Source organism: Homo sapiens, chromosome 10 (genome assembly GCF_000001405.40).
Source record: "Homo sapiens chromosome 10, GRCh38.p14 Primary Assembly".
Classification (NCBI taxonomy): Eukaryota; Metazoa; Chordata; class Mammalia; order Primates; family Hominidae; genus Homo; species Homo sapiens.
Genome location: NC_000010.11, coordinates 130,346,541 through 130,418,080, shown reverse-complemented (window position 1 = coordinate 130,418,080; position 71,540 = coordinate 130,346,541). Strand labels below are relative to the sequence as shown.

Genomic DNA, 71,540 nt, shown 5'->3' with positions numbered 1-71,540 from the left:
TCCTACTGTATAATAACAGTGTTCTTTGCATTAGGGTATAGCACTTATAGAACAGCTGTTATCTTAATCAAATATCAATAGCTCATCTTTATTTCAGTACTAAGTCAACAGCACATGCCATTTGTTACTTCATAAACTTCAATACCATAAGTGTTATCAGTTAAATAAGTGCTCTCTAAAGTGTGGTTTAATGAATCAGAATCAATTTAAAAGACAGTGTGTCTTGAAATCCTGAAATCTGCAAAATTTCGTACTTTGATAAAATATCAAAATCTTCAGGTAACCAAATGTTCAGCTGTATTTTGAACATGAACCCTCTTCTAACGAGTCCTCCTATAATACGGTTTCACTTAGAATATAAGATAGAACATAAATGTCTAACACCCACCTAACTGGAAATCTGCCTCCTTCTTTTGTACTTTTGTTCTTTCTCAATACATTTTTAATACAATTTTGCCCAAACTTGCCCCTCAGAAGCCAGTATTCAAGCAAAGAAATATCATGCTTATTATAGCTTAACAATCACATATGTAAATACGATTTGGAGATTCCAGTAAACTGTAAGCTAGCTCCAGACAGCAAAAAAACAGAAAACATCAGAAAGTCCAAAGTAATCTTGCACTACCTTGATAGAATCCTAACATCTAGGAAGCAGGAGGTAAGAGACACACCCTATCATTGGAACTTGCCTGTAGTGTCATACTTAAATACGAGCACCTCACTTGGAAGGGAAAAGAAACAATAGTTGTGTTTCAGTGAAGAACAACCTAGATGGAAAAGGAACTGAAATCAGGCCCTTAGAAATACAGAGGAAGGTTGGTCACAAGGCTTGCATATATGTCAGAGTGGTGGTACTCAGCTAATCAGTAAAATTTACAGGTGAGGAGGCACTTTCTGACACTTACAGGTGACCAGACATGAAACAAGGCACTGTAATAAGGTCAGTTGATTATACTTCTAGATGGAAAGCTGTAGAGAAAAGACATAACAAGTGGTTTTCTAGTATCTGCCATAAAAAGTAAGTATTCATTGAAATATCCTGTAAGCAGAGACTGGCAGTCTCCTTGAGTTAAGGAGATTGAGCAGGAACTCCACAAATGTCAGAGGCCAGAGTTCACAGGGTGGATTACACTAGAGGAGGGAGCTGCGCACAGGGCAGAGTACACAGAGGAGGGAGCTGCACACAGGGTAGAGTACACAGAAGCAGGAGCTGCACATAGGGCCGAATATATGAGAGGAGAGAGCTGCACATACAGCAGAGTACACAGAGGAGGGAGCTGCACACAGGGCGGAGTACACAGAGAAGAGAGCTGCACACAGAGCGGAGTACACGAGAGGAGAGAGCTGCACGCAGAGCAGACTACATGAGAGGAGAGCTGCACACAGTGCAGAGTACATGAGAGGAGAGCTGCACACAGGGTGGAGTACACAGAGGAGGGAGCTGCACACAGGGCGGAGTACACAAGAGGAGGGAGACACACACAGGGTGGTGTACACAGAGGAGGGAGTCACACACAGTGTGGTGTACACAGAGGAGGGAGCTGCACACAGAGCAGAGTACATGAGAGGAGAGCTGCACACAGGGCGGAGTACACAGAGGAGAGAGCTACACACAGGGCAGAGTACACAGAGGAGGGAGCCGCATACAGGGCAGAGGACACAGAGGAGGGAGCTGCACACAGGGAGAACTCCAAAGATCTGCAGAAAGTTTCTCTTGAATATTCAGCAGAGCACTGATTAGTGCATCATGTTAAAAAAAAAAAAAAAAAACAACTACCCAAGACCGAGAAAAGAACTACCTGAAAATATTAGAGGGAGCAATCACTAACACTTACACAGGGCCAGGAGTACACAGAGGAGGGAGCTGCACACAGGGCAGAGTATGCAGAGGAGGGAGCTGCACACAGGGTGAAGTACACAAGAGGAGGGAGACACACACAGGGCTGAGTACACAGAGGAGACAGCTGCACACAGGGCAGAGTATATGAGAGGAGAGAGCTGCACACAGGGCAGAGTACACAGAGGAGGGAGCCGCATACAGGGCAGAGGACACAGAGGAGGGAGCCGCATACAGGGCAGAGGACACAGAGGAGGGAGCTGCACACAGGGCGGAGTACACAGAGGAGAGAGCTGCACACAGGGAGAACTCCAAAGATCTGCAGAAGGTTTCTCTTGAATAGTCAGCAGAGCACTGATTAGTGCATCATGTGAAAAAAAAAACTACCCAAGACCAGGAAAAGAACAATCTGAAAAAATTAGAGGGAGCAATCACTAAAACTTACACAGGGCCAGGGATACTGCCTATTCCCACCAGCCAGAGTGGAAAAATCATAAGTTACAAGGCATAGGGTAGAGTACTCAGAAGAGTTTTACCTCAGTAGTGAGGAAAGTTAACAGATGATTAAAAATTTCTGTGTCCATCTAAGTTTTTTGTCCAAACTTCACCCACCAAAGGGCAAGTTTGGACAAAAGTGTATTAAAAAATTATTAAGAAAGAGCAAATTACAAATAAGGGAGGCAGATTTCCAGTTAGGTGAGTGTTAAACATTTATATCCTATCTTATATTTTAAGTGAAACCATATTATGTGAGGACTCATTAGAAGCATAAAAGCAAAACCTGAAAGGATCAAACTATTTCCAAGGAACTTAACCGTGGTGCAGAACAAAGCTCAAGAATATGTATAGGAATAGAAAAATAGCCAGCATACAACAAGGTAAAATTAACAATGAGTGGCATCCAATCAAAGATTACCAGGCATACAAAGAAGCAAGAAAATAATATTCATGATGAGGAGAAAAGGCAATCAGTCAAAACTGGCCCAGGATTGACACAAATGATAAGATTAGTAGAAAAGGGGATAAAACAGTTATTGTAACTGCCCCATGTGTTCCAGAAGATAGAGCAAAGACTACACATGTTAAGAAGAGCTGTGAAAGACATTTAAAAGACCCGAATTAAAATTCTAGAAATGAAAACTATAAGTTATGAGATAAAAATAAATATAATGGGTGGAGTTAATAGTAGATCCAACATTGCAGAAGAAAAGTAGTGAACTTGAAGATACAGCAATAAAAACCATGTAAAATTAAACACTGGGAAAAGGGCTCAAGACACCCGGAGTGTTAGTTACTCCGTTTAGTAAAAATTAATATTGTTACTTCATAAACTTCAATACCATAAGAGTTATCAGTTAAATAAATACTCTCTAAAGTGTGATTTAATGAATCAGAACCAATTTAAAAGACAGTCTGATTTGAAATCCTGTAGTGGAATCCTGGCTTGAAATCCTGTAGACTTCAAATGGCCAAATATACATGTAAAAAGAGTTCCTAAGGGAGAGGAGAGGTTGGGGATAACATGGCCAAAGTTTTCTAAATTTGATGAAAACATAAATACATAGGTCAAAAAAGCTCAACAAACCTCAAGCACATTAAACATGAACAAAACTACACAAAAGAGCATTATAATGAAATTGTTCAGTACCAGTAATTTAAAAAATCTTAAAAGCAGCCAGAAAAAAAGGGGTCACATTACCTGGGGAGGAAAATAAGGATAACAGCAGATGTCTCATTGGAAACAGTGCCAGCTGTCAATCTAAAATTCTTTACTCAACAAACATACTTCACAAAAATGAAGACAAAATAGTTTTTCAGGAATACAAAAGCTATAACTATTATTACCAATAAAATTGTACCACAAGAAACACTAAATGAAGTCTTTCAAGCAAAAGGAAATGAGAACAATTGGAAACATGGATCTACACAAAGGAATAAAGAATACTGGAAGTGATAATTTATGAGTAAATAAAAGACAATTACTCTTATTATTTAAATCTCTTTATACTTGATTGTTAAAACCAAAAATAATAATGCATAGTGTATTTATAATATATGTAGGAGTAAAATGTGTGGAAAGGATAGATCAAAGGGTGAGAGGGGAGACATAGAAGTACACTATTACGAGGTTCCCACAAGATACATAAAGTCAGATAATATCACATGGAAGTAGAATGACAAATTAAAGATATAAACTACACATTCTACAGCAACCCCTAAAACAACAAAACAAGGAGTTATAGCTAAGAAGCCAATAAAAGAGATAAAATAGAATCATAAAAAATATACAATTAATTCAAAATAAGACAGAAAAAGAAGAAATAGGAACAAAAAACAAATGGAACAAATGGAAACAAATAGCAAGATAATAGACTTAAAACTAACTACGTCAGTAACCTCATCAATATAAATGAGCACAACACAACAATTAAAAGGCAGATCATCAGGACAGACTTTAAAAAGCAAGGCTGAATTGTGTGCTCCCTAGGAACCCTTTTTAAATATAAAGACACAAATAGTTTTAATGTAAAATGATGGGAAAAGATATATCATTCTAAGTCCAAGCAAAAGAAAGGCACGGTGGATATATAATATCAAAGTCAACAAGCAAGTTAGCAGGGATGAAGAGGCTCATTTTATACTGATAAAGGGGTTGATTCATTAAGAAGCTGTATCAGTCCTAAATGTTTATGAAGCCAATGATAGAGCTCAAAGTACATAAAGCAAAAATTAACAGATCTGAAAGGAGAAATAAACAGATCAACAGTTGCAGCCAGAGATTTCAACAACTCAATGATGGAAAGAAAAAATAGACAGAAAATTCATAAAGATATATCAGTAGAAGACTCAAACAACACAATGAAGCAAGTCGACTTAATTCACAATGATAGAACACCTCACCCAATAACAGCAGAACACATATTTTTTTTGAGTTGCATGTGAAACATTAACCAAGACAGACTATACCTGGTGTTATAAAACATGTCCCCCAACATTGAAAAGAATTCATGTGTGTGTGTGTGTGTATACCTATTCTGCTCTCTGGCCAGAATAGAATTGCATTAAAAATCAATAACAAGGCCGTACATGGTGGCTCATGCCTGTAATCCCAACAGTTTGGGAGGCCGAGGCAGGTGGATCACGAGGTCAGGAGATCGAGACCAGCCTGGCTAACATGGTGAAACCCCGTCTCTACTAAAAATACAAAAAAATTAGCCGGGCATGGTGGCAGGCACCTGTAGTCCCAGCTACTCGGGAGGCTGAGGCAGGAGAATGGCGTGAACCCAGGAGGCGGAGCTTGCAGTGAGCCGAGATTGCAACACTGCACTCCAGCCTGGGCAACAGAGTGAAACTCTGTCTCAAAAAAAAAAAAAAAAAAAAATCAATAACAAAGATAACTGGCAAATCCTTAAGTCACTGAAAACTAAATAGCACACTACAGGGAGGTAGGTGAAATAATACCCCACAAAAATATCCACATCCTAATCTCAGGAACCTGTGCATATGTTGCCCTACATGGCAAAAGGGACTTTGCAAATGTGACAGAATGAAGGCTCTTGAGATGGAGTACCCTGGGTCACCTGGGAATGGGCTTTTTCCCCTGTAGCCTCCAGGATGAATGTGGTAGATTCCAGCACCTAGATTTTAGGAGCATTACCACAATAACAAACGTGTGCTGTTGTGAACCACCAAGTTCGTGGTAGGAAACTACAACAAACGGTAAGTTCCCAGGTGGCAGCTTCCTCCCCAGCACACAGCCCAGCACCCTCCCTGTGGGAAACACCCAAGAATCCGTGAACACACACACGACTGGGTGGACAGTTCTCTGGGACAGCTAGAAAATGATAAGTGACAATATCAGGGTCATTTTCTTTTCACTGCACTGAAAAAAATTCACACAGAAAATTAATTAAGAATTTTAATTCCCACTCCCTCCCAATAAACAGCAACATCAAGAAGATCTGAGATGTCAGAACAACTGAGTCAAATCTGAGCCACATCTGAGCTCAGCTCTGGAAGACAAAGGTATGAGGCTGGCACAGGGGAGGTGCGGGGGAGAGGGAGACTCTTCTAGTGCCAAAACGCTTAACGAAGGCCTCGCAGACCCTGGAAACCCACAGTGAGACACATTCCTCTAAGCATGGGGAGACACATTAAGCCAAGTGAAGTCAGCCAGACCCAAAAGGAAAAATGCTGCATGATGTGTCTTATATGTGGAATTTTAAAAAATCAAATACGTAGAAACAGAGAGAAGAACGTGGTTACCAAAGGTGGCAGGGGGTGGGGAGAAGTGGCTCCCTCCACCCGCCGAGGCGAGCACTTCTTTCTGACTCGTAGTCCTTCAAAACATCCTCTCCAGAGGGAACTCACAGCTGCGTAAACAGAGTGCAGTCACTTGACCTCTGATGACCTGCTTCAACTTTCTTAAAGGGAATAGTAATATCTATTTCACCGGTGATGGTGGGAGCATAAATGAGGCGACGTGTGGATGTGAGCACCTGTAGAAAGAGGCTCCTGGAAATGTCAGCGGCATCAGAGCTGAGCTGTCATCCTCAGATCCAATACAGCTTCTATGGCAAGCTCCGCGTGGGGCTCTGCATTCTTCCATATCAGTGACTTGAGTTTCATAGCACACATTGCATCTTTTTAGGGTAAGCCTGTTTGTTATCTTGTCATCCTCTTTGGTTGACTTTTCATACTGCCTCTAGAGCAAATTGTTAAAACTTAAATTAGGAAACAACCCTGCTAAAAACAAAAATCCATCTCCAACGGCTCCCGGATGTCTCCAGGATGAAGCCTGCCCTCTTTTGCCTGGCATTCAAGACCTTTCAAGAATACCCGCTACCTCTATCACTCCACTCCAGACTCAGACAAACTAGAAATCCCAGACAGATGTGCTTGGAGCAGTCAGCCCCATGCCTAGCACCTTGCAAATGTCCATTATTTCTCTAGTGAATTCTTGAATTCAGGGGCCATGGGTACTCGTATCTCCAGCACCTAACCATGCCTGGCACACAGACAGAATTGCGTGCGGATGCAGAATGACGTGTCCTGCAAAAGACATCCACGTCCTGATCCCTGGAACCTGGGAATAGAATATGTTACCTGTGAATAGAATATTGCTTTTCTTTTTTTTTCTTTTTGAGACAGAGTCTTGCTCCATAGCCCAGGCTGGCGTACAGTGGCGTGATCTCGGCTCACTGCAACCTCTGCCTCCTGGGTTCAAGCGATTTTCCTGGCTCAGTTCTTGAGTAGCTGAGATTACAAGTGCCTGCCACCAAGCCCGGCTAATTTTTGTATTTTTTTAGTGGAGACGAGGTTTCACCATGTTGGTTAGGCTGGTCTTGAATGCCTGACCTCAGGTGAACTGCCCACCTTGGACTCCCAAAGTGCTGGGATTACAGGCGTGAGCCACTGCGCCCAGCCAGCATGTTAGTCTTACCTGGCAAAAGGCATCGAGTTGATGCAAAAGGAAGAATTAAGGTGGCTACTCAGCTGACCTAGAGATGGCAGACCTATCCTGGACCTTCCTGGTGGGCTAACGGAATCACAAGGGTCTTTATAAGTGTGGAGGGAGACAGAAGAAAGAGAGGCAGAGAGATGCAGTGTGAGGAGGACTCAGCCCAACGGTTGTTGGTTTGAAGATGAAGGAAGGGGTCACAGGCCAAGGCAGACAGGGCATCTCAGAGCTGGAACACACAAGGGAACAGGTGCTCCCTGGAGCCTCCAGAAGGAACACAGCCCTCCTGACCCCTTGCTTTTAGCCCGGTGAGACCCATTTCAGATCTCTGACCTCAGGAACTGGCAGATAATAAATTGTTGCTTTAAGCCTGTACATTTGTGAAGACTTGTTTCAGCAGTGAGAGGAAACTTGTACACGCAGCTCACTCGGTGGATGAGAAATGAGTGGATGAAACTCCTGCTGCCCTCACACTTGTGGCTTCCGTATTACACATTATTCGTTTTTGCTTCCCAACCCCCATGCCTTTTCTTCTAGTGGCAGCACCTAGATTTCCTCTGGAGAGCCACCTGCCTTCTTCTCTAATCCAAGGGGCCCAGGGGAGGCTCACATGAGCCCGAGGGGCCAGGCCCCAGGTCTGGTTTGTCCAACCAGAACACACGTTCCTCTGGCCAGGGATGGGTTCAGAAATGGAGACATTATCAGAACCGACCCAGCAACAGCCAGCCATGGCACTTTCGCTGCAACTCTTAGAAAAGTCGAGGTCGCAGGTCTTTGTCTGTGGCAGGAAAGTGAAGGAGGAGGTGCTGAGCTGTCGAGTGAAGATGAGATTACAGATGACATGAAGACACGGGGACGGATGCTTAACTGTGCCGCTTGAACTCCTAGATCCAGCCACGCCAGGGACACAGGCGAGCATGGTTCTTTGGAGCTTAAGTTATTTTGCTAGGTTTCTGTCATTGCAATTTTTTTAAATGTAGTCTCACACCTCTAGAACCTTTGCTCAAGCCACTCTTTAACCTAGACAGTGTCCTCCCCACCCTCTAGAACTCAGCTAAACTCCTGCTGCACCTGAAAAGCCTTCCCCAAACCCAGATGATGCTCGCCTCCCTCCCAACACTCCCAGGCGGTTCTGCAGTAACCAGGAAGGCTCTTGCCCATCCTCACATGATGTTAAATCCTTGGTCCATGCCTTGTTTGTCTTTACAACCCCCGTCCCTGCTGCTGGAAGCTGGCCTTGGACTTACAGGGAGGCGCGTGTCTGCTAAATGGAATTCTTTGTTGCAAGGAAACAGCCATGCACACATCACTACCCATCTCACTGCCTGCCGGCTCCTGGGAGTTGGCAAAGACCGGATGGCAGTTTCTGCCGTGAGCTGCTATTTCCCATGCAGGGAAGTGAGTGACACTGAGAACGGGAGCCTTCAGCACCATGGGGTCGGCGAGAACAGCATTCTATCATGCTCCACCAACCTTTGGAAATTGCAATTCTGATTCTTGAGGCACTACATAAAAGCTTACCTTGACACAAAACTAATTACGTGTGCCTCAAACAATTATGCAAAACAGGTAGAGTGCTTTCAACATAAAACAATAGGTATAGAGGAAATGGCACTGCAGATACTCTTGTAAACATGGTGAAGGCACCACCCTGCTCAGGAGAAATCTACAAAGGCTTTGTGAAAGTGTGCCACTGAGATTCAAATGGGAACTGGCCATTCGCCATTGTCACAGAACACAGTGGGCCTCATGCATCCCACAAACACGTACTGAGTCGAGGCCACCATATTTTCACATTCGTGAAACATAACGGGTCTCATAGCAGCCTCTATACCTGATTTAAGTGATAAAAATAGGACATTACTCTTTCCGCATAGTTCTAACGGGCACCTCAAACTTAAGGTGCCCAAACAGAACCCCAGAACTCCTGGCTGCTTTTCTTTTTTTTTCTTTTCTTTCTTTTTTTTTTTTGAGGTGGAGTTTCGCTCTTGTTGCCCAGGCTAGAGTGCAATGGCGCAATCTCGGCTCACAGCAACCTCTGCCTCCCGGGTTCAAGCGATTCTTCTGCCTCAGCCTCCCGAGTAGCTGGGATGACAGGCAAGTGCCACTACACCTGGCTAATTTTGTAGTTTTAGTAGAGACGGCATTTCTCCATTTTGGTCAGGATGATCTCGAATTCCCAACCTCAGGTGATCCGCCTGCCTCGGCCTCCAAAAGTTCTGGGATTACAGGCGTGAGCAACCAGATGTGTACGTCGTTTCCCTACTCTGAGTCCCCAGTTCCTCAAGTGGAAGGAGGGTGTCAGAGGGGCTGAGATAACCGACATCAAGCATCAGCCTCCAAAAATGTTGGATGTGCCATCATCTCTCTTCTTTCTCCTCAGTGTGACCACAGTAGACTGTTAGCAGGTCATTTCACAATTTTTATTTTAAAGCCTTCAATAAGTCAGCATTTTCCAAACAGCATATAGAGATCGTTACAGATGACACAGAGTTGAATGAAATCCATGGTGTTGACAGACGGAGGGTCCTAATGTGTGCAGGACAATGGGATGACCGACCCTTTGCTCTAACAGGATCCTTGGTGAGGAAACCAAGGTCCCCTTGTGTGATATCACACTCCAGACACCACACTTCGGAGCAAAACACTTTCTGCATTTAACGAACAATCTAGCTGCAAGGTAAAGAAGCCATTAGTCATGGCCAGAGTGATCAGGGTTGCCTTCTTGGAAAATTGTGGGACTTCAGCAAAGCCTTTAATGTGACAAGAGAGTCAAGGGGGCTGGGAGGCCTCCCATAGACTCTAAGGCTTGCACCTTTGCTCACACTGTCTGCTCCCATCCCCCATGCCTATCCTGCCAAAGTGCTACACAGAAAGTAGCTGACATGCATGGTTTAAGGTGACACCACTCTCAAGTCCTAAACCTCACCCCCACCCCAACCAACTGTGAACTCTTGGATTAATTTCTGGTTTTGTTGGGGTTTTTTTGTTTGTTTGTTTGGTTGGTTTTGTTTGTTTTTGGAGACAGGGTGTCACTCTGTCATTCAGGTTGGAGTGCAGTGGTGTGATCAAGGCACAGTGCAGCCTCCACCTCCCAGGCTCCAGCAATCCTCTCACCTCAGACCCCCAAGTAGTTGGGACCAGAGGCACGTGCTACCAAGCCCAACTAATTTTTGTATTTTTTGTAGAGAGGGGGTTTCCATGTTGCCCAGGCCGGTCTTGAATTCCTGGGCCTAAGCAATCTGCCTGCCTTGGCCTCCCAAAGTGCTAGGATTAATCCAAGAGGCCTTCAGTCACCACACCTGGCCTCTTGGATTAATTTTATAACCTCCTAGAGCCAGCGGTCTTCTCTTGCAAAGGTGATAACAGTGCCTGCTTTTGCAGATTTGCTATGAAGATGAAAAGAGATCCTGCACATAGAGTGCCTAGCACAGCACTAGACACACATCTTGTTACCAGGAGCCCTTGCCGCCTAATGACCTCCTTTCATGGGCCTCCCCTAAGCATTTGGCCACAGCCCTCACAGCCCCATCACCATTGGGCCCGAGTAGTTATACATTGCTGTGTGCCCTCATCTCAGGGTGAGTCCAAGGGATCTGGCAGGAGCCATGGAGAGGCCTGGGAGGTATTCATAGAGGAGCCCAGGACTTCACGAGAGCTCCCACCCACTCCTGCACATTGGATGGAGTCAGTGATGATTATGATAATGATGATGATAAAATATCAGCTAAAATTTCCAGGGGACTTACTCCATGCATGTTGCATTGTAGATATGATTTCATTTAATCTTCAGACCCTCTGAGAGTGGCACTCTTACTCCTCCCATTTGAAGATGATAAAACTGATGCCTATGGTTAATAACTTGTCGAATGTTATGGACAGATGTCTCGCAATTCTTGCCATAAAATGTTCCATAATATTCCTTTTAGGTTCTTAAAAGTCTGTAAAATCTGTAATGATGCCCCCGTTCTCATTCCTAATATTGATCATTTGTGTCCTCTTTCCTTCTTTTGAATCAGTCCAGCTAGCGTTTGGTCAAATTTATTCATTTCTTCAAAGACCGAGCTTTTTTTATTGTACTGATTTTTCTCTATTTTTCTGTTTTTAATTTTGTTAATTTCTGCTCTTGTCTTTATTATTTCCTTCTTTCTGGTTGTTTTGGAATTGATTGGCTCTTCTTTTCCTAATTGCTTAAGAAAAAAACTATATTCCTGATTTGAAATCTTTCTTGATTATAAAAAAATTTAATGCTATAAACTTTTCTCAAAGTGTTCCTTCAGTTGTATCCCACAAGTTTTATGTTTACGTGTTTTCATTTTCATTCAGTGGAAAATAATTTATCATGCTCTGTGCCTTCCTCTTTGACTTCTAGGTTATTTAGAAGGTTGCCTTTTGGTTTCCAAATTTGGGTGAATTTTCCAAATATCTTCTGTTATAGATTTCTAATGGAATGTCTTTGTGGTCAGAGAATATAGTTTATATCATTTAAATTCTTTTAAATATCATGAGGTACTGAAGTTTATTTTATGGCCAAGAATACAGTTTATCTTGGCAAATGTTCTATGTGTACTTGGGGAAAAAATGTGTATTCTGCTGTTGTTGGATGGATTGTTCAATAAATGTCAATTAAATCGAGCTGATAGTGCTATTCTGGTCTTCTATACCTTTACTGATTTTCTGTTTACTCATTCTATTGATTACAGAGAGAAGAGTATTATAGTCTCCAACATAATTGTGGACTTGTCTATTTTCCTTTCAGTTCCAATCAGTTTTTACTTCACATATTTTTTTAGCTCCTTAATTAGCTGCATACACAGTCAGGATTATATCTCTTGATCAGTTGACCTCTCTTCTTTATGTAAAACCCCTCTTTATCCCTGGCAACATTCTTTGTTCTGAAGTCTATTCCGACTTCTATAAACATGGCCACTCAAACTCACTCTAAATTGGTGTTTGTGTGGTACATTATCTTCCATCTTTATACTTTTACCCTATCTATGTTTTCATCTTCAAAGTGGATTTTTTTTGTCATAGTTTATTGCTGTGTCTTGCTTCTTTATCCAATTTGATAATCGCTGCTTTTAAATTGTTTTAAAATATTTAGAATGCTTAGGACTCTTGCATTTAACACAATTATTAATATTATTTATTTAAATCCACCATTTTGCTAGTTATTTTCTTTTTTCCCCACCTATTTTTGGTTCTGTCTTCCCTCTTCTTCTGACTATTTGGGGGAAGTTTTGGGTGTTCTTTGTTATTTCATTTTTGTCTCCACTACTGGCTTATTAGTTATGCTTCTTGTAAACTGTATTAAAGATTGCCTTGCTTTAAGAAGATTCAATAAATAGGAATCTAGATTTGCCAAAAGAGAAGTGGAAAGTTTGGGAAATGGATCTGCTAGGTGTTGCGCTCTAATCACCTTTAGCAACGCATTTGACGGGGTCCAATTTACACATAGAATTGACAGCCAGCTTTTCAGCATGATGGCTGCACATCCACACCAGTGAAGGGGCAGAGATAGAGCGAGGTTCCAGGGCTGGCCAAAGCCTAAGGAGTCAGGATCCCGCTCATGGCTGTCCTCACCAGCCCCGCTGCAGAGACTTCCCCATACTGCTGGCTGAGCTGAATTCAGGAGGAATAGCCTCGACTTGAGGGGTCTATTTTCTCCCTCCCTCTGCTGCTACTTTTCCTGAGAGTCCTGTGACCACACAGGGAAACACCTAATTGACTCCATGTTCCCCCAAAAGCACCAGGACATCCATCATTGCCCTCCTGAGGAAAAACAATGGGTTCTGCTTCATTACACACCAGAATCTTTAAGGATGAATCTCGACAGTTCTATCCATTTCCAAATGTCAGTTAGCTGAGCTCAGAGTTGCACAATAACATTAGCATTGTCTGACAAGCTGAGCACTCAAAAGGTGAATAACATTCTCAAAGACAAGGAAAAAGATCGTTTTCTAACTTCCAATTAATTAGCAAAGGCAGGTTATTTCTCCTTTGTTGCTAGGATCACTGAGCAGCCATGAAACTGTACAGAAGCAGTTAAAAATTAGCACCTTGACTTTAACAATGGGGGGTGCCATGGTTTGGATGTGTCCTCAAAAAAGCCTGTGCTGGAAACTTACGCCCCAGTGCCATAGCATTGCACAGTGAGGCCAGGCAAGAAGCGTTTAGGTCACAAGGGCTCCACTCTCGGGAACAGACTAATCCCAGTTATAAAAGGGCTTGAGGCTGCAAGTTTGATCTCTCTCTCTCTCTCTCTCTCTGCCTCTCCCTCTCTCTTTCTCTCTCTCTGCCTCCCTGCCTCTCCGTCCCTCTCTGTCTCTCTCTCTGCCTCTCTCTCTCTGTCTCTCTCTCTGTCTCTCTCTCTCTCTCTCTGCCTCCCTGCCTGTCTGTCTCTCTCTCTCTGCCTCTCTGCCTCTCTGTCTCTCTCTCTCTGCCTCTCTGTCCCTCTCTGTCTCTCTCTCTGCCTCTCTGTCTCTCTCTCTGTCTCTGTCTCACATGATCTTTTGCCCTTCTGCCTCTCATCATGGGATAAAGCAGCAAGAAGACCCTCACCAGACACAGGCCCCTCCACCTTGGACTTCCCCACCTGCAGACTATAAGAAATAATAGCCTGTTCTTTACAAATCACCCCATCTTGGGCATTCTGTTACAGCAGCAAAAAACAGACTAGGACAGAGTGTATGGAGCATAAATAATCCACTGGAACAAAGTCTCATTAAGGAGACAATCCATCACTCGGAAAATCTCAACAAATGACAAGACTTGTCCTCCAATGTTCCCTTTTTAACTAAACACTATTCTTCTGCCCAATATTCTGATAAAACTCCAGTCCCAAATCTCTCAGCAATGATCTCATCACACACATCTCTGAATCCAGCCCTCCACAGCCTTCTTACATGTTCTTCCAAGTTGGCTGGACTAAGAAAGTCCTCTTCCTGTTCCTTGGGTCTTAGCAGAAGCCTTGAAACAAGTCAGACTATTGCGCTCATAAATTAAAGTGAGAGCCCACGTTCATAACAGCTATTAGGGTTGGTCCACATGACCAGGCACTGATCCTGTGACAGACTCCGGGCCATTCAAGTGCTCTCTCTGAAATTTCACTTGAGGGCACAGCACCTGCTCTCCCAGCTACAGGACCTGAGACCCTGCTGCCTGGATTCTTAGAGCTTCCAGTCCTTCCCAAGCTTCATTTTCTGTCTCTATTTTGTCAGCCACATTGTTCTTCCAATAAGTTCTCCTCTTGCTTGCATTCAACCTTAGTTCCTTTTTTTTACATATATATAAAACAGCAGTTGTTGCCTGAAAAGAGGCGGCAGGTAACAGACCTTCAGGGGATGAGGAACACTTGAACTTGGCACCTGGCTGCGCTGGCAAGAGAACAAGGAAGCTCATTCCTGCTCTGGGCTGGCCATGTGGCAGCCTGTGGTGCCAGATACCAGAATTGCTAATCAAGTTATCTTCAGTGCTCCCCTGAGGCCAAGTGCTCACTGGGGACAGGTGCCTGGCTTTGGAGACAGACAGCTGCTATGAAGGGAACATATGATGTTGGAAAGAGGGCTAGCTGCTTCTGGGAGCACTGGCCAGCTTGAAGCAAGATCAGCTCATATCCCCCAGTGCTCACCTGAAGGAATGAGCTGAGACCCAGAGCCCTCCCATGACCTGCTGAGAGAATCTCTTATCTCCACTATCCACCGGGCTGAGACCAGCCAAAATTAAATTCAGAGCTTGTTCCGGTTGCTGAATCCTAACAGCTTTTAAGCTCACTATGTCACCAGGTTGGAAAAAAAACAGGACACTGACAATTGCAAAGAGGAAATTTGGAAAACCTGGGGGACCTGAACCTCTCCCACCACACTCCAAATTTGGGTCTTAACTTCAGTTTACATTGGGTTTCTTTGTTTGCTAGCTACATAAATCAACCTGGAAAACTCAAGCACTCAGGGAATTCATGGGAAGGATATGAACAAAGTTCATAGACTCAAACAAAAGGTCAAGGTGCCACGAATGACCACCATGACCAGAGAGACCTGGGGAATTGCAAAGCCGGCACAACTGTCTCCACAGGGTGAAGCATCTCCAGCCACTTTCAACTTTTTGTCATTTTGCTCAGGATTCAAAGTCTACAGAGGAAATGGTGTCTGATGGTTGTGCCTGGGTGGCATGCCTTCCCCTGGGAGAGGAAAGCTCGGGCACCTTCCCCAGGTCCCATCAGAGTCTGTCACTGGAGATGATCAGATGACATCCCCAGAGGAAAGTAGAGTGGACATCACACAAGGGACAAGCAATCGAACATCCCCACCCTAACGGAGAGCCTGGGCCTGGGGTCAAGGCCACTCTGCAGAATGAGGCTGCTCCCAGCTGCAGAGCTCTGGCCACATCGCACCAGTTTTGCCTTCTAGAGTAAAAAGGACAAGTTCGCACGGTAAGGGTGCTGAACAAAGCCCAAGGCCATGATCAGAATTAAATTGAAAAGGAAAAGTAGTTCCTTAATTTGCCAGTTGTTCTGGCTGCTGCTACGCACAAAGCCACTCGCAGGCCAGAAGTATGAGCTACACAGTTGGTGTCAAATCACTCCAGGGTGGCCGGCAAGGCAGTCAGTCCCACAGGTCAAGGCTGGGTAGCACTTGAGGTGATTGTACACGGAGCCCAAAGGGAGGCTGCAACATGGTTCCCCGGGACTGAGGGAGTTCCTGGAGCCAATGACTTTCAGTATTAAAACCAGGATAGGCTCTCGGTATGCAGAACCGTCCATTCTAAAATCAGGAAAGTTCTGGGCAAACGTGGGGCCACATTACCTGTTCACTCTAACCCAAGGGCACAGCTAAGACTTCAGTGTCTAACTTCAGCATTATCACGGCTCCTCTGTAACCCAGGGTTCCCAGGAAGCCCCTGCTGACCCATTCCCTGTGCTCTGGAACAGACTTGGCCTTGGAAAACTACAGGAATCAAAATGTAATTTAAGACATTTAATGTACAAGGCATTAAAAGACCAGCAAATTCCTTGAAATTCCTAAGCTCACACCATACCTTTATAGGCAGAATCTGACATGGTGCCATGGGGCTGCTAGCGTGTTATCCTGGTTTTCTACTAACAAAGTTTGTCTGCTTTCTAGGTCACTCAGTACCTGGAAGGCAGGCAGTGGGCAGCCGTACACTTAGAACCCCCCAAGTACTGGGCAAATGACTGTTATTTACCATTCAGCAGAATAGCAGGGATTCATTTTACACTCCAAAAAATGATAATAATAATAATTACAGTTTCATCAACATTCGCATTTAGGTACGAAATATTATGGCACCAATGTCTAATTAACATAGTAATTGACATGTTAATATATTTCCTTCTTCATTTCAAATCCATAATCTACACTAATTGCTTTTAATGTACTCATTTTGGATGGATGCTGATATTTGAGAGTGAACACTACAACTTACCCCTTTAACCAAAAACCAATGGCAGCAAAACTCTCCCTAATGCAATTATACTTCTTGTCTATGTTGTTGCCAGCCAGCGGTACCAAGGAGACAAAGGTGTATTCATTTGCAAATTACCTGAAGAAAACTGGGTGATTAGGACTAGGAATTAACATTTCTCTCCCACACTGTAGCTTCACAGCTACCCCAGAGAGAGCAGTGGGCGAAGCTCCATCAGTACTGAGAAAAGCAACTCAGGATGCCAAGTGTGGGCGTCATTCTGACATGGCGGTGTTCTTCCCTGTGTCAACAGCAAACAAAGGGGCCGAAGCCCAGAATCTTCCTGATTGGCTTCATGAACCTGGGACTTGGGGCAGCTGTTTAGTTAATGGGATGGACTCTCTCCAATCCAGGTCCCACATAATGAGACAGAGCAGGGACCCCTCTTAGGGGCCTATTGGCCCCTCCAAGCATGACAATAAAGAAAAATCTTGAGTTCCTTCAAGGAAATTCCAGGTACTTAGCTAGCCCTGAGAAGTAAATGAGCAGCATGATGTGCAAGAAGATAATAGTAGCTTAAAACAATATCCAAGGAAGTTAGAGCCATATAATGCATGGTTCTCTTTAGAAACTAAAGATAACACATAGGTCCCTGAGTTGTTTTTCAGAAACCCGGACCCATACCAAATTAAAAATGCTACAGGCATGTGGACCTTGGGTAAGGAAGAACTGGGGACTGAACTCTGATCGCAGTTCTTTGTTCTTAATTTCTCCCTGACGGGCCTGGAAACAGTCATGCCCACAGCCCAGACCTTAATGTTCTTTTCTGCTGACCCCAAGTTTTTAGACAAAGCTTTGCTTCCTTAACCAATTGCAAATCAGAGAATCTTTGAATCCACCTATGACCTGTAAGACCCCACTTTAAGATATCCCACCTTGGGCAGATTGCTTGAGTCAGGAGTTCAAGACCAGCCTGGACAACAGGGTGAGACCCCTTCACTACAAAAAATGCAAAAAAATTAGTCAGGCATAATGGTACATTCCTGTAGTCCCAGCTACTCAGGAGGCTGACATGGGAGGATCCCTTGAACCCAGGAGGTAGAGGTTGCAGAGAGCTGAGATTGCACCACTGCACTCCCACCTGGACAACAGAGCCAGACTCTGCCAAAAAAAAAAAAATATATATATATATATATATACACACACACACACACACACACACACACACACACACACATATATATGTGTATATATATGTGTGTATATATATACACATACATATATATATATATCTCACCTTTTTGGGCCAAACCAATGTATAATCTCCATGTATTGATTTACAATTTTGCCCTTAATGTCTGTTTTCCTTACATTTACCTCTGCCTTTAAAAACTCTTCCTGGTAAGCCATCAGGGAGTTGGGTCTTAAGTGTGAGCTGCCTGATTCTCCTTGCTTGGTGCCGGCAAATAAAAGCCCTGCTTTCTCTCGCCACAAACCTTGGTGTGGATCTTTGGCTTTCCTGTGCCAAGTGAGCAGATCCAGGTTTGGTCTGGTAAGAAGAACATTCCTTGTCATGGCAGAGGCTCAGACTCAGCATCTGCAGACCCCCAGGCCCTGCTGCTCAGCCACTGCATACCTGCACCCATCCTCACTGCTCCCCGTCTTTTCCACTGCCCCTGCCATGGCCAATCTTGGTGTCTCAGGGCCCCTCGCCTGCTCAGTGCACAGTGAAAGGAAGGCCACTGCAGACCAGGACGCAGGGCAGCCAAGGGAGGCTTCCGTCTCCTTCAACCTGAACAGCCTCAGTGGAAACGCGTCTGGAAAGAGTCATTGTCCTGCACCAAGGTATGCGGCCTCCATGACCTCCATGATCAGCTGAACTGTTTGTGTGAATAATGTCGGCCTGACCACCTCTGTGAGCTGATCCTGCCCACAGCACAGGGATGAAGGGCCCAGCAGAGGAGAAAGCATTGTCTAGGGAAGTCCTGGGCTCCAACCCTGGCCGCTGACCACTGCCTCTGGGCTAGTTCCTGTCCCTCTCTGAGGCTTGATTTACTCATCTGAAAAGGAGGAGTGTGGAACAAAAGCCCTCTAACATCCCTTCCAATTCCAGCATTGGATCAAATGTCAACTAACCTGTGCATTCTTCCCTGCAGCCCAGGGCCAGTGGCACCAGGTGAAGTTACCCCTCCCTCAGTAAGCTTTGAGCACACGCCTTTAACAAAAAAACCAAGCTCTGTAAAATATTTTATAGAGGTTTATTCTAAGATAATGAGTGACCATGGTCCAGGGAATGCAGCCTCAAGAGGCCCTGAGAAAGTGCACCCAGGCAGTCAGATTACATATTTTGTAATTTTAGGTTTTATACATTTTAGGGAGGCAGAAGTTTCAGGCAAAGACCTAAATCAATATGATACAGACAGGAGACAGGGAAATATTGGGTAGAAGAGGGCGGCTCCCCAGCGAAGGCCCCACCCTCAAGGCTGAAGACCCGCAGCCCTAAGTGAAGACAGGCATTACTGTTTCACACCCAAAAAGTTGTCTTTTGGCCCACCACAGCCCCCCATTCTGCACCCATATAAACCCAAGACCTTAGTGGTCACACGCACAAGCGGCTGAAGGTCAGAACCAGCAGACCAGCGACAATAGAACAACACAACAGAGAAAGAGAGAAGAGGAGGGGCATCTGGATGCCAAGGGGAGTTCAGCCGGGGGCAGTCAGAGAAGAGTCCAGCCACAGGGTGGCCTGACTCCAGGGGAAGACCACCTTCCCACTCCATCCCCACCTTCCCACCCCATCCATCTAGCTGAGAGTCACCTCCACCACTCAATAAAATCTTGCACTCATCCTTCAAGCCCACGTGTGATCCGATTCTTCTCATACACTGGGCAAGGACTCAGGATACAGAAGGCTGTGACACTGGCCCCCTGCCCTCACGATAAGGCACAGAGTCTATTGAGCTGATTAACACAAGCGTCCTGCAGAGGACGAAGCTGAAAGAGCACACTGTAACACATGCCCACTTGGGCTTTGGGAGTCACAGACACCCACCCCTAAATGAGGCTATGGGGCTGGAGCCCAAAAGTGCTCCCCACGGCCTCTGCACCTGCCCATCTACATGCTCCCCCTATGGGTTTGAGCAGCAGGGGCCACCAAAGGAGCAAGCCCACCCCTGTCGCACATCCTGCAAGGCGGATAAAGGAACTCTCCTGTTTCAAATACATGGAAAGTATACATTGGTTCAGTCCAGAAAGGTGGGATATCTTGAAGTGGAGGCCTACCAGTTATAGGTGGATTCAGAGATTCTTTATCTGCCACTGGTTGTATTAGTTCGTTTTCAAGCTGCTGATAAAGACATACCTGAAACTGGGAACAAAAAGAGGTTTAATTGGACTTACAGTTCCACATGGCTAGGGAGGCCTCTGAATCATTGTGGGAGGCGAAAGACACTTCTTTTCTTTTCTTTTCTTTTCTTTCTTTTTTTTTTTTTTTTGAGATAGAGTCTCATTCTGTCACACAGGCTGGAGTGCAGTGGCGCAATCTTGGCTCACTGCAACCTCCGCCTCCCGAGTTCAAGGGATTCTTCTGCCTCAGCCTCTGGAGTAGCTGGTACTACAGGTGCCTGTCAACACGCCCAGTTAATTTTTGTATTTTTAGTAGAGATGGGGTTTTACCATGTTGGCCAGGATGGTCTCGATCTCTTGACCTCATGATCCACCCGCCTCAGCCTCCTAAAGTGCTGGGATTACAGGCGTGAGCCGCCGTGCCCGGCCTTGAAACACATTTCTTACGTGGCAGCAGCAAGAGAAAAATTAGGAAGAAGCAAAAGCAGAAACCCCTGATAAACCCTCAGATCTTGTGAGACTTATTCACTATCACAAGTATAGCACGGGAAAAACCGGCCCCCATGATTCAGTTACCTCCCCTTGGGTCCCTCCCACAACACGTAGGAATTCTGGGAGATACAACTCATGTTGAGATTTGGGTGGGGGCACAGCCAAACCATATCACCGGTTAAAGAAATAAAGCTTTGTCTAAAAATTTGGAGTCTGCAGAGAGGATTGTTTTAAGTTAAGATAAGGAATTCTCTGTAAAAAGTAAAGTAGAGGTTCCTCTTCAAAGACAGTCCTCCCCATCTAATTAGGAATAAATAGTAACTTCTCTTAGAAGCAAAATTTAGTCAAAGACCCGTGCAAACATTCTTAAATATCTGCTAGCCACGATAAAGAAATCAATGTACTTTATGTTCTTAGCTCCCACAATTTAGCCTAAATATTTGCCCTGGCATGCTTACACTGGTCCAAGCAAGCATTAGGTCATAGCCTGTTCCTCTTCCTTATTTGAAGGCGTTTTTACCTTTCTCAGCATTCCACAAGTTACTTCCTCCTTCCTTTGTTCTCCTCTGCCTTTGCCTCTTTTTAGAAGTTCTAAGTTGCTAGCCAATTGGGACAAATACAGAATGTGAGTTCCCATTCCAGCCAATGGAAACCAGACACAGCAGTAGGGTGGACGTGTCAGGTTATAAATGACCCTGTCTCCTTTGTTCGGTGTACTCTCATGGCAAAACTGCTGGCGAGTGTACTCTTTCTGCAGGAAGTAAAAATTGCCTTGCTGAGTACATTAAATTTATGTTCAAGTGCTACTTCTTTACAGCACTGGGGAACAACCATTTCAAACATCTCTTAACCAAAACACTGCATCAGAGTGACCCACAGGGGTGTGTGACTTAACCCCTGCCTGGCACAGCCTTGGATCTTGTTAGTAATTTGGTGTCTCATTGTCATGAAGAGTGTGTTTTGTCAGCCTTATAATGTCTATTTTAACATTAATGTTGGCCCATTGTGGCTAGACTCCAAAAGGGAGGGAGTATAATAAGGCTTTTCCGACCTCTCTTCCCCTCATGGCCAAGAACTCAGATTTTCAGGTTTCTCTGAGGTCCCCTTGGCCAAGAGTGGGGGTCTGTTCAGTTGGTTGGGAGGCCCACATTTTTATGATGCCCATAAAGAGATGTGCCTTAATTGACCCATGCTGGCAAGTGTTTCCTGCATTCCAAGAGCAGAGCCTGTGCCGCATTCCCTCTGTATCCAAGGGCTGCACAGCACAGACTGGCTAGGAGGAGGCAGCCATCATCGGCCTCATGGTGGAGAGGAGATCCACTGGCGGTTTCCGCTGATTCTCCAAGGCTCCCACACCATTGGATGTTTTATTAGTCTTAAACACCAAACGCTATGCTAATGAAACATCAGCATTCCAAATCTAACCTCTGATGTTAGGAAGATGCATTTCATTTTTCAATTAAAACCTGATTTCCAGTGTTCAGCCCCGTGCTGCATTAGCATCACCTCTTTAATTAATCTGGCATCTCTCAGCCAGAAGTTGCTAAATTGCCCAAGCAGAGATGGGAAAACTAAAGGGAAGCCTGCTCCCAGCCCAAGGTGAGCAGGTCTCTCAAGCCCGGAAGATATTTGGCTATTTGAATAAGAAACAATTTATCTGACAACACTTAGCTTAAATAGCAATTAGTCAAGAAGGGAAGACAAAGCCATTTAGAAGGGGCCGGTTGGCAGGCCCCAGGCCAAGCGCAGGGGAAGATCTTCAGAAACCAGCTACTTTGCACTTAAGCAGGAAGCTTTAATTAGTTCCTGGGAGAACCCGACCTCCCCTGTTTGCTGTTTGCATTTCAGGAAGCTTTTATAAAAGCTTCTTATTTGCTCTCCTAGGGGTTTTGTTTTTGCTTTTGTTTTCATTCCTTTTGTTCTTTAGAACAACAGTTCTTCAAGGCCTAAGTCAAAGGAGACTTCTCTGGCTCCCTGCAAGCCAGGACCTAAGGCCCTCAGTGGTGGGCCTGGGCTTCAACTGGAGCATCTTGGCTTGACCCCCTGTCTCCCCGGTCCTGGAGAGATCTGGACAGGAGCCTAAGATGACCGCAGACCAAAGAGCCTCCATCTAGAACAGGGCCCTCGTAGCTGCACCCCACACCCTACCACTCCTCCAAATGGAAGGCCATGCTGTTACTCACTCTCAACTTGTTTAAAAAAAATAAAGCTTTGTCTCAGCAAGGCAGCCAGATCACCCCTTATGAGGAAACTAGAGTGCCCCAAGCAGTGCAAGTCTGTAAGGAGCCCTCAGGCTCTCCCTTGAAAGGTATCCGAGCCTGCGGTGGCTAGGGGTATCCATGGCTGGCTCGCTGATTAGGACTCAATCGTTTGGTTCAGGGTTTACACTGTTACAGAGGAAAGCCAGGGGCTGACCTTGTGTGGGGGGATCTTGAGTGGGACCCAAGGACACTCACCCTGCCACTCACTCTCAGGGGGCTCAAGGTGGCACCACTGCCCCAGAGACACCTCTCTGGGAAAGCCAGAAAAAATGTGCTCAGTCCAGGCCACCAGGGTGGCATCTGCTGAGCCCTCCTAAATGCAGGGCAGCTCCCCGCCATGGAACAAGGCGTTATTGATGATGGGTATCCGAGTTACCAATGGCAGATCCATACAGGTCTGCAGCAACAATTCTTGTCCTCAGAAGAAAGAATTCCACTGAGGGGCATAAGGCAGAAGAAGAGACCAAGGCAAACTTTAGAGCAGGAGTGAACATTTGTTGAAAAGCTTTAGGGCAGGAAAGAAAAGAAAGTAAAATATACTTGGAAGAGGGCCAGGCAGTCATCTTGGAGGACAAGTGCCCTGTTTGACCTTGGACTTTGGGTTTTCTACGTTGGCCTACTTCTGGCATCTTGTGTCCTTTTTCCCTTGATTCGTCCCTTGGGGTGAGCTGTCTACCTGCACAGTGGCCTGCTAGCACTTGGGAGGGGAGCATGCACGGTGTTTACTGGAATTGTGAGCATGCTCACCTGAGGCCTTCTTCCCTTTGCTGGTGGAATGTTGCTGGCTCTGACCCGCAGACCCTGGCTGAACAACAGATGAAAAAATGCGCTCGGACACAGGTATGCAGTGAAAGAGCGGGCTAGGGGACTGGGCTGCTCATAGAATGAGTTGTAGCAGCCACAGCCCTGACAAGCCAGTGCTGCGGGCATTTATTCAGTGCAGATTTAATGACAAAGGCTTTGAGTCAACACACTGGTGGGTAATTAACATGGTCACCACCACCCCCACCCCCTGGAGAGGACAGTCCTGCGTGGATGATTAAAGGCCAGGTTCTGAGGCCTAAGTAAACTAACTTATCTAGATCATTTTCTTACATCCCCTTGTTACCTAACCGTTGCTTTCAGGCTCCAGATAAGAGAATCTGGCTGCCTTCACCAAATTATCTTTCAAAGCTTTTGCAAAACCTCCTGGCCTTCCAAGAAGGTTTGCATCTTTTTTCTATAATTTCTCTCACCACCCTCGCCAGTCTCCTACAGAATATCCTCAGGTCATATGCCAGTTAAACTCTGCCATTTTGCCTCTCAATGTGCACGCTTGAGCTCACTCACCCAACTCCTGAGATCTTACTGGGAAGCTGCTGATCACCTGTTTCAGGCATTTCTATCTTTTGGGAGACTGCCTTTCCCTGGCACTGGCTGTGACCTATTACTGTTTTAGAGAGACAGTTAACAACCACCTAACCATCACCTGATGGTCACCTGACATTCCTGGTTGAGGGGCCCTCTCCTTCCCTGCTCATGTCTGCCTGACTACCTACTGTAACAAAGGGTGAACTAATGTCCTTGGAGACCTGAGTGCAACCAGCATCGGCACCAGCATCGGCAAGCTTTGGACACCATGGGAGTGGAGAGGAATGGGAACCTGTCACTCCTGCTTCCGCTGGCCCAGTGGTTTTCCACCTGGCTCCACATTAGAATCACCTGGGGAGCTCTTCAGACTCCAGATGTGGGGTCCCTCCTCAGAGGTTCTGATCTATTTGGTCCACTATACCGGGCTGCAAAGTTCAGCAAAGACCCTGTGCCCACCCCAGGTGCCCAGGACCACAGCAATGCTGAGAACAGAGCAAGCCCACAGAATCCCTTCACACCTACAGAGAGGAGAGCAGATCCTATTGATTTGCTCCCACAACAACATATGACATGAGCCAATGCTAGACAGAAATGGTTAGAGCTGGTGTTGGATTCCCCATGTTCCCTCCCTGCATCATGGCAAAACCTGAACTCTCGTGTTGAGACTACAACGTCCAAGGACAACGGAGCCTTGGTCATCCTGATTCCTTGGGTGACAACAGAGGAAAGAGCCCCCTCCTGGCCTGCATGACACGAGAAGCGTGAACGGTAAACAAAGATGCATTCACTGTTTTCACCCACTGAGAATCCAAGGCCATTTGTTACCTCAGCATCACCTTGCCTGTCCTGACTTTTACAAGCCTGGCTACACAGATGTACTTGGGAACAGCCTCCCCCAAAGAGAGCTGGCCAGTCATTATTAAAACAATCTCAGCATTTCTGAGAAGTCTTGCTTGCCAATGGTTACAAATTGTCCCTGACTTCAACTATATCAAGCACTAGCAAAGGTAATCTCTTCCAGACTTCCAGGAGCTGCTGGCTTCAGGTCCTCTCTTGAATTTTCCACCCATGCCACTTCCAGATGTGAATTTCAGCCTGATTATTGGGGGCCTGGCCCCCCGACATGCTGAAGACGGATCACAGAGCATCAGGCCGTGTGTCTGACATCACTGTTCCACAATCAACAGAGAACACATTTATAAACATTAAATTGCCCCAGACTAAAGCATTTCTTGCCAAAGAGATACAGCATAATTAAACTGCAAATGATAGCAAAAACTAATTGTTACTGTCTTGTGAGGTGTTAGCTAAAAGCTTTCCCTCGTGTAGCTCACTTTTCTGGATGAAACTGACCTAAGTGCATTCATTAGTGGACATTTGGGGTTTTTTTAGTGGAGTAGACATAACAAACACTGCTTTGGATTAGCAGTTAACACAAAATAGAAGCCTTTTTGAATGTGGTGTTTATAGGTTCACTTTTTATTTATCTAGTCATGGAATGACTATTAAGTGCTCACTATGTGCCGGGCACATAGAAAACATGATCACAACCAGAGGCTGAATTTGAGCGGTGACAGTAAAACAGCGGCCAGAGGTGCAGTGGAACCTGCTCTGAGGCAGGAGTACTGGGCTTCAGTCCTGGTGCTCAGCCTTGGGATGCCCTGGCGAGTCCGTCTACCCAGAGCCGCCATTGCCTCCTCTGTACCCGAGAAGTATGCAGGTCTGGTGACACCCAAGTTCCCTTTTATTCATTCATTCATCACACAGTGCTGGGGAGCTCTGACTGTGCCAGGAGCAGCTCTAGGCTCTCCAGGTGTCGTTTACACACAAGAGACAGAATCAGTGTCCTCGGGGATCCTGCCTGCGACACAGGAATGGACAACATCAAGATAACTGAGTAGCAGAGGCAGCACATGAGGTTGTGGTGCATGCAAAGGAAAGCAAATGAAGCAGGCACAGGGAACGTGGAGGGGCACAGGGAGGGAGGGGCATCAGGTGTGTAGGTTGGCGGGTGGCAGCTCCCTCTTGAACTCCTCACTTGAGCCTTGGCTCCACCCTACCCCATGGTGTTTTACCCAGTGCCCACTTCTCCATCCTCCTCTCCAGAACCTATGCAGAGCCCTCAGCACAGTTCATCATTCCTTCATCCCAGAAATGCCTTCCTTCTTTGGCTCCAGGACAGCACTCCCTCCCGGTTCCCTCCTCCATTTCTGGACGCTTCTTGAAAGTGTCTTGCTAGGCCCCCCTCCCCTCCATGAGCCCTGCAGGCTGCAGGTCCACAGGGCTCTGCCTCAGACCACTCCTCCCTCGCTCCACTCACTAGGTGGTCTCGCCCAGGCTCTGACAGTTCCCACTCATAGCTCCAGCCAGGATTTTCCCCTGAACTCCAGACCCACAGAGCCTATGGGGTCTGTGACATATGTGTATTAAGCATGTCCTTTCTGATGTTTGATACCCAGGGCCTTGCTGACACCGGAAGGACAGCCCCTCCCAGGGCTGGCAAGGTCCTAGAGACAGGAAACTACTGGGGGCTTTCTTACAGGAACAGCCACTCCAGAGTCCACACCCCGACCACCTCCTCCATCAGGCTCTCATATGCAAACAGCCACTCCAGAGTCCACACCCCGACCACCTCCTCCATCAGGCTCTCATATGCAAACAACCACTCCAGACTCAATACCCTGACCACCTCCTCCATCAGGCTGTCACTCCCAGGGCCACTCTCACCTGCCCTACCCAACTCAGGGCCAGGTACCAGACAACCTGGGAAGTCCCTGTGCACCAGGGCCCACTGAAATTATTCACCCTGGCCAGTCCTAAGCCAGCTCACCGTGCCTCACCCATTCCTTCCCATGGAAGCCACGGTAAAGGGCCCTGCGTCTGTTTTCCCCTCACTCCCTCTGCCTCTGGAGCAGCCCTAGGTGCTTCCCGTAAGACATCTTGCAGCCTGGTGAGCCCCCTCCTTCCCTTGGGAACTGTGAGCAACAAACTGTCTTCCCAATGGCAGAGGTGCCTTCTGACCTCTTGGCTTCACCATACCAAAATAATAATAAAGCCTACATTTTAAAACCATCTGTACTGCATGTCAGGTCGACACCTTTATCAGTTATGTGCTGCTTTATATCAGTTAAGTACTGCTGTTAGCATCTCTAGATGCTAATATCCCAAATGCCTGCACCAAATTATCAATTATCAATGGCTAAAAAGGGTCAACTGAATCTCAGGGTCCAAGTTTTAAATGTCTTCTTTCAAATGTCATGCCAAATCTTAATGAAGTAAATAAGCCAATTTGCTATGATCCTGTGAGTCAGTAATTTGAGCTGGACTCAGCTGAGTGGTTCTTCTGTTGGGGTCATTCATGTAGAGGCCATCACCCAGAAGCTCAACTGAGGTTGGATAAAGTAAGATGGCCTCAGTCTCCTGTGCACTTGGTCTTGGCTGTTGGCTGATGGATCTAGGGGACTCAGGACAGTTTTACTCTGCTTCACATGGCCTCTGATCCTCCCATGGGTAGACCAGGCTTCCTCATAGTGGTCTTAGGGCAGTTTCTCAAGACAGTGAGAGCAGGAGCTGCAAAGTCTTTTGAGACTAAAGCTCAGAAGCCACACAACATCACTCCTGCATTTTATCAGCCAAAGCTATTTGCAAGGCCAGCCAGACTCAAGGGTTGGGGAATTAGACTCCACTTCTTGATGAAAAAAGCAGCAAAGCCCCATGGCATGAACATGGGGAAAGGAAGCTTTGTTGTAGCCACAGCATCCTGAGCATGTCCAACATGTCCTGACTTGCCCCAAACCGAGCTCTGGCATTCGCCCCAGCCAGCTCCTCCTACGGCCTTCTTCTCACCCCTGGTAGCCCCATTCTTTCCATCGTTCAGGCCAAAAGCTTCAGTGGCACTCCTGACCTCTCTTCCACTCACAGCTCACTTCACTCTATAAGCAAACCCTGTAGGTTTCACCTTCAAACTCAACCAATAATGGAAACGTATCTCACTATCACCATTCCACCACCCCCTTGGTCCAAGCCACCAATCTCCCCCACCAGGATGACTCTAGAGGTTCCCCTTCCAGAGTAAATGTCCTCTCTTCAGTGGTGATGCTGCTGACAGAACCTAAGGGGTCTCCCATGGATGGCTTTGCATCTCATGTGACTCACTGCACCCATACCATCCTCAGGGGTTTCAAGCAATCCATCTCTAGATGCTAACACCTCAAATGCCTGCACCAAATTATCAATTATGAATGGCTAGAAATGGTCAACTAAATCTCAAGATCTAAGTTTTAAATGTCTTCTTTCAAGTTTGTGATTCCCAAAATGGTTTGATATTTTGCTCTCATCAGTTAAAAAATAAATGAGCACATTCTCCTAATGTATGTACACTTATTTATTAATTATAAATTATAAATATAAATGACCAAATTAATAAATAACGTACGTGCCAGATCTCACTAACGAACCCCTGCAGGCCTATATTCCCAGCTCTTCTCTTTGGTTCAGTGCCTGTTCAGCATGGACCGTATCAATAGCCCCCTTGCCTTCTGGCTTCTACTGGGCATAGCCCATGGGTAGCCCTGGCAGATGACCGAGGAAAGACTATGAGGCCAGGATGCTTACTTCCCATCTCCTCCTATGGGGATGCCTTGGCCTGGGTGCATTCTCCATCTGACCCCAGCTCCTCTCTGCATAGCCCTGGAGTGCTGCTGCCTATGCCCATGGTTTCCCTGCAACCTGACATATCTTCTAAAGAAAGGATTCCTTTGCAGCAAGGTCCCCACAGGAAGCAGGTGGCACACACAACTAGAATAATTCAATAAGAGTTTGACAAATTTGCTATCTATAAAGGTGTGGGCAGGGGTGGGAGAGCCACAGGGATGTCACAGTGACTCGGGCTGCTCTAGGTCAGTCACTGCCCCTGAACCTCTGGGGAAGACCGGCAGGCCTGGGGAGAAACAGGGGCCTCAGGTGGAGCGAATCAGCCCTCACCCCAGCAGTCTCACCTGTGGTGGGGAGAGGAGCCAGCGGGTAACTGCCAAGCCCTCCTGCTCCTCCCTCTTCCCAAATGCAGACCATAGTTCCACATTGTCAATCCCAGTGGGAAGCTCCCGAGGTGAGACAGGGATAGGGAATGGAGGAGGTGGGGCAGGGATGTAGCTCCCGTAGGCATAGGTCTGGGTATAAGTGGAAAATGCACCTGAAGACAAGGACAGTCAGCTCAGCACAATTTCTATGCAGTGCTCCTGGGACTATCCGAATGCCGCAGGCACCTCCTCTTTCCTGCCAGGACTCTGGCTGATAAAATATATTTTATGAATGTACAAGAAAGTATTGTGTCATTTCTTTAGATTAAAAATAAGTAGCCACCGATGTTCTGGTGTTTTCCATGTGCACACCGCCTGGGAGACCCCTTCAAGGAGTGCCTGCCAGGGTTGCAGCTCTTCTGAATCAGGAACAGGGAAGACAGGTGAGGAGTTGAGTCCAGCTACCACCTGCTACCTGGAGGGCAGCCACCGGCCCAGCCACCAGGGTGCCTGTCCTGACAGGATTCTCTGCAGGTGGCTGAAAGGCCTGGAGCTTATCTGCCAAGTCACCTGGCCCTCCGGTCAAACAAATCTCTCCAGGGGAGAGAGTGCACAGCACAGTTCTGGTGACCCGACCAGAGCTGGTCAGCCTCACGTACAGTGAAGGTGCCTCAGAGATAATTCAGGAGTCAGGCTCCCAGCCTCATCAGCGTCCACTGACCTTGGGCATCTGCCTGGGAAGAGAGATCTTCCCTGTGGTTGGTACACAGCCAGCCAGGGAGGCAGCAGGCACAGAGGAAGGATAAAGGTCTCTCATGAGGGTGACAGGAACCCACCCTCCAACCTGAAGGGAAGCAGCCAGAGCCTGCGCTGTCACCTGATGGGTGTCTGCTCCCACCCCAGGCGCGGTGGCTCACGCCTGTAATCCTAGCACTTTGGGAGGCCAAGGTGGGTGGATCACCAGGTCAGGAGTTCAAGACCAGCCTGGCCAATATGGTGAAACCCCATCTCTACTAAAAATACAAACATTACCCGGGCATGATGGCGAACCCCTGTAGTCCCAGCTACTCAGGAGGCTGAGGCAGAAGAATCACTTGAACCCGGAAGGTGGAGGTTGCAGTGAGCCAAGATCACACTACTGCACTCCAGCCAGACTCTGTCTCAAAAAAAAAAAAAAAAAAGTGGGGAAGATTCCCGTGTACAGATGCCTACAGGCTGGGTTGAAAACAACAGAATCTATTCTCTCACAGTCTGGAGACTAAAAGTTTGAAATCAAGATTTCTGCGAGCCACGCACCCTCTGAAGGCATTGAAGGGAGGCTCCTTCCTTCTCTCTCAGTGTCTGGTGGTACCAGCCAGCACTCCTTGGCTTGTGGCAGCATCACTCCAACCTCTGCCTCCGTCCTCCCTCCTCTTCCCTCTGTGTCTGTGCCTCCACATGGCCTTCTCATCTCTGCCTGGGTCTCTTCTCATAAGGACATGAATCACCTTAGATTAAGGGTCCACCCTACTCCAATATGACCTCATATTAGCTTACATGTTAACTACATCTGCAAAGATCCTGTTTCCAAATAAGGTCACATTCACAGGTCATGGAGGCCAGGACTTCCACCTATCTTTTGAGGGGACACAAATTTAATCCACAATAGAAGGTTGCAGGGTGACAGTTGCCTCTTCTAAAACGAACATGAAGAATGCGGTTTGGGTGCCGCCAGCCACTGGGAGTGGTCTTTCACCTGTTCTCCTTCCTGTCCAGACCTCCACCCTGCACCCCTAGAGAAAGTCTGGGAAGCCAGGCAAACTCTCATCCTGAAGGAGCCAAATTTAAGAGAATCTTTTTTCTAACAATGTTTTCTATTTAAACAAGGTATTAGAGAAAAAGATTTGCCTAAAAGCCCTAAGAATCACTGTTAAAGCTTCAGAACAAAGCATTTAATTACTTTTGACACACTAATGGCAATTTTTATTTTTAAACAGCCTCTGCACTAATGTGATTTCTTCCTAAACTCCCTGTTAAAACTCTGCAAGAAGCATTTCTCTAAGGCAAACCATCAGAATCTGTGGCACCATCAGAATCTGTGACACCACCTGCAAAATTCCTTCACTAACTCTGCACACACGTGTGTAGGGAGCCACTTCAAATGCATGAAACCGGCAAATGACAAGTCACTTCCTCATCAAGGTCCAGTAAAGGAATACGCTAAAGATCTTCAGATCCTGACTTCTCTGAAATCTCCCAAATTTCTACTTTTTATGGAGAAATTGATAAATTCATCTCTGTGTTTTTATCCTACAAGTCAAAAGAAAATGAATGTGAGCTTTCTGAAGAGTTCAATTGAGTTTTGTATAAGGAGCATCAAAGTTCAATATCTTTATAGAAAAATGTCAACACCAATTTCCAGGAGAGGTAGGAGATATCAAAGTGTCAAAAAATATATATCTAAAAGTCCCCTGATAAAAAGAGACATGGTGTAGAGAAGAGGATCCAAATGATGAGAATATTGAATTGTCTTTGTTAAATATTCTCAGCAATTGTGTCAGAATGGATCCAAGGCCATCTTCCCACAGATATACCCTTGTTCCTAAGTTCCAGGCCCACACTCACTCAACTTTTTGGGGGAATTAACCACAGGCTTTCACCAACGTTGGAAGAAATCACAATACTCACAGACTCATAAAGCAGACCAGAAAAATCTTGCTAAGGTTATTTTTAGATATAAAAACATTTCACAGATATTTTTAAGTTGATGTGAATAATTTAAGATGCAGATATGATACAGGAGTCAAATAATTTGGTTTTAAAAATACAACTAAAAATATCTAAAGCAGTGATGCCAAATAAATCTGAAAACAAACACTGCAACAGAGCAAGAAGGCAGCTCAAGAGGAGAGGAATGAAAAGAGGTGACGTCTATCAGACAGCTAGCTGGTAACAGAGAATGAGAGGCCAATTAGGGAGAGTAATACTGAGCTTCTGATAAACTTGGAAATCAGACCATAGAAGTTAAAATAGCAATTAACGAAAACACCCAGGAAGCAAAGAAACTGTACCTGACAGGGCCCAGTGAATAATTTAGAAGCAAGCAGTTCTTTGCGATGTTGTTATATTGTAGAGATCAGTCACAGAAAGGCTCTCCTGCTGTCACATTTCAGCAAAATGAAACACTAGGAGATCATAAGAGAGGCTATGAGAGAGTGAAATCACTCATTGAGTGATGAAAGGCTAATATAAAACCTATTCATTCCGTTGTTTATCACATTTGACAAGAAATTGAACACCACAAAACTGAAATCATCACAAAATTAACACATTTCATTAGGTGAAAAAAAGCTTAAAGCTTCCGTAGAACAACTCCTCTGCCCATTTTCAATTTCTTCTGAGATCTTTGTAGAAATTACGTGAATAGAGAAGGAAAGAATTTTGAATTTCAATGAATTTCGAGATTCATGGGGATTTAAAATTTGCCAGTAAGTAGTCCTCTGCGACAGAAAATTAAGCTTCAGAGGCCAGCACAAGAAACAACAAACCATCCACACATCCAGCCCAGAGGAGGAAAGCGGTAATGAGATACTTAACCAAATTGCTTAGTTGCTGCCTGGAGGAGTCAAAAACTTTGCAAAGTAGAGGACATTGGGATAATGGGAAAAGGAGGGTCACCTCACATTTGCAAAAATCCTCATTGCCAAAGCCTCTGAGCAACTGTGCAGAGAAGTGAAAACAGATCTCATTCCAGGTCAGGAGAAAATAGTTTTTAATTGCCAGGGCATTAGACAATGGAATCTCACCAAAATACATCTCTTAAGACAAAACCTAACTTTCAACTTAAATTGACTTTTATGAACTGCATTAAGTATCATGGATGTGAGAAGTCCCACAGCCCACTAAGATGGAGCACCAGTTAAACTCAGAATGTCAGAATTCAGAAATCTGAATCATTAAAGTATTTTATGTAAAGTATCATCTCTAGGAAATACAGAGAGGCAGAGGGGCTACAAGTTTACAGGAATTTGCTCCTAAATTATATTTGTTTGGTCAGTCAACACTATTAGGACGAGAAAAACTGTATCCCAAACTTCTTGTGAAAGAAAAAAAAAAAAAAAAACAGAAGATTGCTAACTCCAGAAAGGTGCTTCATTTTTTTGGTTGGTTGGTTTGTTGGTTTGTTTGTTGATTGGTTGGTTGGCAGGTCAGTTGGTTGGTTGGTTGGTTGGTTGGTTGGTTGGAGGTTGGTTAGTTGGTTGGTAGTTGGTAGCTTGGTCATTGGTTGGTAGATTGGTTAGTAGACTAGTAGATTGGTTGGTTTGTTGGTAGGTTGATTGGTTGGTTTGTTGGCTGGTACATTGGTGGGTAGGTAGGTTGGCTGGTAGGTTGGTTGGTAGATTGGTTGGTTTGTTGGTAGGTTGGTTGGTTTGTTGGTAGTTTGGTTGGTTGGTTGGTTGATTGGTTGATTGGCTTGTTGATGGATTTGTTGGTTGGCAGATTGGTTGGTAGGTTGATAGGTTGGCTGGTTGGTTGGTAGACTGGTTGGTTTGTTGGTAGGTTGGCTGGTTGGTTGATTGGTTTGTTGGTTGGTAGATTGGTGGGTAGGTTGGTAGATTGGTGGGTAGGTTGGTACATTGGTTGGTTGATTGGTTTGTCAGTTGGTAGGTTGGTAGATTGGTTGGTTTGTTGGTTGGTAGATAGGCGGGTAGGTTGGTAGGTTGGTTGGTTGATACATTTGTGGGTTGGTAGGTTGGTTAGTTGATTGGTAGATCAATTAGTTGGTAGGTTGGTTGGTAGGTTGGTTTGTACGTTGGTTGGTTGGTTGGTTGGTTGGCTGGTAGTTTGGTTAGTTGGTTGGTAGATTGGTTGGTTGGTTGGTTGGCTGGTTGGTTGATTGGTTTGTTGGTTGATTTGTTGGTTGGTAGATTGGCTGGTAGGTTGGTTAGCTGGCTGGTAGATTGGTTGGTTGGTTGGCTGATAGGTTGGTTGGTTGGTTGGTTGTTGATAGGTTGGTTGGTAGGTAGGTTAGTTAGTTGGTTGGTAGAATGGTTGGCTAGTTGGTAGGTTGGTAGGTAGGTTGATTGGTAGGCTGATTAGTTTATTCCAATTGTCTCTGTGTGGTGAATAATCTGTGTTGACTCAATCTAGGTTTGTTTTCAGATCACTAGGTGTCTGGTAGGAGTGAGCCATCTCTTCCTCCCTCTCCCACAGGATGGCCATGCTTCTCTCTGATACCTGAACTTTTTGTCCCAGCATGCCAATTTTTCCTATTGTTGAGCTCAAATCAGAAGTTGCCTGACCTCCAGAGGACAAGATTCACCAGGTTTTATTTTTATTTCAAGATATCCTTGGGCAGAGAGAGGCAGAAGCAAGCAGCTCCTATATGGGTATGAGGGTAAACCCCCCATAGATTGAAGGATGGAGGATTTTGTAGGCCCTGTCTGGAACAAGGGCCAGAGCCCACTCCCAGCAGGACATGAGGGGAATCAATCACTCCTCTCATTCATGAAAAACTGCTGAGGACTCCTCTGCTTGTGACTAACAGAGTTGGAGGGGCAGTTTTACACTAAATACAAGGTCTGGAGAGGAGAGATTGGTTTCAGCAGAACTCCCTCCATTCCCTCAGGGTGTGGAGCAGTTCAAGCCCTGTGTGATAACAACTGTGTGACAGAGCCCAGGAGATCAGACAGACAGGGAAAGCTTTACAACCCAAGTTCCCCAAGGAGACATTTGAGCACTAAGTTGCCTTTGCAGCAACAGAAGGGAGAAGCAGGATCTGGTTTCCCAACCCAAACACCCTTGAGCAAATCCTGGACCCCTGGACTGCCTGGGGAAGGAATTCACTCAAACTCACTCCCATGCCACTGTAGGCTCCACTCTTCTCTACCCAAATCTGCATTATTCATAGATACACACCAAAGAAGAATTCTGCCTAGGAAACATTACTCAATGTTTTACTCTATTGGCAATTCCCAAAGTACATTCACATTTTAAAGGCTCTGAGAAGGCCTGCAGTCCACTGTAGCCTTTCCTTCACTTATTTCAGGTGGAATCTGTTTTAAAGCACAATATGAGAAAAAAATAAGAGGTCTTATGCCTCTCATGTGTCAAAAAAAATGAACCTTATTGAATTCACATCCCTAAGTATTTTAATTCAACAACAATAAAACAAACCTGGAGATAAGATATTCAATTTTGAAAATGAAAACAAGCTAATACCCTTTTGTTTCTATGGTTGTATTTCACAGGTCAGGCAGAAGTCTACCAGGCCACCTCCTGGAGCCCACCCTGGAGCCCAGAGCAGCTTTCCTGAGGTGGCAACCCAGATCCTTCTGGGAGTGTCTACAGTGTTTCCAGTTGACCAGCACTGTACAGCTACTTGGATCCTTTTCTGAAATTTCATGAAGGTCATGTCTCAATTACCATTATTCATAACAGAAGCACAATGGCGTGCTTTCCTTTCAAAATCAATCAAGTTGTATGTGCAACTGGGCAGCTCCTTCTGTGTTTGGACTTCCGCCTCGGTTTTGCAAAAGCAGGTGGCCCTTTCTTGAAAATGAGGAGCATGACTCCTCCTGCTGAAATGACTACACCTCCCCCACACCCTTGTGTGGGCCAGGCAGTGGCCTCTGATGCTGTGGCAGGGTGGCTGTGGCATCCCGTCCTCCAGTGCAACCCGTGCCTCAGGACGCCCTGCACACTGACAGTCAAGGTGTGCACAGCACAGCACCCAGCGGGTTTCACTGACAGGGGATGGGAGCCGCAGCCCCCAACCCTCAGAGTTCACAGCAACAGAAGCAAGATGACAGCCAGATAATCCACAATGCCAGGGGCTTTTGAGAGTAATGAGTCCTTTCTGTCTTTGGATGGGTGACACTGGTGGCTCACTTCACAGGACAGAGAAGTAAGTGCCTACGTCTTTCATTTGGGAAGGTTTAGCGCCCATCGGTGTAGGAGGCAAAGCAGGCTTGTGAGACGTGTTCCATGGCCACTAAGAAAGGTGGATGTTGGCTTGGGGTCGGTTGCACAGAACGATGACAAGCTGGGCCTCTCTCCCACAGGCCACCTGAGAGCATGGGAAAGGCCCCACAGCAGAGAGGGCTTCAGAACGAGAAACCCCAGCATCCAAGGAGAATGTGATACAGGACTCTGTGGCCACGGGATTCCAGATGATGGCAGGGGCTGAGGGAGGAGGGTGCATCCCCGGGGCTGGAAGGTTAAGGGCCCTCTGAAGCAGAAGCCCCTGGGTCTATGGAGTGATCCAGAGCCATGCTGCTCTCTTCTGCTCCTGTTCCCCAGAAACCTGGGTACCTCAAGACCTCATGTATTTCCCACAGAGAAATACATGTCTCCTGCACCCCCACCCCTGAGAGCAAGGCTGATGCAATTCCAGGGCCCAGAGCTGGACTGGGAAACTGAGGGTGCTAAAGGTACAAGGTTTGGGCCCCTGAGCACGTGGACCCCAAAAATACATTAGCTTCAGGACGAGCTACATACTTTGCAGATCCCAGTACAAAAAGGAAATGAAACCTCCTTGTTCAAAATTATTACAAATTTCAAGATGGTAACACATAGCATTAAATCAAGTGCCAGGACCCTTCTGCATTTGGGACCTGTGCAGCACATGCCCATAAACCTGGCACTGCCTGGATCTGCCACAGCCCCGCCGGTGATGCTGGAGCAGAATCAGTATCAGAATACTTAGAAGAGACTAGAATAATCAATAAGCACCTAGCCCAAATCAGTTCATGACACCTCCTCTATCACCATGTCCAAGGTGAGGCAGCATCCGGGCCGGTGGGGGACACTGGACACCCATCCCATTCATCTCTCCAGGTACACAGCTGACCACAGTTCCCAGCCTCACTTCAGCTGGACTGAGACCACGTAACCAGGCCTGGGGGATGGAATGAAGGCAGAAGTTACGTCCTGCCCAGCCAGAAACCATCCTACTCAATCTGCCTTCCTCTGAGTGCTGACGAGAGTCTTCAAGGTGACCTTCAGCCGTGGGATGGTGGAGGCTTGGAAGGAAGCAGCCTGGGACCCCAGGCCCTCTTTGGGAGGAGGGCAGGATGTGCTACCCAGCGTCCAGACACCTGGTTTGGGCTGTCTACTGGATTTCACCCCAACCTGCCTATTCTGATTAATATGCTAATAAAGCGTGAGCAGTAGAAATCAGCTTGGCTTCCAGGACGGAGGGGCGAGGGTGAGCAGAGAAGTTTCGGATCATGCAGAGGCACCACCAAGGACCCTCTGGGAGGAGCCTTCCCAGAGAATGAGGTGCAGCAGCACCAGACCAGCCTCCCCAAGCAACATTGGGACTTCCCACCCCCAGTCCTGCCTGGTGGCCTCCCAAAAAGCAGGTATCCACCAGGGCAGCCCATCCATCCTGTCTCCTAGGAGCAGAGAGTCAAGGCTTCCATGCAACTTGGAGCAGGCAGCTGACCCCTGAGGTTGGCTTCGCATCAAAAAGTGGAGATAACAATAATATCCATGATAAGCCTTCATGTTGCTGATGAGGTCAAGTGAGAAAACATGTGCAGGATTCTCTGGGAATTGCACACCACTGTCCCGTCAGCAATCATGAGAGAGACAAAATAGGCTGGGCCCTGGCCCACAGTCCTCTGCACAGCTGCAACTGTGCGGGAGCCAGTATCCTTTCGGGAAGGAGTCCTGCCCCTCTTCCCCACAGAGGCCAGTACAGATCTCTGCCCTGGGTGCTGTGGTCCCAGGGAGGGCACGGGGCCTGTGGTAAACTGATAATGGCCCCTGAAGACATCAGGGTCTAACCCCTAGAACCTGTGAATGTTCATTATTTGGTAGACTTTGCAGACACGGCTAAGCTAATGATCTCCAAGTGGGGAGATTTTCCTGGATTTTGTGGGTGAACTCTAAATGCAATGACAGTGTCCTTGTGAGAGAGGGAGATTCGATGGCACACGATGGAGGAAAAGGCAGTGTAACCTCTGAGGCAGAGATCAGATTGAATCAGCCACAAGCCAGGGAACACCAGCAGCCCCCAGAAACTGGAAGAGGCAGGGAAGGATCCCCCACACCCAGAGCTTCAGAAAGCCCCACAACACGTTGACCTCAGCCTTCTGGCCTCAGAGAGAGTGCATTTTTGTTGTCCTAAGCCACCAGGTTGTTGTAATTTGCTACTGCAGCCACAAGAAATGTATACAGGGCCTAAGCTCCATCAGCCAAGGCCCTGCCTGCTTTCTTCAAAATGAAACCAGGAGCATTTTGTTCCTGTCTCATTCCAGGCTGGAAGGATGAAGGGCTCACCCACCTAAGCCAGCATGCTGCCCGCAGAAAGGACCTGTTGCACCAGGAAAGAAGGAGACCAAGGCTTAAGGAGAAGCCGAACCCAGAAGTGGGAAGGAATCCCACAGAGACTCCGGAACCCAGTATCCCGCAGCCTGCAGGCCCTGGCCAGGGCACTGTCCTTGGGCCCTAAGGAGCCGCCATTCATGGACTAGCACTCAGAGGACCCCAGCAGAGGACCTGAGGGGTGACACTCTCTGCAGACAAGCAGGTTCCTGTCCTAGAGAAAGACCTCACTGGGAATAGCCGCCCTCAGAGACCTGTGCAGAAGCCAGGCAGGAAGCCTGGGACGGTGGCAGATGCTTCAGGAAGAGCGAGCCCGGCCTGAGAAGTGAGAGCAGGACAAGGATGTCACCGGGAAGCCACAGTGTGAGCTGAGGAGGGAAGGAGGGACGAAGGTGGCAAGAAGGGGAGCCAGGCAGCGTGAGAGAGGGACGTGAGGAAATGAAACGCCTTCTGCTCACACAGAGAGAGCCGGCCACTAATGAGGAGGCGTGTGCTGCTTACCGAGCCTGGAAATGCCTAAGTGTGAATTCCTCCTCTCCTATTTCATTTCAGATGAAAACTGAGACTCTAGAAGTTTCCAGAATGGCGCTCAGTAAGCTGTAACCCAGTTACCATGTCTATCTTGGGCAGAGTGGGAGGATGCAGCATTTTAAGTAAAAAGAAAATCAACCCCAGTCTGGCCAATGGGCTGTTTGTTAGGGTGATCCCATGAGATACTGTCAGATACAGTCTGGCCAGTGGGCTGTTAGGGTGATCCCGTGAGATACTGAGCCACTGTCCTCCCTAGTGGTGGGTCTAGGCCTTGCAGGATGGGTGGGACAGGAACCATGGCCTCTTTCCTCAGGGTGGGCCTGAGCAGTCTGCACCCTCATGCAGAGCAAGAGCAGGGAGAAGTCAGGGCCTCCCAGGTCCAGAGACCCTGCCCCTATGAGTCACACACAAGCACGTGGGCTTTCAGGGCCTTCAAAGAGCATCTCTTCAGGACACTCCCCACCCACAGACCACATCTGATTTGTCCCCCACTGTAACCTGAGTGCCTTGCACAGCATCTGGCACAGGGAAGGACTCAGGAACACCCACTGAAAGGTTGAATGGAGAGGGACAGACAGCAAAATGAAGAAAGAAAACGCAATACTTGAGTGATGTTCTTTATAAAAACACGGAGCAACCATCCAGGCAGTGGGAGGACCAGGAGCAGGTGACCCGTGCTGCACAGCATCTTGGCCACCCGGCCCTGGGAGCCTGGAGTATCGGGTTTCAGCAAAGAGCTGCCAGGTTCTCTCTGAGAAGCCCAAGTAACTGCCCCTCCAGGGGCCTCACAGAGCACCCCCTCGGCGCCGTGTGCGTCTGCTGAGAACAGGAAGAAGGCAGAACGGTGATTCCGACTCCAGCTGTTCATCGTGGCCTCCTTCACGAAAGGCAGAGTGAGTGCCACCAGCGCACTGTAATGCCCTATTCATAAAACACCCTAATGAGGAATAAGTGTTTACTCAATTTTGCCGCACGATGGGGAGCAATACAGAGCTATCTGCAGTCAGTGTGGTTGTTAATATTCATTGAAAAGGGACCGGGATGAGCTGCTCCAGTTAATTGTCAGTGGATCCCATAGAGGCAGAAATCGCCTCATTCCACTTTCCTTTCATCTTGAATGATGACAATGCCAGGAAATGCTTATTTTGTGATTGTTTTCTATTGTCAGATTTAACTTGGATCACACAAAGATACACAAATTGTGTAATGTCAAGGACAGGCAAACAGCATTCAGATGACTTCAAGTGCTAACTCAGGGTATGCATCCTCCAAGCCTCTCATGTGTCAATACTATGCAAAGAAACAGGGAGCAGCAATCTTCTGGTGAACTGAGTTAGCAGTCATCGTTCCCCGCACAGCCATCCTTGGATGATGACAGCAGCGTAAAGACTGTCTGCGCAGAGCTCACATATGATGTGTGTTAACTGTGGATGAGCTTCCTGTGGGTACCATTACAAACAACCACAAACCTCGTGGCCTCAAACAACAGAAATGTATTGTCTCACAGTTCTGGAGGCCAGAAGTCCACAATTGAGGTGTCAGTGGGGTTGGTTCCTTCCAGAGGCTCAGAGGGAGACCCATTCCATGCCTCTCTCCTGGCTTCCAGCGGCTGCCAGTCAGTCTTGTTGCTTGGCTGGTTGACTGGAGTTGCGCCGCTGCAGTCTCTGCCTCTGTCTTTACATGTGGCTCACTTGGGTGTCTGTGTGTCCTCTCCTCTTCTTATAAGGATGCCAGTCATTGGACTTAGAGCCTGCCCTAAATCCAACAGGATCTCATCTTGAGACTGTTAGCTTAATTACCTCTGCTAAGACCCTGTTTCCAAATAAAGTCACATTTACATGTCCTGGGAGTTAGGACTTGGACATAGTTTGGGAGAACACTATTTAACCAACTACAACCTGCATTTATAAGAACGTGCAGAGAAAGGTTAAGGTGGGCCATCCCTGAGCTCTCACCTTTAGGCACTGCTGATAGTGTATGTCTTTGCTCCCACTGACCCACCACCACTAAGTCCCACGGCCAGCACCCTGCCTTCTGCCCCGCCCTTGGCTTTGCATAAGTGCATCTAGAACATCAGTTTTCCACTTTGATATGAACCAAGACTCAGAAGAAGAGACTTCTGGTGGGGATAGGGGGGACTCAGAAGGAGCCTCCATAAAGGGCACACAAAGGAACCGAGACAGAAGCCTGACTTAGCATCACTCCTGGAACAGGACAGAAGTGACGTGAGCTGTCACTTCTCCAGCAGGCTGTCACTTGTTACTTCCCTCCTCTGATCCAGGCTGCTCTGTCCTGGAGCAGTTCCAGAAGCCTGGAAGGTGGCAAAGAAGTAGAAAGGCTAAGCTGTGAACTCTCAGCAGGATTCACAGGCTGCTCTTGGGCAAAACATCAGAGTGTGATAATATTCCCAACCAATGAGTCCCTCTCCAGGTATTTGAAGGAAATCTCATAGCCAGGTGGTAAGAGATGTTGCTGCCACTTTTAGCCTCTGCACAGTGAAACTGAGAAACTTGACAAAAAGGAGTCCACACCTGTATGGGTGTTACCCAAAAAGAAATCACGAGAGTGACCTTGATATGGTTTGGCTGTGTCCCCATTCAAATCTCAACTTCAATTGTATCTCCCAGAATTCCCACGTGTTATGGGACGGACCCAGCGGGAGGTAATTGAATCATGGGGGTGGTCTCTTCCATGCTATTCTCGTGATAGTGAATAAGTCTCACAACATCTGATGGGTTTATCAGGGGGTTCTGCTTTTGCTTCTTCCTCATTCTCTCTTGCTGCTACCATGTATAAAGTGCCTTTTGCCTTCCGTCATGATCACGAGATCTCCCCAGCCATGTGGAACCATAAGTCAAATTAAACCTCCTTTTCTCCCCAGTCTTGGGTTTGTCTTTATCAGCAGCTTAAAAACGGACTAATACAGACCTGCTTCAAAATTTTCACAAATCAGCTGGGGAAAAAAAGCAGAACCATGGGAGCACAATTTAATATATGGTATAACAGAAAACAACTGCAGAAACACACTTTTTAAATAATTCTTTTAAAATACCTGCACAACTCTATGATAAATATGTTTGAGAACCTGGATTTAAGGGACAATTTTCTAGGCAAGTACAAATGATAAAGCTGACCTAAGAAGAAACAGAAAACCTAAACCAGAGGTTCTCAAACTTGACTGTGCATCAGAATCACCTGGAAGGCAGCCAGGCACAATGGCTGATGCCTGTAATCCCAGCTCTTTGGGAGGCTGAGGCAGGTGGATCGCTTGAGGCCAGGAGTTCAAGACCAGCCTGGCCAATATGGTGAAACCCTGTCTCTACTAAAAATACAAAAATTAGCAGGCTGTTGTGGTGCATGTCCATAATCCCAGCTACTCGGCTGGCTGAGGCATGAGAATTACATGAACCTGGGGGCAGAAGTCTCAGTGAGCCAAGATCGTGCCACTGTACTTCAGGCCGGGCAACAGAGTAAGACTGCCTCAAAAAAAAAAAAAAAAAAAAAAATGACCCGAAAGGCTTATTAAAACACAGATGGCTAGTCCCAGCCTCAGAGTTTCTAATTTTGTTAGGTCTGCAGGCTGGGCAGGAGAAAAGAAGGTGAGGTTGCCAAATATTTGAATTTCTAACAAGTTCCCAGATGATGCTGGTGCTACTGGTACAGGGACCATACTTTGAGACACAGATGCAAAGCCCCATGAAAGCAAGGATCATATCTATGTAGGAAGCTCTTATTGCAATTGGTTGAATGAATAAATAATTCAATATTATAAAAATTAATACAATTCACCACCATAATAAAGGAGAAAACTCATGTGTTCTAAAATCGTTAATGTCTGGAGGACTTTTGTAGCTGGAGGAGAGACACTCATACTCCTCCTATTACCAGTGTATTGAACTTACTACCTCATAAACAAAACTTAGATAATAATTGCTTTAAACAACGTTTACAAACGTAACTAATCCAATGCCTTCAAGAATTTAATCCACATCTGTGAATATAATGGCAGACAATATGACTATTTTGAAGCTCTCGAACATGCAAATGGCAGAAAAGCATTCAAAAATGAAGTGATTGTACAAGTTATTAAAATATTCACTCAATTCTATTCTAACAGCATGGATTTATTTTGTGATACATAGCCTGAAGCTTGGGGTTACAATAATCCTACAAGATATTTATTTCTCTACCTTCCTAGGGTTAAGGCCCAAAGGGAAAAAGAGTAAGAGCATCTCAGCCCAGCATAGGCTGCAGGTTCCGGGCTACTGCTCAGCCGATTCCTGGTCATCATAGGGACCAGCTGTGCCTCCAAGGTGGCTAAAGTAGGGTCTGATCCCAAGCTCAGATTTGCTGTGCAGGGCAAGCTTCACTTTGGACATAAGTTATATTTTTCATGGCCAGACTTCTTGTACATGTTTAAATTTTCCAAACCCTGATGCTCTTCTTCGAAAGTGTGTGCTTGTAAATCCCACTTGGCCCTCATTACACAGTGAGTGGAAACTTACACATGCTTCATTGACATCTCATTCCAGGGAACAGGGTCGTTTGGAGTTCTTCCTCCCAGTCAAGGGTCTCAGGTGAAAGTAAATTTGGCCAACGCTGTTGTCTGTAAGTGATCGGCTTCTGTGCTGTGTCGAATATTTCACTGTGGTTGCTCTCACCTAACATTAGAGCAGTTTGTAAAGACAAACTGCTCCGAGGCTCTAATTTGTAATGATGTGCCATCCAGACCAAACCATCTTATGTTTCCTGGCGTTTCCCCTAGTCCTGTTGGAAAGTAGGCCATTTCCTGTGCTGTCCCTGTGCCTGAAGCCTCCTTCCTCCTCTCTCCCCCTAAGCTCTGCAACCACCATTCTATGAGGACAGCTACAGGGCCTGCCTTGTTCATCATTCTGTTCCTGGGTTCTAGCCCAGTAACTAGCATTTAGTAGATGCTATTAATAAATAAACATTTCTTGAATGAGTGAACAAGTGATTGCAGTATTTCCAGACCCAGGGCAAAGGGCAGTAGGTGCATGAAGCCTGCCCCAGGACTTCGGAGGACAGGAACCTCTCCCCTCCTATGTCCTGGGGGACATCTTGGCACCTCTCATCCAGCACTCAGTACACCCTGCCTGGTGTTGGTGTGGGCACGCACCCTGAGATCATCCCAACTGTGAGGGCAAAGAGTACCTGTGCCCTTGTGGGTCCCCAGAATGAATGAAAAACATTAGTGAAAGAAGGAAGCCACAAGAAGACTTTTTTACACAGTCCCCTCAATCAGACAAAATCACAAGGAGGCCAGATGGCAATAATGACTTGGGGACAGGGGAAGTCTCTCCAGGGTGCTAGGCTGCCAATCACAGTCCCCAACACTGAGCCCAGGCCCTCCATGGCCTCGCCTCCCCACAGGGATGGGGCAGGCCCTGAATATTACTCCCAGGAGAGCAGTGGCCAGCAGGAACTCTGTAGGGTTCCCCTAGAAAGAAACTCGGAGCTCTGAAGACAGAGACTAAGGCTCCCCTATAGACTAGGGCTCTCAAGATAGAGACTAAGCTCCCCTTACACGCTAGCCTTACAGACTAGTCCCATTACAGGCTTTGGTCTAGATTTACATCTAGACCAAAAATCCCATTATCTCCTAACTAGTTTTAACACACTGTCCCTTAGACAACTCAACTCCTACACTGCCAAATATTTAGTTACCAGGTGTAACAGTCAGGTGTTGCTGTGGAACGACCCACTGCAAAATCTCAGAGGAACACAGCAGGAAGCACTGACTTCTCACTACCGAATATGAGGGATGACTGGGGAAGTGCTGCGTGACGCTAGGTGTCAAGTTCAGGTTGCTCCATGTCTCATCCACAGGGGCAGCTACCTGGACAAACTTTCCATGTCTCATCCGCAGGGGCAGCTACCTGGACAAACTTCCCCAGGGGGAGAGCACAAACACACCATGCCCATTAGAGGCCCGCCTCCAAACTGACACATCGTCACTTCCTCCCACATTCCACAGGCCAAAGCTGGCCCCACAGCCAAGCCCAGCATAAAAGGCAGCCAAGGGGTGACCCTGGAGGTAGAGAGGAGAGGGAACAAACATTGGCTGGACAGCGACGAACGGGCCCAACCTGCCAGCCCTGCCTGGGGCTTCACCATCCCTCCGAGCATTGGACCCTGTTCTTTCTCACAAGCCCAGTGTCTGAAGGCTCTTTCATTATTTAAATAAACCAAACTATAACTTAATACTGATTTTTAAAAGACATAACATCAACAACAACGATTGTTTGCAGGTGAGCATCATTAAAAAGCACTGACTTTGGAACTGGACAGGATGGGCTTGGACCCCAGCCCTAGGACTCAGCAGCTGAGGTGTGCGGGCAGGGCCCGTGGCCTCCCTAGGCATCCACTTCAATGTCTTTAAAATGGGAGTAACGACAGTCCTGACATCGCAGAGTTCTTGTGCAGGCGGTGCCCTCAGCCCAAGGCCTGCCCGCTAGGAAACTCATCTCAGTGCCAGCTCTGCACCACATCAGCGGCACTTCCGGACGTGACCCCGCCTTGGCTGCAGATGACACGCAATCTTGGTCTGGTGAAGACAGCCTCTGACTTCCTATGGCCTCCCAGCACCAAGGACACAGGCTGGCACCACAGCAGCCCCGGAGGAGGAGACAGGCCCCACGCTGGTTAATGTGACCTGGCAGCATCACTCCCATGGCTGCCCATCATAGCTGGCACTCTGAGCCTGGTCTCCCTGCACACTGCGGTGCCGTGTCTACTGTTTACAGAATAACACCACCAGAGCATGTGTTTACCAAGTCCTCTGCCAGCCTTGCTCCAGCCCCAGATCTCCAGGGACCAGCCCTGCCCATGCAGTGCTCAGAGGATCCTATGACACTAGGGATACCCAGGAACTGCTGTTTGAGTGAATATTCCCACTCTGGGAGGTCCCCTCATTTGGACTCTTCTTCTTCTTGCCTAATCATCTCAACTCTGGATTAGACCCCTTGTGACAGAGCCTGTCTGTTCACTCGCGTCTCCAGTAGGAGTCGAAGAGAAGCCATGTGCATCTGTGGCTCGGATATTTCTGGAATGCCTGAGATAAATCACACAGGTAACGAGCTGGACTTGGGCCATGCCGGGCGGCTCGCGCGGCAGGGGGAAGAGGCTTTAGAGTGAGCAGCAGGTGTGTCTGTCCCCTGCAGCCGTGCCAGGCTCCACGACGCCCCCACTAAAGAATGTTCCATGCAGCCCCTGTCCTGACAGGCACCTTTCATTCCCATCGCCCTAAGCACTGCTGATAGTGATTATCTGGGCAGACCTCAAACATTTGCTTAGCGAGATCCAGCTTCCCTTTCCTGTCACAGTCGTGGGCTGACCTGCTTCTGGTGAGAGTGTCTGAATATTCTAATCAGAAGGAGGGACTAGTCAGCTCAGGAGCCCTGATTTCATGAGCCTGGGAGAAGCATGTTTTAGCAGAGACATGACAGTAAACTGGCCAATTTTAAATTATATCATGCCCCAAAGTCCCCTTAGCACAAACTACATGCATTTCTGCAGCTCACAGGATAGTCTTGATTCCACCAGGCCCTCGGCCTTGCTACTCTCCCCACCTTATCCCCTTAGCAAACAGGAGCAGCTGCCACCCTGGCTGGGTTTTGGGGATGGAGGCAGAGCTGGTGCCTGTATCCCTGGGGCATGAAGGGAAGGCACATTATAGCAAACCCCAGAGAAGGGGCCTCACCTATAGTCAAATTCGGGCCAGCCGGGTGTCCCAGGGACTAGAAGGCATCAAGCTCCGTGTGACGATGACAAGTGGTAAATCCTGCATCCCACTTCCTGGCTCAGTCCAGGTCCCACTTTCAGGGGCTGCTGAGAGGAAGCACCTCAAGCTGAAAGCGTCCCTGCCCCACTGAGTGAGGTCCCCCTCGGAGGGGTCCCCCACAGGAGTAGCCAGCAAGACCCTGGTGGTTCTTAGGGTGCTGCTGGCTCCTCCCACAGGACCACAGATGAGGTTCTCTCCATGCCTATCCTCCACACACAAACGGGGATCCAGGATTCACCACCTGCCTGTCGGAGAATTAGCGAGTTGCTTCACAGCAGTTTTGCAGAAAGGCACCATAAAAGGACGAAGAATTGCTCCTACTAATCAAACATAGACACCTCAAGGGGGGGGCTGCTTTGGTTGCTGAACTATGAACAGCAGATAACTTGCTCAACTCATTTTTTCAAGAGTTTACACCAACGACTGCACAAAGGACGAGGTGCGTCTGCCCATTGTGAAGACGCTGGCAGAACCCGGGAATAAAGAGGGCTTCACCTCGAAACTGCTTTTCTTTTGGCATCTCTAAGCTGAGCAGGGACCATAAAAAAAAGTCTCCCCAGAAACCCAGGCCAGCTCTTGCTGAAGAGGCCAACAGGGAAGAAGGCAGGTGTGTAAATCTCTGTCAGGCTGCAAGAGCAAGACCACACATCAGCCCCACAGGCTCCCAGAGCAGAGGTCCCAGTGGCCAGAAATCTGGGTTGCTGAAATTTGCATAAATGCATACATTTGCATACTATGTTCAGGTAGCCTTAGGCCAGGTAGGCTGTGTTAAAATTATCATTTTTAGGGCAGCTCAGGATGACTGTGTCACAGCCAGTCTTGCTGGCTTGTACCTGGTAAGTGTGGTCCATCTGACAGCATGGAGCCACAGCAGAGCTGGCTTCCTGAGGGTCACAATTGCCCATCCACCACAAGCTAAGGACTGGCTCTGCAGTCTCTGCTTCTGAGGGGCCAGAGAAGGATGCACAGCCACCCTGCTTCCTGCCAGGCCCCCTCCCCTGCCAGGGCTCTCCCTCCTCTCCACCTCTGCAGGGGGCCTGTCTGCAGGCACCTATGAGATGGAGGCTGAAGCAGTCTTCCGAATGGAGCACAAGGTGGCCAAGGTTGAAACCCATGGGCAGAGGCCTCCTGCCCCGAGAGCCATGTCCTCATCATCTCTGCATCCTGGGTCACAGCAAAGACCTGGGAAATTGTAGCATCGGACTCTGGTGGGCAGCCTGGCCCCTCCATGACAGCCCCAGGATCCTGGAGGGGTGTGGACGGCACTTCAGAACAGCTGCCAGGGGAGCCAGGGGATCCACGTGTCTCACGGATGAGGGTGGTCACTCTAATGTATTGTCAGAAAACAGTGGCTCCTCCTGTGCCATGCTCCACCCCATGAAGGCAACAGCAAGCCAGCTGGGGTGGGGATGGTGCCAGACCTTCCTTGCTAGGGACGGGAGGGCAGCGGGGAAAAAGATTTGCAGAGGACGAGACGTTGCCTGCATGCCCTGGCTAAGCTAGAACTGTGGTTCCCGTCCACAAAATGGAAGAACCACAGAATCATGACCAAGCCTCCTGCCATGTGTGCGTGTCTGGGGCTCAACAGTCGGTTGTCTGAGGGAGATTCCCTCATGGCGTTTCCTGGGAGTCTCCCTCCCCACTCAGGGTCCCGGTGGGTCACAGGCACGTGTTGAAGTGAGCCTTGATCCCCTCCTCTCCTTCCATCTACACCCAGGCTCTCCCAGCCTCTCCTCTAGTGGCCTGCTGCTGTGCAGGACACGGTCCTGTCTCATCTGCACGGTGGCCTCAGCCTCCTAAAGGGTCTCCCTGCCCCTCTATGTCCTGTGCTGGCCACGTTCCACCCAGCAGCCAGAACGGCGCTTTCACACTTTCATCAAGACAATTCCCTATTCAGCAGCCTCCCGTGGCTCCCCTTTAGCAGAACAAATACAAAGTCACCCATGGCCCTTGGACCTCTTTGCCCACCGCCCTCCCTCCTGCTCCCTCTTCCCCAGCCTCTGACCTCTTTCTGTTCCCACAACATGCCAGAAACTAGGGACTTCGCAACGCAGTTCCATCTTCCGGGAATGCACTTTCCCCAGGTCGCTGCACCTCCCACAGTCTTTGTCCAAAGGTCACCTTCTCCACAGGGCCTATCCTGAGTGCAAGACTGCGCACTGCGAATGGCACGCTCCACACTGGCCGTCTCCCTGACCCTGCTTTCCTTTTCCTTTCCCTTCTAGCAAGCACTGTAATTAATGTGTGCCTTGTGTACTTTTTATACATTTTTCTTCTGTCTTCTGTCTGTTCTCTACATGCTCCAAACCCCAACAGCAGGGCCCTGCACACAGCCAGTGCCCATGCACGTCTGGTGAATGAGGTGCACAACATGAGGAATCAAAGATCAAATATGCTTTTTTGGGTGTTCGACCTTCTCAGGTGAAGCTGATAAATCAGCATGCGAGAGCTGGCTTCACTTTCCCCGGCACGAGTAGCACAGACAGGTGGATTTGCTAAAGGATGTTTTCTGCTCTGGCTTTTACCCAGTATTTAACCTTTAGACAAATGACCCACTCAGATAACTATCATACCAATTTCTAGTTAAAATAAGTTGGTTTTAAGGGGATTTTGAAGCCTCGATGCCTATTTGCAAAGGCAGGCTGGCATTGCTTTACTGAGACTTACACTCAGAGGCACCGGATCACTCGTAGCTCTAGACGATGCCTCCAGATGCCTTCAGCCTAACCCCACAGGGCAACTATGAACCCAACCTGTTCAAAACCCAACCAGAACCTCCCCTGGCCCCCTCAGTCCCTCCTTCTTCTGAATCCCTGTCTCAGCCAACACTGTGCTCCGGTAACCATGCCAGGGCTTTCTGCATGGCCAGACTCAGACCCCACGACCACCCTATCCTCCTCATCTCTGGGAAGTGGTTTTGACTCTGGAGTTGGGCTTCAGCTTTTACCGGAAACAAAGGAAGGAAAGAAGAGGTCAAGAAACACAGACCCTGGCTACCAGCCTGAACCAAGGAAAGGAAAAGGGATAACAATGGGGGAAACATAATTTCCCAACAGGTTCCTAGCAATGAAAATCTGCACCAGGGTCTTAGGGCTGCTGAACCAATTACTGCAAACTTGGGCCTTAAAACCACAGAAACGTATCCTCTCACAGTTCTGGAAGTTAGAAATCCAAAATCAATGTGTTGAAAAGACCACGCTGCCTCCAAAGTCTCTGGCAGAAACTTACTGCCGGCTTCTCCCAGGTTCCGGTGGCTGCTGGCGGCCCTCAGTGTTCCTTGGTTTGGGGCTGCCCCCTAATTCCTGTCTTCATTGTCACACGGCCTTTCCCTCTGTGCATTCGTGTCTGTTTCCCCTTCTTTTCCCTTGTAAGGACTTGTCCTTGGATTTCGAACCCACCCTAATCCAGGAGGGCCTCGTCTTGAGATCCCAGCTTCAAGTATATCCGCAGTTCAAATAAGGTCACATCCTGAGTTTCCAGGCAGACATACATTTTGGGGGCCACAACTTAATGAATGATAGTTCATCCTCTGGCCCCCAGAACTTTATGTCCATCCTAGGTGTTAGCTGATGGCTGTCTTAGTCCCTTTAGTCCCAGAATGCCACTGACTGGGTAATTTACAAAGAACAAAAATTTAGGATGGGCATGGTGTCTCATGCGTGTAATCCCAGCACTTTGGGAGGTGGGTAGATCGCTTGAGCTCAGGAGTTTGAGACCAGCCTGGGCAACATGGTGAAACCTCATCTCCGTTAAAAAATTTTAAAAATTATCCAGGTTTGGTGGCTCGCACCTATTGTCCCAGCTACTCAGGAGGCTGAGGTGGGAGGATGGCTTGATCCTGAAAGATCAAGTCTGCAGTGAGCCAAGATCACACCACTGCACTCCATCCTCAGTGACAGAGCCACGTCCTGTCTCAAAAAAAAAAAAAAAACTATAATAACAACAAGAATTTCTTTCCTCACAGTTCTGGAAGCTGGGAAGTCCAAGATCAAGGCACCCGCATCTGGCGAGGGCCTTCCTGCCACCTCATCACATGGCAGAGGGACAAGAGGAAGCCAACCCTCTAGCCAAGCCTCTTTCTAAGGGTACTAATCCCACCCACAAGGGAAGACCTCATGGCCCAGTCACCTCTTAAAGGCCCCACCTCCTAATACTATCCCATTGGCAACACCTGAATTTTAGAGGGGACACATTCAAATCATAGCAGTGGCACAGCAACCTGCCTGAGAAATCCACTGTGGTCTTTGTCTGCTCCGGGATCATCGCAAAGAATGAGAGTGATTCCTCCCCCAGCCTTCCTGGTGGCCTTCCTAACGTCCACCACTCTCTAACCCTCCCCTTCTTGGGGCACAGCCTTAGGGTTTAATCTGTCCTTCCCCCAAAGCTAGGAGCAATCATGCATCTGGCTCTACTGATGAAATGTGAGCACACATGTTCTGTGTCACTTCTCAGCCAAAATGCTTCGTGGTGAGCATTGACTGTGCCGGTACTCACTTCCCCAGTGGCTAAGTTGGGGACTCAGCAGGTGGTAGAGCTTGGGTGCTGGGAGAGCCCACCCCAGTGTCTGATGGAGAAGGGGAGTGAGGGAATAAAACCTTTATGGTTTTAAGCCACTAAAATTTGGGGGTTGTTTATCACCATGGGCCTCACCCTCCCCTACAACAAGATAGCACTGAAGCCGTGTTGTCCTGGGCTGGCTTTTCTTCTCCCCATGCAAGAAGTAACAGCCCTTAAAAGAAGACATGTGTGTGGCCAACAAACATATGAAAAGAAGCTCACCATCACTGGCCATTAGAGCAATGCAAATCAAAACCACAATGAGATACCATCTCATGCCAGTTAGAATGGCGATCATTAAAAAGTCAGGAAACAACAGATGCTGGTGAGGCTGTGGAGAAATAGGAATGCTTTTACACTGTTGGTGGGAGTGTAAATTAGTTCAACCATTGTGGAAGACAGTGTGGCAATTCCTCAAGGATCTATAACCAGAAATACCATTTGACCTAGCAATCCCATTACTGGGTATATAGCCAAAGGATTATAAATCATTCTACTATAAAGACACATGCACACATATGTTTATTGCAGCACAATTTACAATAGCAAAGACTTGGAACCAACCCAAATGCCCATCAATGATAGACTGGATAAAGAAAGTGTGCCACATATATATACCATGGAATACTATGCAGCCATAAAAAAGAATGAGTTTGTCTTTTGCAGGGACATGGATGAAGCCGGAAACCATCATTCTCAGCAAACTTACACAGGAACAGAAAACCAAACACCAAATGCTCTCACTCATAAGTGGGAAGTGAACAATGAGAACACATGGACACAGGGAGGGGAACATCACACACCGGGGCCTGTCGGGCAGAGGGGGGTGGGGTGCAAGGGGAGGAGAGCATTAGGACAAATACCAAATGCATGCGGGGCTTAAAACCTAGATGATGGGTTTATAGGTGCAGCAAACCACCATGGCACATGCGTACCTACGTAACAAACCCGCACATCCTGCATGTGTATCCCAGAATGTAAAGTAAAATAAAATAAAATAAATTTTTTTTTAAAAAGAAGTAACAGGCCTTTTCTTCCCCAGTATCCAGGTATTTTTGGACACAAGAACCAATCTACACATATTTGTATATTCACACATACAGTTAAGGGAATGCAAGTAAATGTGGATTATCACAGAATCCCTCAATATTTGAGGGCTGAGAAACCTTCAATATTAATGTCCTCATTGAGAAAAATATTTACATCTCCATATTCTTGCTGCAGGATATTCACAATGATTTTTTTCCCAACTGCCATTAAATCCCACAGCAGAGATAAATCCAGGGGAAGCCCTCCCTGGCATCAGATGGGACCAGGATAACAGCGGAGCCTGTGGGGTCAGAGGTCCCAAGGCATTTATGGCCAATAAGCTGTTTCCTTCTCCTTCTGCAGGCTTCATTAGCTCCAGCAGATTCAATGAACGACCAGATTTCCCAATTCTTCGCCTCTGTCTCAGCCTCTTCCTGCCTGTCCAGATTGATCTGACAGTAAATCACATGTCATCGTTGCATGACTCCACAGCCATGAATGTGTTTTATTCATTGCCTCTGCCTTCTGACATCCAGACTATTAATTACAGAATGAAAGTTTGAAGGCCTGTCCCCGCCAACCGCATCACCTGGTGATAACACTGGCGCCATGCATGTAAAGAGTGTCTTTGTAAAGGGGAAGGCAGTTATTATACCTGCTTCATCATAACAATGCTTTGCACTTACAAAGAACTTCACTACACACCATGTTAGGCAGAATTCTACAGACGTGCCCTCCAGACTCCAGGGAGCACCCACTTAGCATTGCCGCTGCATCTGCTTCCTAGAACTGCCATCACGAACTGCCGCACGCTGGAGGCCCGAAAACACAGACACTTATTCTCTCCCAGTTCCAGGGGCTAGAAGTCAAGACAGAGCTCTGGGCGGGGCCACACTCCCTCTGAAGGCTAAGCAATCACCCCCTACCCTCTTCCCAGCTTCTGCAGCTACTGGCCATCCGTGCCTTCCTCCATCATTCCAGCCTCCACTTCCGCCTTCACGTTGCCACTTTCTCTGCATCTCTGTCTTTTCCTCTTCTTATGAGGGTCTCAGTCATTGGATTTAGGACCCACCCTAATCTAGTAAGATATCACTTCTTAACTAATCATTTCTACAGAAACCTATGTTCAAACACCACCCCATGATGAGGTTCTGGATGGCCATCAATTTGGGGGACACTATCCAACCCACTGTTCATACAAAGGGACTCTGCAGACGGAACCAGATCTGCTAATCAGCTGACTGTAAAATAGGGGGATAACTGGGTGGACAAGGGTCATCACATGAGCCCTTAAAGGCAGACAAGGGACAGAAGAGCCATAGACTTGAGGGGGAAAGGTGGTGAGAGAGACTGGGAGCACCTGGCCTGCTCTGGAGAAGGAGCAAGGGGCCACCCATCAAGGGCTGAGGCAGCCTGTAGCCCTGAGGACCTCCCCCCACTGACAGTCAGTGTGGACACAGGGACCTCAGTCCTACAGCTGCATGAACTACATCCTGCCAACACCTGAGTGAGCTTGGGAGTAGATTCATCCCGAGCCTCTGGAAAGGAAGATGGCCCCGCAGTGCATCAACTTTGTCCAGTGCCACACTAAGCCGAGAACCAGCGAAGCACACCAGGCCCGGGCTTCTGACGCACAGACACAGCGAGGTAAGAAATGGTTATTGTTCATTTTAAGATACTAAGTTTGCTAAGACACCGGTAGAAAACTCTTATACACATCAAGTGAAAAAGCAAGATACTCAACCATTTATATAGTATAATCCCACTTATGAAAAATGAGATACCCATAAAAAATTCTGGAAAAAAAAATTCCAAGCTCTTAGCAGCGATTACCTCTAGTGGAAAAAGTAAAATCAGCAGGTTGGAGGAGGGGAGATGATGAGGTGTGGGAGGTGTACGTCCTTCTAGAGCGGACATCCTTCTATACGTCCTTCTGTATTGTTTGAAGGTTTAGAACAAGCATGTATGCATATGCTGTATATGTAATTAATTTTTGAATTTACAAAGCAATAGCAAATGCTTAGGGCTCCATACGCCAGGTACTATTACCACCACTATTTAACAGATGGGGAAACTGAGGCACACGGTGACAAAGTGGCTTGCCCAGGGTCAGCAGCAGGAGTTAAACCTGAGCCCGTACTCCTGGGCACTGTGTCATGGTCCCTCTCTCCCTGCATACTGCATTTCCCCTAAGGATATGCCGCAGCTCCTGGCAACTTGCCCACTGTCAAAGCAGGAGGCAGCCAGGGATGGCAGGTACCTTCTCCTCCTGCTGTGCTTGCCCCTTGTCAAGGAGGGAAGCCTTCTCCAGAAGACCCCAGAACAGCCTCACTTTGCCGGGAGATCAAGGCCACCACCACCTGCCCCACAAATAAACCTATAAGCAGGAAGAAGACGGAACACACCTACCCTGGGAGGCTGCCATGGTGCTGGCCAGGGTCCGGAGAAGAGATGCTTCCCACTTACCCAAACACCAAGTAAGGCTCAGCGAGGCTAAGGAAGGGGCTCAGGATCTGTCCCCAGAATCCTCCCTCCCACCCCCCATGCTGCCTGTCCCAGCCTCTGCACCCCCTCCCATCAGGAGGAACAGAGATCACCCTCCCCGAGAAGCTCACTAGGGCACCATCAAGTTGCTACTTGCCCAGGAGCACCTGGTTAATGCAACTTCTAAGAACCGGGCAACCCAAAAGCCCAGAAGTCTCCTAGGAAAGCACTGGCCAGACACCCCCAGACAGATTCTGCCCACTTCTGTGGCACATAGATCCCCAACAGCCAGGCCCTGAAGCCTGTCCCAGATGGCAGAGCAAGATTCTCATCTCAACATTGGCAACAGCCTCTCCATTTCATTCCCAGGACCTGCCACTTCAGGAGGTGAAGAGTCTGGAAGGCGGAGGACCTGAAGGCGGAGGACCTGCTGTCCCTGAGCAGCACCCTGTGGGACACACAGCCCTCTCCCGGGACCAGGCCTTGGAAGCACATGCACAGCCACCTGGAGAGCTTGTTCATGCACTCAGCACCCAGGCTCCAAGAACTGTGCAGTTAACCTGGGGTGGCTCTGCATTCCTTTGAAGTAGGGAGAGCCACCTGCAATGCCATTGGCAAGGCACGGGGAGTGCAGCTCTGTGTGCTGAGCTCGTGGGAGCGCTGGAGCGCGGCATGCACATCTGACTCCCTGCTTGACACACAACAGGATTGTGTCTGTTTCACTTACTACTGTCATCGCTAATGATTTACAGGCCACCCCCGGTGGCTGCTGCAGCCTGCTCTGGCCTCTGTGAGAACAGCCAAGAAAAAAAGCTGGGGGCCTGATAGCATGCTTATCCAGAGACCAGTGACTGACAGAGGGCAGAAGACACCAACTCACACACACTTCCAGTAAATTCCCGACAGTGACGAGTCCATGTTATGAAGCTTGTTTCTACACACATTTTACATTTTTCACATTTTTGTAAAGTTGAAACACTAAATCAGAGGCACAGATAAGGAAACAAGACCAAGAATATGGCCCAAAACCCATCCTCCACAGCAGGTAACTGGCTGGGCATCCACATAATTTCATCTTTTCTGGCATGTTGTCAAAGCTATCCAATTGAGATGCCATTTAGACTGGGTATATTTCTTGCTATTTTTTTCTCCCTCCCTATCTCCCTTCCTCCTTCCCTCCCTCTCTCTTTCTCCTCCTCTTTTCTTCTTTCTCTCTGCAAACATGCAGCCTCACCAGGGCGGGCAATAGCCTAATCTGCCTTGTCACTCACTCTTTTACCTCCAGTGCCAAGCTCGGTGCCCTGCAGACAGTCAATGCTCAAAGATAGTTTTAAAATAAACAAATGACACTACACTCAGAAGACTCTGCATGCAGATGGACAATGGGCTTTTCTTGGGGGAGGCTGGACATCAGTCTCTGTGAGGCCCAGGCAGCCCCAGCATCTGCTCGTGGCCCATCTCAGACTACAGGTGTGCACGGCTTCGCCAGCAGCCCTCACCTTTGCTAAGGAGAGCTGCTTCACCAGGCCACCACCCTCCCCAGGGCAGCCACATCCAGGGCCTAACCCACACAGGTGAACAACAGCCCAGCCTTGTCCCAAGTCAGTGCCTCGGAAGGCCATCCAGCACCACAGTTCTGCAGGGTAAACCTCCACTGCCACGCACCTCTCACGCCTCCCCTCCTGCTCCTTCCCCTCCCTTACATGGACACAGACCCCAGGTGCGCCTTAACAAGCTCCTGTCCCTAACCTCCTGCAGAGTCCCCTTCCCAGGGACCCCCTCCAGGCTGGTGCGGGAGAGTCAGGCCTGCAGGAGAACAGCACCTGCTCCAGAATAGAGCGTCCATCCGGCACACTCCTCCTGCGCGGCTTTGGTGCCAGAACATCCCCAACACACCCCCCTGGACAGCAGCAGAGGACCCAGGGCAGTCCCCAGACAAAGCTCCGGAGGTGTCAGCCTGTGCTTTTGACCCGGACCAAGACCAGACACTGGGCACAGAGAGCAAGCCCACGGGAAGTGTGCCAGCAGATCTGCGGGTTTGAGCATGGGTACAGGCAGCAACAGCTGTATCAACAAAGAGCTGTTTCTCTGAGCCCGGGTCCTGGACGAGGTGACTGCAAACGCAGATGCCTCTAGAACCTGGTCTTCGATGTCTACAAGCCGAGCACAGCACATGCAATCTGGCTGTCAGTCCACAGAGAGGTGGGCGCTGGCTGAGCCTCTGTACTCTGGTGTCCTACCTCCCTGCCCTCATGGGCATCTGTACTGCAGATCAGCCCCCTCCTGCTGGGCAGCAGCTGCGGGTGAGTGTGTCACCTGCTCAGGCTGGCAGAGAAAAACAGCTAGGAGGTCTCTTCCTTCCCAGTGCAAAATCCACAAGACTGGCTCAAAGAAATCAAGTCTCATAGGGGAAGGGAACTCCCAACCAACCAAACTACCCAGAGGGCACATGCCAAAATCCTCCACGAGAGAGAGCGAGAGAGAGAGCGAGAGAGAGAGAGCGAGAGAGAGAGCGAGAGAGAGAGAGCGAGAGAGAGAGAGAGAGAGAGAGCGAGAGAGAGAGAGCGAGAGAGAGAGAGCGAGAGAGCGAGAGAGAGAGAGCGAGAGAGAGCGAGAGCGAGAGAGCGAGAGCGAGAGCGAGAGAGAGAGCGAGAGAGCGAGAGAGAGCGAGAGAGAGCGAGAGAGCGAGAGAGCGAGAGAGAGAGAGAGAGCGAGAGAGCGAGAGAGAGCGAGAGAGAGAGCGAGAGAGAGAGAGCAAGAGAGAGAGAGAGAGAGAGAGCGAGAGAGAGAGAGCGAGAGAGAGAGAGCGAGAGAGAGAGAGCGAGAGAGCGAGAGAGAGAGAGAGAGCGAGAGAGAGAGAGCGAGAGCGAGAGAGCGAGAGAGCGAGAGAGAGAGCGAGAGAGAGAGCGAGAGAGAGCGAGAGAGAGAGAGCGAGAGAGCGAGAGAGCGAGAGAGAGAGAGCGAGAGAGCGAGAGAGAGCGAGAGAGCGAGAGAGAGAGAGAGCGAGAGAGCGAGAGCAGCCTTTCCGCCAGCCCCACGATGGCAGTTAGTGAACTATGAGAAGAGGATCCTTTTCCTGCCCATGCAGCCCTCTTGGGCCTTCGCCGACCCTGCGTGCATGGCAGGCTGGAAGCTGGTCAGGGCAGGAAGCCCCGCTCCCCCAGCCAGCACAGCACCCGTCACTGTAAACCTTCGAGGAGAAGCACAGCCTTGGATTCAGGCCTCTGGGTTCCAACAGCCCTGGCTGGGGTCCTGGGTCAGTCACTTCACAGCTCAGCTCAGGGGCCAGAAGAACATGCATGAAGAAAAAGCTCAGGGAACCGGTAAGTACTCCATGGGCTCCCTGCGTCACCAGCACCTCTGCATTTGCGGGGGCCACGGACTGAGTTTCCACTTCAGCTGAGGTAAAGACAAAGACAGAATCCTGTGCCACAACTCGGAAAACTGTCCACACTTACGCAAAGCTCACTGCACCTTGTTTCAACGTGGCCTCAGGTTTGGTCCAGGTGAGTTTGGTTTTGAACTCTAAGGGATGGGTCGTGTTGGGCAGAGGAGGTTTTTCATCTAAAAACAGGCATATTGTTAGGCCAAGCTACACGGATGGCGGTGCATCTTATGGGAGAGTCTTCTGCGAACCACGGCCGCTGGGGCTCTCCACTAAGTTTTGGTTTCTGAGCGGAAATGGAGTGCGCTGAATTGGTAGAATAAGTGGGCGTGTCTCAGTCGGCAGCTAGAACACGCTGGGCGGGCAAGGTGCTTGGAGACGGAAGTGATGAAGACAGAGGCCGTTCTGTTCCTGCCCAGTGTGACCACTGGGGAAGGATTCAGCTGAAGGGGCTGGGAGGAGTTTGGCCCAGATGCTGAGACCACACGGGAGGATTGAAGGATGAGAGGGATGCTCCTACCTGTGAGCCTGGAGCACCCCGAGCAGCTCCAGCCTGTCTCTCCCTCTGTCGCAGCTGCCGTGCCCGAGGCCCACGTGGCCCGCCCTCCTTCCCTCACTTGGGCAGAGTGCTGGTGGAGCGAGACATCCTGCTGCAGGGAAGACCCAGGCATCCAGAGGAGGTGGGACAGGGGCCAACTCTTTAAAACCAAAACCCGATAAAATCAGAAGTAAAATAAGCTTTCATTTCAAAAAGCCAAGAGCTAAAACTGAGATGGGAGGGGCCTCCTCTGTCACTGGGAGGTTTCTCATGCAGAGGCAGGGACACTCTGTCCTGGTTTCCCCCTCGGTGTCTGCCACGATGAAAGGCAGGGGGCCAGGAGCTCTCAGAAAGCCCAGGAGTCAGGGTCTCAGAGGACAACAAAGAGGACAGAGGCAGGGTCCGCCCTGGAAGGCACAGGGAGGTGTGGCTGACTGCCACTGTTACTACTTGAAACCATCATTACAGAAGTTACTACTGTTACCACTTGAGACCATCATTATGACTGAACGAAGGGACAAACATAGAAATGATAACAAAAAACAAAAGAAACTGTTTTAAGGAAAGGTTAGCTTGGGGAAGAAGACAGCTCCCCACTTCTAGTGAGCAAAGGCACCTCCCCAACCTTCTACAGCCCTTCATATTTATTCGGTAACAAGGACAGGGAGGAGGAGGTAATGATTGGTCAGCTGCTTAATTGATCGCAGGTTCATATTGTTACTGACAGGCTGTTACTGACAGGCTTCAATTATGCCTAATCATAAGAAACATTTGTGTGGCCTCCAACAGGGAGGGGCCCAGAGGGCCAAGAGCAGGGTGATCTCCAGCAGCTGGATCTAAAAACAAGGAAAATGCGAGTGGATTCCAAAACTGGCTGACTCAGTGTTGCAGAAGCCTTGGTGATTCCCTAAGCCTTGCTCTTACAACGCCACTTCTTTATTTTCGGAAGAGAAGTCGCCATCTTGAGATGTGGCCTCAGCTGAGCACGACTCCAGAGGGCCACCTGTGGCTCCATCCCAGACAGAACAGCCTCACCAGGCCCACCAGGGTGCCAGTACTGCAGTGCAATGAGAGGAAGCGTGTGCCACTTCCACCCACTCGACGGCCGCGGCTCCTGCCTCCGAAGGGAGGAAAGGCTTCTCTCAGAAGGAGACTGCATGGATTTGCAGAGCACCTTGAAAGCCACCTTGGCTTTGGAGAGAACAGCCAGCCACGGGGCAGAGCCCGGAGACATGACTGAGGGAGAGAGAGTGACTCAGGTATTTAAAAAAAAAAAAAAAAAAAAAACACTTCAGCTGAATTAAATTTATCAGAGTTTAATTGAGCAAAGAACGATTCTCAATCAGGCCACCTCCTGAGCCACAGCAGACTCAGAGACGCCAACGTAGCCACATGGTGGAAGATTTATGAACAGAAGAAGAAAAGTGATGTACAGAAAATAGAAGTGAGATACAGAAACAGCTCAGCATTTACTGTATTTGAACACAGTTTGAACAGTCAGCCACCTTTGATTGGCCAAAACTTGGTGATTGGCGCAAGAGTAGGATACAGTCTGTTTACAACTCTGTTTAGGTTATAGTTCCCAATGTACAGAGAAAACTTTAGGCCAAACTTAAAATAGGTAAGAAGGCAGCTTTACGCTAACCTTGATTTAACATAGGGAAGAGCTAAATGTGTCTGGGGAGGGGCTGGAACCAGCAAGCTGGGAGCCGGCTACGCAGCGGCCAGCACTCTTAAGAAGAGGGATGCACAGGTTTCCATTGCTCAAGGAGCTGGCTGAGGCCCTGCAGTGGCCCCTTCAGCCGACATGGCCTCCCACTCCATGCTGGGGGAGCCAAAGGGAGGAACAGCAGGCCAGGCGTCCAGCCCAGGAGGAAGCGCCACATCCAGGTGACATGGAACTCACTCAGCAAAAGTGCAGCCACCTTTTCCTGTAAAGGCCAGGTGGTAAATCGTGTCCACTTCACAGCCCCTGGGGTATCTGCTGCAGCTCTTCAACTCAACTCAGGCATCACCAAAGCAGCCGTAGACCACCCGGAAACAAAGGGGTGCCACTGTGCCCCAATAATTGTTTTTTAATGTAAAAACAGGTGTTGAGCCAGAATTTGACCTGTGACCTGGTTTGCTGACTGTGCTTTAGAAAGACTGGGAAGGATAGTGATGATGGGTTTTGACCACAGAGATATGGGTGTGTGTGTGTGTGTGTGTGTGTGCCCGTGTGTGTGGCTCTGTGTACGTGTCTGTATCTGTACTGGGAGTGGGGATGCCCATTGATTTTCTTACCGGGGGATCCTTGTTCTTAGAGCTCCCAAGATGGTGGCAGGCCACTTCCAAGACGGCAGCAAGCCTCTTGTTCTCTGACCTGGGGTTCTTGGCCTCACGGATTCCAAAGAATGGAATCTTGGGCCATGCGGTGAGTGTTATAGCTCTATTAGAAGCCGTGGGTCACAGAAGAGAACCGTGGAACCCAGCAACTAGTGTTCAGCTCCATTAGGACGAACCCCAGACACTTAGCCGTGCAGGAACGATGGTGAACCTTTAGCCCGATCAGGAGCAGCAATGGGCACCTCGCTGGATCAGGAGCACAGCAGACACCCTGCCGGATCCGGAGGGTCCAAGTCAGCGGCGGGTCTGCTACGCCGGCAAACAGCAGTGGTGGACGGCGAGCGAAAGCTCAGCTCGAGCTGTAACAAACACGGACCAGAAGAGTGTGCAGTTGCAAGATTTAATAGAGTGAAAACAGAGCTCCCATACAATGGGAGGGAACCCAAAGTGGGTCGCCGTTGCTGGCTCGAATGCCGGGGTTTATATCCCGATCATTGTCCCTCCTGCCGTGCTCTCAGGCGACAGATGATTGGCTAATTCTTTACCTCCTGTTTTTGCCTAATGAACATTTTAGTGAGCTCTCTTTACTACCTGATTGGTCGTGTGTGAGCTCAGTTGCAAGCCCCGTGTTTAAAGGTGGATGCGGTCACCTTCCCAGCTAAGCTTAGGGATTCTTAGTCAGCCTAGGAAATCCAGCTAGTCCGTCTCTATTTCATTTGAAACTTAAAGAACAGAGTCTCCCAGGTAATGTCTGGGTTACAAAAGCAGGCTGGGCACAGTGGCTCATGCCTATAATCCCAGCACTTTAGGAGGCCAAGGCAGGAGAACCCCTTGAGCCCAGGAGTTCAAGAGAGCCTGGGCAACATAGTAAGACCTCGTCTCTACAAAAAAATAAACAAAATTAGCCAGGCATGGTGGCTTGCACCTGTAGTCCCAGCTATGCAAGAGGCTGAGGCAGGAGGATCTCTTGAGCATGGGAGGCAGAGGTTGCAGTAAGCCAAAACTGTGCCACTGTACTCCAGCCTAGGTGACAGAGTGAGACCCTATCTCAAAAACATTAAATAAAAGCAAAGCATAAACCTTCAGAGAAATGAAGATTCCTCCAAATCATCTCCTTTAAGGTCTCATTTAGAAAATGTTCGAGTGCTTTCGATTTTCATTTGTTTGTTCTGTTTTTCATAGCTAAGTGTGTGAAGCATGAATTCAAACATTTCTTGACGCTGCATCTTGAGGCCTGCAGTGAGGCAGCCAGCAGAGCCCCAGGTCCTGGCCCTTAGACACGGCATCGCAGGGCCTGACTCTAAGGCAGAACGAGTTAGGAGCGAGCTGAAGCCCTCGTGCAACTAAGCTACGTCTCAGCGGAGCGGCATTCCCCGGGGGCGCTTAAGCCGGTCACTTCTGGCCAAGGCATGGCCAGCAGCTATGAGCACACAGCCTTGATAAGGGTTCAGCCACTTTGCCCACAACTGCCTGTGTATAAAAAATAGATGTGGTCTTTGCCCCCACTTCCTGGCACAGAGCTTCAGTCCCTGCTGGGATTTCTAGAGCCTGGGACTGTTTTTGTGATGCTAATGAATCCTGGACAGGAGGGATGGACAGCTTCAGGGTGAGGCTGCTCTGCAGAAAGCCACCCGCAGGCCTAGAGGGCTGCAGCGTTCAGCCTCCTGACCCAGGGAAGGAAGGGGTGCTGGGGACTGAGTTGCATCATGTGACCATGACTTAGCTGTGTCTATGTAATGGAACCCCTATAAAACTCTGGACAACGAGGCTGGGGGCGCTTCCTGGCTGGTGAAGGTGTAGATGCACCAGGCGGGCAGTACCCACCAGGCAGGCAGCACCCACCTCTGCAGCACAGAGCCTCTAGACCTTCCCTGGGCACCTCCTCTGTGCCCTTTGTAATAAAGTGGTCATTGTCGTGTGGTACTTTCCTGAGTCTCCTGAGTCATTCTAGTGAATTATCAAAGTGGAGGTGGGGGTTAGGGACCCTCCAATTTGTAACCAAGTCAGACAGAAGTGTGGGAAGCCTGGGATCCCATTTGTAGCTGGCATCTGAAATGAGAGCAGTCTCAGAGGACCTTGCTCTTTAGCATGCGGGGTCTGCGCTAGCTCCGGTGTTTAGTGTGAGAGTCGAGTTGAATGGCAGGACCCCCAGCTGGTGCTGGTGAAGGCACAGTGGGCGAGCAGAACCCCCATCTCTCTCTGCTCCTCGCATTCGGTCTCCAGCCACTCTCCTGAGAGATGGATGCTTCACCCAGGGTCCGGGTCTCATCCTTCAAGCAGACTTTTAGAACCTGCCACAAAATCAGGATTCTTTGAAGGTTTCTACCTTCTGGCATCAAGGATCCAAAGACTCATTTCAGTGATATGTGAAATGCGGGATCAAAGCTTCATTTCAATGATCAAAGGATAATAGAGCAAAGGAGACACGATTCTATTGTCAAAGTGATAAAAGACATTAATAATAGATCTGTGAGATAGCAGCAAGGAGGCGGGGAAGTGCCACGTGGGGGACTGCCATGCTTTCCATGCAAGCCCACAAGGTTTTCCACTAGTTATTCCTGGAATTGGTTAATTAAACCTAATTAGTTCTATCAACCCAGAGGAGGCCATGCCTCAGAATTCTCAGTGTTAGCCTAAGGGCTAGAAAGCTCACAGTGTTAATTATGGACCCCACCCCTGTGGGAAGAGAGATTACAGGATTTCTGAAGGAGCAGTCAAAATGCACCTGCAGGGAGCTGGGATGAAAGATGACCACAGAGCCACCGTCACTGCCCTGCCACCCATGGGCAAGTCACTTAGCCCTCTTTGAAAAAGATCCAAACCCAGGAAAACATTGATTCTCAAAAAACAGCACCGAGGTCTTCCAAGTTGCCTATTAATTATCAGGTTGTCCATCAGCACCCCCGGGATGGAGGAACAGGGAATGAACAGCTGCAGAACTGGAGCAGGTCACCTGCGGTGGCTCTGAGCCCAACACCGCCTCTCATTTTCCGCTGTAAATTATTATCCATGTCATCGATTTTACAGATTGTTAAATACTCAATTGGTCTAAATAATACACATTTCACTGTATACCAAGTCGCATATCAACAATGAACCTTCATTAATAGTAATTAAAACAAATATAGGGCAAGAGGCCTTCAGTCATCTAGAACTTAAACTCTTCAGATAATGAAATGGTTTCTTCCAAATCCTAGAATGGTTGGAGAAGTGGAATAATGAGCACACAATGCAATTTCTCATAGAACATGACAACCTACGTTTCCAGGATTTCTGTAAACCTACTGATTGTAAATAATAATAATAATATAATAATAATAATAATAATAGATCTGCAGACTCAAAAAACAAAAGTAGATATCGGATCTGTTTTTTTGTTTGTTTGTTTTTTGAGATGGAGTCTCGCACCGTCTCCTGGGCTGGAGTGCAGTGGCGCGATCTCGGCTCATTGCAACCTCTGCCTCCCAGGTTCAAGCGATTCTCCTGCCTCAGCCTCCCAAGTAGCTGGGACTACAGACGCCTGCCACCATGCCTAGTTAATTTTTTGTATTTTTTGTAGAGACAGGGTATCACTATGTTAGCCAGGCTGGTCTCAAACTCCTGACCTCATGATCCACCTGCCTCAGCCTCCCAAAGTGCTGGGATTACAGGCATATGAGCCACCACGCCCGGTCCAGATCCGTTTTTAAAGTTTATGGTATTAATTATTTAATCAAAATAATGATGTGATCACAGAAGCTCCAGATCAATGATCATTTGCACCTAACTGTTTGTTTCTGAGTAAAATAAAAACACCCAGGTCATATCTTTTCTAAAAATGTTTTAATCATAAATTAATCTTCAATTGAAAAAAATGGGGATTTTAAAACACTTTTTTTTTTCTTTTTGAGACAGGGTCTCGCTTTGTCACCCAGGCTGGAGTGCAGAGGCACTATCTCAGCTCACTGCAGCCTCGACCTCCCGGGCCCAAGTGATTCTCCCGCCTCAGCCTCCTGAGTAGCTGGATCTACAGGCACACACTACCATGCTCAGTTAATTTTTGTATTTTTGTAGAGATGGGGTTTTGCCATGTTGGCCAGGCTGGTCTTGAACTCCTAGGCTCAAGTGATCCGCCCACCTCAGCCTCCCAGAATGCTGGGATTACAGGCATGAGCCACTGCCCCCAGCCCAATTTTAAAATACTTTTAAGAGCTTTTTCTACTGGCATAATAAAACTTTTTTTTTTACAGGAAAACACTACATCTTTAATTTTTAGATCAAAGTATTAACCTTAAATACATTTTGTTTTTATTCTGCCATTAGGCTAAAGGAAAGTAAGTAAATCAGGTTGGTGAGTTACTCACAAGAGCCGCTACTCAACACTGATCTCCAGTGGCCACCGTGGGGCAGCCTCCTAATAATGGGAAAGGGCAGGTTTCCAAACAGAAAACCCGAGGGACTGCAGGCAATGGCCAGGCCAGAGGGGACCGGCAGAGACAGCCACACAAAGCTGGGATGGGGGCCTGACGCCTGGGCCGCCTCAGCTCTGAGAGGCTGCCTCCGAGCAAGCAAGCAGGATCTGTGATGGATTGAAAGCGACTGAGACCCTTGTCCAAGGTGCCCTGGAAAAAGCGCTTTGTTTCCCCCTAACTGGGCAGCCTTGGAAGGAGGGGTGGGCTCATTCTAGCACTCAACCCTCCTGCTGAACTCAGTTCTTTCCCTTCCCATTCGAATCGCTGGCTGAATAATGTTCCACCGTCAGATGATCAGGGCCAGGCTCCTGCCTGGGACACTGTTATTTCCATTACTGAGTTTCACTCTTCAGCTGAAGTCCCCACTACCTTTTCTCTGCCTGCGATGAGCCCCACAAAGGAACCTCAGGCAAGTCCAAAATGTGGCAGAGAAATGATCTGAATGCACTCTGCAACCAGTGACACCATATGTGCCCCCGGGGCCTCTGCTCCAGGCTGCTGCTCTAGGGTGGCCAGGCAGAGGCTCTGTGGGGCGGTGCCGGGCGGTGCCAGAACCCAGGAAAGCACAAAGCAACCTGGGCTGGGGATGCCTTTCATTGCCTGGAAGAGGCCAACAGCCTATGGATTTAAAGTCTGCACCGAGCAAAGCAACAGGCTCTCTGCAGACCCTGCACAGGCCACTCTCTTAGCACAAACCACACTCACGTACCCTGGCTCTTGGGCTTTCAGCAGCAGGCCTGGCCCTGCATCCCAGCTGGCAGAATGTGTGCACCGCTTCACACACACAGGCACACATGCGGGTACAGGCAAGTGCACACATAGAAGCCACAGGTCCAGTCTCAACGGATCCCAGTGGGAGGCCTTGCCCAGTTCCCAGACCACGACTGGAAGAGACCAGACAAACTAGAACAGACCGTGGGGCGGGGGGCCTGGGGCTCTCAGCAATCCAGGCCTCTTGCCCCAGCGGTCCTGGGTGAGGGAACATACATGGGTTAACCAATGGGAGACAATGATCATCAGCACCTCCACTCGTCAGAAGAGGCAGGCAGGGAGCAGAGAGGAGTCAGTTTTAATACCAGTAACTCACAAATGGTGACCAGAAAAGAGCTAAGATATTTTCTGCCACCCCCACCCCCTGCAGCCATGACTGCCACCCACCCACAGTGACCTTTCCAAAGCGGAGCATTTGCTCCAGTCCAAGCCACCTGTCCTCACCCCAGAAGGAAGTCCACTGCATGGCAAAGAAGCCCCCATGGGCTCTGGCTCACCTGCAGCTTCCCCACCCTCATCTCTGCCCCCACCCTGTGTGGCCTGATCTGCAGCCCTGCAGCTTCCCCAACACAGCAAGTGGCCTGTATGTTGTGGGTCCTGCTCAGCCACAGCCCAGGCGTCCTCTCTGCAGAGCCTTCATCCACCAGACTGTTTGGATACTTTACTTGCTGTGAGCTTCTCACAGGTAAGAATCACTCCTCCTTCAATGCGTCTTCCCAGCACCCAGTCCAGATGTTCACACCAAGTAAACACTGGAGAATCATTCACTGGAATTGAAGGGGGGGGGGGTTGGCAGCTATTAAACAGAGGGCAAGCACACCCCGTGCCAGGGAGGCCCCAAATTCAGGGAGACCCCAAAGCCAGGCTCTGCACCAAATGGGCCCCTTCCTCAGCACTTGTGTAGGGACTCCTAACAGAACAACTTCCAACAGAAGGAACAGACCAAGTTCAGCTGCCCCAGTATCCACCGCTTATGCTCACAGGCTAAATGCTAGGCGCCATGTCATATTTTCCACAAATGTGTTCAAAGTCTACATTTAGAAAGTGGATTATGTTAGAAAATTCTGCTCCCAAATGTTTGAAAAGTACAGCTATAGATATAAGACAGTGACACATGTCATTGTCAGCAAAAAAAATCAAACAACCATTTGGAAACATCAGCTTTCAGCTTTTCCCTGCTCTCCCCAGAGCACAAGTTCTTCCCAAAAGGTAGTTCCTTACTTGGTTAAACCATATCTTTACTCTGAAGGTTCAGATTAAATTATTTATTTTTTTCAGAAATGTATCTTAGCATATTCTAAGACCCACTTGTCATCATAGGAAAGGTCAGCAAATTTAAAATACATCCTTTTGTAAAAGGAAAATTATGTTTAAGTTGGAAAACTAGTTTAACCACAAAATATTTCATAATATTCCATTTCATTGCGAAGTATTACAAAGTGTCTATTCCAAAGTCCTTGCTTTGATAGAAGTAGTCACGTAATTGATTTTCTGTTTCTTTTGCACACTGCTAGTCTCAACCTTTTAGCCACGCTACTTTAACTTGATGCTAAGGATGAACCTCACACACACTGCTGACCTCTGGAACTTTGTCCTGGAATCCTTCGCTTCGCATTTCTGGCTCAACTTACCACTTCATCTGGGACTATACTTAGACTGGCTTTCCTCAAGCATTGTTTTTATTTAAAATCTGCTCGGGGCCAGGCACAGTGGGGCCAGGCGTGGTAGCTCCTGCCTGTAATCCTAGCACTTTGGGAGGCCGAGGTGGGTGGATCACCTGAGGTCAGGAGTTCGAGACCAGCCTGGCCAACATGGTGAAACCCCGTCTCTACTAAAAATACAAAAATTAGCTCAGTGTGGTGGTGAATGCCTATAGTTCCAGCTACCCTGGCGGCTGAGGCAGGAGAACCGCTCGAACCCGGGAGGTGGAGGTTGCAGTGAGTTAAGGTTACGCCACTGCACTCCAGCCTGGGTGACACAGTGAGGTTCCTTATTGACTCAAGAGAATGGATTCTTCATGTATTTCTACATTAAGACAGATTATCACAAACGCCATAAGCCAAGATGTATGAGATTCAGTCATATTTTATGCACCTGCATAGCATGGTTCCCACAAATGTATAATTTCTTCCAATTCTTGTTTGCTCACATCTTCATCAGTATCTCTTATGTACCCTCCAACAGTATTTGCCAACAAAGAATACATTTGGGTTTGTTGCCATATTGTTTCATGAGACTTGTTTCAGCCATTTTACCTCAGCAGGAAGAACAAACCTTTACCAATAGTATCATGAATTACTGTCTTTCACGATGAAACCACAAAACAGGCTTCCAAGTGTATATCAATAACTTAAGTAAAATTATGTAAAATCACAAACTGAGTATTGCAGGATTTCAAAAATCTCTAATTTTGTAGGGCTTTATCCATATTCTTAAATATTAATTTTTAAATGGCTTGTGTGTCCTGTGCTTTTATTGATATATAAAGGCATAAAATTCAGTTAGGTTGAGGACCGTATCACTAAGAGTAGTGGATGTAAACTTCCACTTCTAGCATGATGGGGAAACTAATACAAAAATTGCCCTCCCATCATACAATGAGAAAACGGGACAGATATATAAAACAATAGTTTTCACTTGTTAGAAAACAGGCAGGGCATCCTCGAGTCTGCTGCGGAAGACTAAGCTACATATATACAGGGTAAAATTTCACAAGGCTGGGAGAAGAAAAGCAGGTGCGCTGTAAGATGAACAATGCTCAGAGTGTGCATAGAGGTAGGAGCCACTCGAGTTCCAAAGAGCTGAAGTGGAGAGACATCATTAAACACCTAGTGAGTTCAGAAGAGACCTCAGATATGCCAAGCCTCAGTCATAGGGCTGAACTAGCTTTAGAGTGCAGGTTACCCCCTCTAACAAGCTTAAAAACAAGCCTTGAGAGAATAACATTGATTGACAAGTAACTTAGTTGCATGCCGGAATATAGTTCAACACTCTCTAAGGGAAAATGACAAAATTGAGCCCTCAGTAATGTGGTATTTAAATTTCCAAGTATTCAATCAAAAAGTAACTAGACATGTGAAGAAGCAGAATAATGTGACCCATTACAGGGAAAAGGCAGCCAATAGAAACAGACCAAGAAATCACAGAGGTGATAGAATTAGCAGTTAGACCTATAAAACCTATTGTAAATAGGATCAAAGCCGGGTGCAGTAGCTCACGCCTGTAATCCCAACACTTTGGAAGGCCGAGGCGGGTGGATCACCTGAGGTCAGGGGTTCGAGACCAGCCTGGCTAACACGGCAAAACCCCGTCTCTACTAAAGATACAAAAATTAGCTGGGCATGGTGGCGAGTGCCTGTAATCTCAGCTACTCGGGAGGCTGAAACAGGAGAATCACTTGCACCTGGGAGGCGAAGGTTGCAGTGAGCTGAGATTGTGCCACTGCATTCCAGCCTGGGTGACACAGCAAGACTCTGTCTCAAAATAAATAAATAAAAATATGAACTTCATAAGGAAAAAATAGAAGATATAAATATGAATAAAATAAAACTTCTAGACTAAAAAATACAGTATCTAGAATGAAAAAAAAATCCCTTATAGATTTCACAGCAGGTTAGAGTATTACAGAAGAAAATATCTATGAACTTCAGGACATGCAAGTAGAAATTATGCAAACTGAATTTAAAAATTAAACAAACAGAATTGAGCTTCAGGAAGTTTTGAGACAATACCAACAGGTCTAAAATATGTGTAAATGGAGTAGCAAAAAGATAAGGAAAGCAGAAAAAAAAAACAGCAACTGAATATTTTCCAAATTTAATGAATACTACAATATCCTAGTATCTCAATGAAAATGAAAAATAAACACAAAGAAAACCAAACCAAGACACAATGATGTAAATTGTTAAAAACTAAAGATAAAGAAAAAAATATTTTTAAATATCTACAAAAAGAACCATATTATGAATGAAAGAGGGTACATCACCAAAAAGCCTATATTATAGATAATAAAAGAATAATATAATACACTTTGTGTTCAAACTGTCAAAAATGTAGACAGAATAGAAAAAGTTATTAAAAGACACAAATTACCAAACTGACTTGAGAAGAAATGGAAAATCTGCATAGTCCCATTCTTATATTTGTTAAAGAAATTCAACTTATAATGAGAATTACCCCATTAAAAAAAACCTCAGTACGAGATGACTTCACTGATGAATTCTATCACTTAAAGGCAAATAAGACAAATATTGCCAAAAATATTTGAGAAAAAAGAATATCATTTATCAAACCATTTTGTGAAGCTAGCAGAACTCTGATATCAAAACCAAAGATATTAGAAGAAAGACAAAATATTCAGATAACTATCACCTGTGATACATGATGCAAAATTCTTTAACAGAAGATTCTACTTCTACTCAAAATGAATAAAAGGGCCTAGCTTTACTCACCTGCTTGAATCAACTAAAAAAAAAAAAAAACAGACAAAACGTATGAAACAATGGTATACAAGACATTGGGTATCAGACAACAAAAAACAATAACCCACAGACAATAAGAAAATGAAACAAGCCCTATGATTGTCCCGCTTACTGCTTGGAGAAAGTTTTCAGGTCTCAGGGCAAGGTGGTTTTCCTGAATTGAGGAGATGTAGCTGAGAGCCTGGGGAAACCAAGGCAGCTAGAATTCACAGGGCAGAGTATCATAGAGGAAAGAGCTTCACAAAGAGAGAACTCAGGAGATCAGCAGAGTCTCCCTCAAGTATTCAGTTGAACACTGACCAGTGCATCTGCGTGAGGACATACTGAAGCTGGGGAAATAGCCATCTGTAGGTTAGAGGAATAGGTTTCAGTGCACACCAAGGGACTGGAATAGTACCTGTTTCCAGCAGCCTAAGTTGAAAACTCTATCATTGAGAAGGCATTGGTTGTACTACCAAGAGGCATCTTGACTCAACAGTGGGAAAAAACTAACCCTAGACTAAATGTAGAGTCCCAGATAACAAAGCTTAAGAGAAAGATCCAAAAAATCAAACTGTTTACAAGTAAATTAACCACATCCAAGAACAAAACTCAAAATTATTTATAGGATAAAAAATATTCACCACCCTACAAGATGCAACTCACAGTGTCTGGCAACCAAGCAAAAATGACCAGGCATGTAAAGAAG

The 71,540-nt window shown here is 47.5% G+C and overlaps 5 annotated features.

Annotated features, from left to right (window-relative positions):
• Nucleotides 17,985-18,484: an enhancer, noted in NCBI's record as "H3K4me1 hESC enhancer chr10:132197861-132198360 (GRCh37/hg19 assembly coordinates)". NCBI's record gives its function as "activates a minimal SCP1, AML or CMV promoter by ChIP-STARR-seq in primed H9 embryonic stem cells {active_cell/tissue: H9 hESC(primed)}" and the evidence as "EXISTENCE:reporter gene assay evidence [ECO:0000049][PMID:30033119]".
• Nucleotides 18,485-18,986: an enhancer, noted in NCBI's record as "H3K4me1 hESC enhancer chr10:132197359-132197860 (GRCh37/hg19 assembly coordinates)". NCBI's record gives its function as "activates a minimal SCP1, AML or CMV promoter by ChIP-STARR-seq in primed H9 embryonic stem cells {active_cell/tissue: H9 hESC(primed)}" and the evidence as "EXISTENCE:reporter gene assay evidence [ECO:0000049][PMID:30033119]".
• Nucleotides 39,216-39,716: an enhancer, noted in NCBI's record as "H3K4me1 hESC enhancer chr10:132176629-132177129 (GRCh37/hg19 assembly coordinates)". NCBI's record gives its function as "activates a minimal SCP1, AML or CMV promoter by ChIP-STARR-seq in naive H9 embryonic stem cells {active_cell/tissue: H9 hESC(naive)}" and the evidence as "EXISTENCE:reporter gene assay evidence [ECO:0000049][PMID:30033119]".
• Nucleotides 39,717-40,217: an enhancer, noted in NCBI's record as "H3K4me1 hESC enhancer chr10:132176128-132176628 (GRCh37/hg19 assembly coordinates)". NCBI's record gives its function as "activates a minimal SCP1, AML or CMV promoter by ChIP-STARR-seq in naive H9 embryonic stem cells {active_cell/tissue: H9 hESC(naive)}" and the evidence as "EXISTENCE:reporter gene assay evidence [ECO:0000049][PMID:30033119]".
• Nucleotides 62,670-63,346: an enhancer, noted in NCBI's record as "H3K27ac-H3K4me1 hESC enhancer chr10:132152999-132153675 (GRCh37/hg19 assembly coordinates)". NCBI's record gives its function as "activates a minimal SCP1, AML or CMV promoter by ChIP-STARR-seq in naive H9 embryonic stem cells {active_cell/tissue: H9 hESC(naive)}" and the evidence as "EXISTENCE:reporter gene assay evidence [ECO:0000049][PMID:30033119]".